This window comes from Urocitellus parryii, chromosome 16 (assembly GCF_045843805.1).
Source record: "Urocitellus parryii isolate mUroPar1 chromosome 16, mUroPar1.hap1, whole genome shotgun sequence".
Classification (NCBI taxonomy): domain Eukaryota; kingdom Metazoa; phylum Chordata; class Mammalia; order Rodentia; family Sciuridae; genus Urocitellus; species Urocitellus parryii.
In genome coordinates, this window is record NC_135546.1 from 26,061,241 (window position 1) to 26,133,329 (window position 72,089).

A 72,089-nucleotide genomic window follows, 5' to 3' on the forward strand; every position below is an offset into this window, starting at 1 on the left:
GGAGTGCTGAGGGGGGTGTCTCCAGAGTCTGGCTGGGTTCCTGGGCTCCAGGTGGTAGGTGTGGGGAGGGCTGGCCAACCTCTGAGAGCAGGCTGGGTGCTGGCCCCTGGAGTCCCAGGCTGTTGGTCAGTGCCTCTGGTGTGCTGGGGGGTGAGGAAACAGCGACAGAGCAAACAAGCAGAGCCTGTGAGGACAGGAAGCAATCACAGAGCACCTGGCCCAGGCTGCTGTGGGGGGCAGGCTGAGGCCAACCTAGGCCACCAGCTAGGGGTGGCCTGGAACAAGGCCAGCAGAGCACAGGGAGTAGGCTCTAAGCTGTTGAGATTCTGGGGAGGCCATAGCAATTGTCTTCTGCTGGGGGATGAATCCCTTCCACTTAGAAGCAACTCCAAGTAAGGAACTACCTTGGTGAACTTGGGATACTGGTTTCCTGTCAGGAGGCCTTGGTCCTAGGTCTAGCCATGGCATTCATGAGCTTTGGGGATTATCTGTTCTGCCCTCTGAGTCTTAGTGTGGCCAACTGTATAATGAGGTGATTGGAATAAACAATCCTGAACACTTCTTCCAGAGATCATAGTCCATAATACAATAATGTTGCTGAGAGCTAAGGACTTTTTTTGGCTATGGAAGATTTCTTGAGTGTCAGTTGGATGTATTCTCTGGCTTCATTAGCAGCATCAAGAGAAGGAATTATTTATCTATTTATTTACTTATGTATTTATTAGCTGTGGAGGCTTAATCCAGGGATGCTCCACCACTAAGCTACATCCTCATCCCTTTTTATTTTCTTATTTTGAGATAGGGTCTCACTGCAGGGCCTTGATAAATTGATGAGACTGGCCTCAACTTGTGATCCTCCTGTCTCAGCCTCCTGAGATGCTGGGATTATAGGCATGTGACTCTACCTGCCTATAGGTTTAAGACACAGGCTCTCTCCTTAAAGAATAATGTTATCTTAAAAAATACTATATATTAGGCAAGGCACAGTGGTGCATACCTGAAAACCCAGCTACTCAGAAGACTGAGGCAGAAGGATAACAATTTCAAGACTGGCCTGGGCAAGGCAGTGAGTCTGTGGTGGTACAGTGCTTGTCTAGCATGTATAAGTCCCTTGGTTCCATCCACAGAATGGAAAAAAAGTCAATAGCTACACAGTAACTATTTACATGGGCTAAAAGTTTCACTGAAGTGGTCTCATTGAGGAATTTTCTCCCAAATCCTGTAAAATGGGTATAATTGTTATTGCTATTCTAGAGACAAAAAAAAACTGTCACTAAGGGGTGTTGAGTGACTTGTGTAGGTGTGCTGGTTGAGGAAGAATAAACCACAATTGTACCCACCTCAACCAGACTCCAAAGGCAGCACTGTGAATCATGACTCCAAATGGCTTCTCTGGCCAATGAGGAGCCAGTAAACGTCCACATTTGCTATGGTGGACTTTCCCACTCAATAGCTTTGTTCAGCTTCACAATAGGCCTGTGCACCTGCCAAGATGATCCCCACTTTCCAGATACTGACAATGAGGAGCATCAAGTGAAAAGCACAGCTGCCCTCTCCCTGTGTCTCCTGTGCATCGGGGTACTGCTATATTCCCTCCACCCCACCTTGCCCACGTGGCTCACATAGAAAGCCAGCAGCACTCCTAAAGTACCTGGGAAGTGCTTTGTCTTGTCACCTACCCCCTAGGCTACAGGTAGCCCAGAGCATTTCATGCTTCACTCTGGACTGAGGGTCCACAGTCTTCCCTTTTCTTCCTACCCCAGGGGTTTATTGAGCACCTACTATATTCCAGGCATTGTGGTGGTGTTCTGTGAATTATTCCCTTAAGTTCACAGTCACTCTGTGATGTCATTCAGACCTTCATTTTGTGGATGAGAGACCTGAGGCTCAGGAGCTTCCATGGATCCCCTAAGTCTTCTGGCCTCCTTCTCTCCCAGGCCATAGGGCAGGAGCTAAAGGGCCCTTGGGGCCTGTTCTTATAACTCTGTCCCCTTCAGAGGACTCATTCCAGAAAGTGACCTGCCACAGTCAGATCTTCCTTTCAGCTCCTGGAAGTGAGTCCAGGGTGAGCGGTCTCACAGTGACCTCTGTCCCTGTCTCTATCACATGCAGCTCCCTTTCCCTACTTGCCTGGAGCTGGGCTCAGGTCTTGGGTGGAGGGCCGTTTTGGACACTGATCTTCAAGTGCTCATGGGCTACCAGGGCCTCATCTCATAGGTACTGTTCTGAGCTCTTTGACCCAAATTCCCTGATTTCCTATTCTGTATAATGCAGCGAAGCAGATGCTGTTATTATCATCATGCCCATTTTGCAGATGAGGAAGTTGAGAGGCAGCCAGGTTCTCTGGATTGCCAGAGGCCACACAGTCAGCAAATGGTAGAAGCAGAATTCACACATGTGAGGGAGCCTGCTGCGCACAGGCCCTGTTCCTAGTGCAGTCACATTTGTGCTAATAATAGGGAAAGATCCCTAAGTACCATTCTCAAGGAGTGTGCCCTTGACTGGAGGCAAGAGGAAATAATTGAGGGGCTTAGCCTAGGAGGGACATGATCTACTTTGCTTGTGACATCAATCCATCTGGCTACAGGGAGCAGGGGCCTTGGAGGGACCAATGAGAAGCAGGAACGCTGGTGGAAAGACTGGGGCCACTGCAGTCTCTGGGAGGAAGCCTGGTTCAAGGCAGTGACAGTGTCGGTGGACATACAGGGCAGAGATGGAGACATTGTGGCCATGAAGCAAGGTCCCCGGTGTAATTCACACTGCCCTAGAGAAAAGAAGCATCCACCCTCAAGAACAGGGACCCTCTGCTCAATTATGTGCCTAGAGGGACATGCTTTTCCAATTGGCAATAGGCACCTTGTGAGCCAGCTCGGGGCTTTGACTGGACAGCCGACTGAGACAGAGGACAGTCGCCTAGGAGGGCCTAGGGAAGGGAGGATCCCAAAGTGGACCTCCTCCCTCCTGCAAGGCACCCGGGCTGCCACAATGTCCCCATGTGACAATAGGGGACATGCAACAGACCTAAAGGTGTGGGGAAAGAGAAGTCTAGAAGGTTAGACAAGAAACTCTCCCCAGTGGCTATGGCTGGGTATTGGTAGAGGGGATGCAGAGAAGTGGATTTTGGCCTTATGCCCTGAGGCGTTCTGTGGATGTCCTTACAAAGAATGTGTCTCATTGAAAGAAAAATAGAAACGTTTTGAAAAGGAATGAACCCCTCTCTTTGGTGGGGAGTGTGGATCTCAGTTAAGATCTCAGACAGCACTTGGAAAATTGAGGGACTGGGATAATGGATGAGTGACATTTCCACCCCCTCTCGTGAAAAAGGCCAAGGCCATGTCCTCAGGCTGACTATCCCCCCAGCTCAGCTCCCTAACTGACCTGAACCCTGGGAGGTGACCAAACTCAGCTTCCCTGGGCTCCTCAATTCACCCTCATCCCTTCAGCCTCCTGGAGCCAAGCAGAGTGTGTACAAAAGTAATCTTGAGGTGTAGGCCTTTGCTGAGGCCCTGGGAATCAGTGACAAGTTGAATGGTATAATAAGATAATTAAAGCTATCCCATATGTATGTGACACTAGGGCAGAGGAAGAGTTTTGACCAGGAAATCACATTGGGCACTTTGACCCCTGAGCCCCAGACTCATTGAAGAAACATAGGTCAGTTGCTCCCTGTGCCTGCCTCAGTTTCCCAATCTATAAATAAGGAGGCCGGATGACATGGTCTCTTTAGGCCGTGCCAGCACTAACGCTCCAGGAGTCTCTGATTAAAATTGTCCCCTGTATATTAATCTTTTTGTCAAGTTTTAATTAATGGCTGATGGAGTCAGAGCAGGCACCAGCTGCCCCTCCCCTGCCTCCCAGCAGGGGACACCCACAGGATGCTTGACCTGATTATCACCGCTATGTGGCCTTTATCCCCATACACCCACCTCTCCACCTCAGACCTCTCCTCAAAGCTCAATGATTTTTTCTACTATGCTATACCACCTAGGGTTTGAGGGATTGTGAGTGTGTGTGTGTGTGTGTGTGTGTGTGTGCGCACTTGGTTTGTGGAAAAGGGTCTAACCATCATCTCCACTCAAGCTACTAACTAGTTCTATGATTTTTTTTATAACTTAACCTCCCTGAGCTTTGTTTTCCTCTCCCATCAAATGGAAAGAGCATTTGGCCTCAAGCAAATAAAATAAAATAAAAGGCTTACATAATAAGCTCATTAACTATCCCACAGAAGAAGTCCTCACTAAGGTTGTTTCAATAGTGGGTTTATTCAGAATCCAGGAGGCCAGTTCCCTCCATCCTTCTGTTCTTGACTTCTGTGCTCAAGCCTGTCTCCTCATAGTCATAAGGTGGCTAATCAGTTCCCAGGATGGCACTCTCATTCAATAAGACCCCAAGACAGGAAGAAGTCATGGCTTTGCTTTGGGTCACTTTTTCAGAACAAAGTTACCTTGCCCAGTACATTCCAGCAGCTTTCTGTTAATGCCTCCCACTGTACAGAATTGTCACATGCAAAACTGAAGCCAACCACATGGCAAAGAAGTTACAATTATTGAGGCTGACTGAGGTCAGTACTCTCAATCCTGGCTACCCATTAGAATTTCCTGGTGTGCTTTAAAAAAATACCAGTGCTCAGACTGCTCTCCTGGACCAATTTAATCTCTGGAAGTGAGGCCCAATTGCTACTATTTTAAAAAACCATTGCAAGTGAGTCAAATATGCTGAGACTAACCAAGATCAAGCCCCCATAGTGCAGCACCTCACATGCTGGCCGCTCAGAAGTGGATGAACAGACTGGGATCTGAAAGGGAAGAGGAAGTGGTGATGGATGGTTAGCTAGTCAATATCCACACAGCCCCTGCTCCCATGTTATCACCAGAAGTAGGGTTGAAATTCATGGAAATATGTATCCTCCAGAGGTATTTCTTCCCAGGACTTGCCCTGCCTTTGGACTGGAAGACTCTGGCTACCTTAAGCAGTTATTTCTAAATCTGGCCACATGTCAGATTCTCCTGATGTGCTTGTTAAAAGTAATGATCCCTGGGCTAGGGTGTGGTTTAGTGGTAGAGCACTTGCCTGGCATGCGTGAGGCTCAGGGTTCCATCCCCAGAACTCCCAATGAAACAACAAAAATATTAGTCTTTCTGGGCCTACCTATCATAGAGCCCAAACACACACACACACACACACACACACACACACACACACACACACGCTACACGCTAATTGTTCAAGTGGGTCTCAGTCAGCCTATCCATAGTGATGTTTTGAACTCACTGCTTCACAAATGTCCCTCATGGCCTTGAAATGGGCCTGGAACTCCGTCAGGTATGCTTTCCTAAGTCAGCATTTCTATTACCAACTCCCTGCCCCCAATTAACTCGCCACATTCTTGATTTTTAAGGAAAGATAGTTGGAAAGATGCTGTGCCTCTCTTGCCTTTAGTTCATTTTCTTAAAACAAGGGTAATAATGGTTGCTTCATTTGTAATTGCAAAGGGCCCATGAAACAGCGGAAAGTAGTTTGTCACCAGAACATGCAAAGGGCAGGTGAGAAAATACCTGTGTACTGGGAGACTGGAGATCCATACTCTAGTTTTGTCCCCAGGTCACCTGGGGTCAGACCTGTCTGTTCTCCCAACCCCTAATCACCTATGGAAATTTTACTGACTCATGAAGGCTTGGTATGTGGGTGGAGTCTTCTGTTTTGTGGCATTCTTAGTGACAAGAAGCCCCTCTTCTGCAGAAATCTCTTGGCACTTTAGCAAGTTGCCTTGCGCTGATGGATAGGACAGAAGTCATTTTGGTTTCACAAGCAAGGACAGAGGGAAAAGGCTGGACCGGGGAGTTCTTCTCAGGGGAGAAAGGCTGGGGTGGTGGTGGGGTCCAGAATGAGGGCTCTTTCCAAAGACCCACGTCCCAGGCTTCGGGATTTCTGCTAAGAGTCTGCAGGACACTTAGCTTCATTCACTGGCATTTCCAACGTTCCTGCTCCAGAGGAAGATTTTTTTCCTCCTTGTCTCCATGTGATCTATGGAACACCTACTATGTGTCAAGTTTTTGAGGGGTTCACCAGGTCTATGGATCCTAGCCATAGCCCCCAGGCTCTGCAGCCCCCCATCAAGTCCCTGGATCTCCCATTTTCCCACTTCTCTTTGCTACACATCTGGCTCTGGGTCAAATGTGGATCTCCTTTCAGCCTGAGAGCATCCATCTGTAGAGCCAGAGCTGATTCAACAAGGAGCTCATCCATCAGCTGAGTCCAGGCAGGGGCTGGGAAAGACCACATGGTGTCAGACCACCCAGGATGCCAAATGAAGAGAGGAGCTTCTGGATCTCTGGGCCACGAGGTTGGTTCTGGCCCAAACATCCAAGGAGTGGGAGGATCCAAGATGGAGCATGAGGACTCCTGAGTCTAGTTCTCAGAGGACCAATAACGCTTTGTGTGACCTCAAACATTCCCTGCATCTCTCTGGGCCTCAGTTTCCTCATCTGTAGCATGAATAAGTTGAATTCAAATGCCAGAGTCATGGAATCTCGGGGTCGAAAGTACCTTTCGAGGTCATCTAGCTGCAGCCTCCACCCAGGGGTCGGTTGAGCTCTGCTGGCACACCTCTACTGATGGGAGGCTCCTTCCTTCCACTGGCATTCTGGGATCAGTCATTCCAAGTGGTCTTCTTGTGGCTTCCATCAACAAGTTCAAACTAGCTCTGTCTCCTGTGGCTACACATGGCCTGTGCCCTGTGACAGCACTTCAGATGGCTCAATCCCAAGTTGACTCTATTCCAAGCCAAATGGTCCCTTCTGCCCAGACTGTTCTCACAGAGCCTGCTCCGTGGTCCCTCACTGCTTGAGGCCTGCCACTGGACAAATCTCCCAGGTATGGTCTTGGCAAGGACTCAGAGGGCCAGAACATCACCTTGCTCCTTCCAGACACAATAGGTCTTACAGCTTGTCACCTTTTAGTTTCTAGTTGTAGTTGGACACAATACCTTTATTTTTATTTATTTACTTTTATGTGGTGCTGAGTGTTGGACCCAGCATCTCGCACGTGCTAGGCGAGTGCTCTACCGCTGAGCCACAACCCCAACCCCAGCTTGTCACCTTTTGGGGGGGTCTCTTTAGGGTTCTCTTCTAGCTTAATTTTTCCACAGAGAATGGTTTTCTGACTTCTATCTGTTATCCCAGTGCCTGGTTTAGGTATTTGTTCAGACCTGTATTTGGAACGTAAGTATCTCCTGGTTCAAACCCTCGTACAACAACAACAAAAAGACACCTATGAGAGCTGGAGACCTGTGGGTGCATGTGTGAGCACTCGTGTACGTGTGCATATGCTTGTCCCCAGAGGCAACCTGAACTGCACGTGTGTACTGGACCATGGAAGGCCCCAGACTACCCAGATACATCCAGGAAGCTCCAATATCTTCATTCCTGCTATATTTGTCACACAGTGAGGACCTGGAATAGGGGCCTGTTAACACTGGTGCTCATTAGTTCCCAAGTCCTGAAGAGGCTGGTATCTATCTATGCAGCCTGGGGACCCAGAGTGTCCTTTGCAATTCTATCTGCAACTTGCCCATGTTATTTATGTCTTGAAGAGGTGGCTGTGTCCCACCTGTTGGCAGGGGTGACATGGAGATGTGTCTGAAGCTATAGGAAATGACTGTGCCCCATCAGTCAGCAGGTGTGTTCCTGGCTGGGAAAAGGAGGTAGGATGGAGGTGGAGCCCTGTCACTTGATAGGGGTATTCCCAGCTGTCTGTATTGTGGGTGCGGGAAGCTGCCCTGGCAGGCGACTGGGGGATCCTGTCCATGCCTGCTGTGATGTGGCTCATTGATGTGTGTCTGTGTATGTGTGTCCTTGTTCCACTCAGCTGTCATCAGCCCCAGTCACCAGAAGGGAAATCAGCCTTGCCAGAACTCAAGGTCATAAGAAGGACACTTCAATTATTCCAATGTCATCTGCCTGGGTCCCAGTGGAGAGGACAGACACAGGCTTCAGGGCTGGCTGCTGTAGAGAGTGTGTTCCAGAGAAGAATAGGGCAGATGGAGGGGAGAAGAGGGAGGGCCATCTTGAGCAGAGGGAGCCAGCAGATGCTGTCCAGGCACACAGTCACAGATGGGGCATTCTCAGAGCCAAGTGACACAGTTGCTGGAGTGGCAGATGCAAATGTGGGTCTAGGAGTCAGATAGTCCTGGTTCTGCTGCTTCCTGGCAACTTGGTGCTTTTCTCATCTGTGAAATGGGGTGACTGGGCAAAGGTGTGGCTGGGGTACATGCCAGGAAATCCAAAGCTCCCCTGCCTGTCCCTTCCTCTGTGGCTCTCTGAGAGAGGCAGAGGGTGGCTGGCCATTGCCTTTTGGGGACCTCTACCATGCTTGTCTGCATTCTAGTCCAGAGTTTTGATTCTCCTGGCTCGGTCCTCTTGACTGGGAAGCCTCATTGACATAGAATGAAGGAAGGGACCAGAGTCTCTGTGAGTGACCCCTTTTGTCATTTGGCTCACACTTGGGGATCACTGTCATTCCCCACATGTAAGATCTTTCTAGAAACCCAGCCATGAAAGGCTCTTTCTTCTTCCATCCCTTCCCCAGAGGGGAGAATTAGTGTTGGAACCAATGAGGAAAATGAGGCTGTGTTCAGTGACTTCTCTCAGGTCACACAGCTGTGGGACAGACACAGGATTCCAATCCACCAGGCCACACCCATTGTCCCTGGCCGCGACAGTGACTACTCAGGATTCCCAAAACACTCCCAGTGTTTTCCTGCTACTGTGTTTTTTCCTCACTCCAATTCTTTGGCCTGGAATATTCATTCACCCAGTGCTGCCCTGACCCCCGCCCCCCACTTCTACCTTTCTCACCTCCTGGGCCTGTGCAAATCCTCCTTATTCTTCAGAGCTGCAACACCTCTTCTGATTCCTGGAATCTGGGGGGCTTTCTGGGCTCCCAGAGAGCTTTGCTCCTCTCTTGTGGCACTAGATGCCATGCCCACAGAACAAGATGAATCTTGAAGATCACTGAATCAAACTGTCTCTGTGCCTGGAGAAGAAACCCAGGAGAGTCAGGGAAAAGATGGGGCTCATGTACACACTTGCTCTTCTCCCCAGCCCTCTGACCACTGTTTCAGTCTCTTACCTATTGAAGGTCCTCAGGCCTCTAGGACCCCTCCCTCCTCTGCCTCCCTTCCCCCACCTCCCCTTCTCTCACCTCCTCAGCTCTCCTTTCCTTTTCCTACCCCTTCCTTTCTTCTTTCTCTCCTGATTGGAAGTTCATCTATGATCAAGGCCTTAAGGAAAGTATTTCAAGTGTTGGGGGTACTAGGGATGAAACCCAGAGTTTCTGTACATCTGAGATTTATCTCCAGTTTATTTATTTATTTATTTATTTATTTATTTATTTATTTATTTATTTATTTATATTTGGGGATGGGGCCTCTCTAAATTGCTGAGGCTGGCCTCAAACTTGTGATCCTCCTGCCTAAGCCTCCTGAGTGGCTAATGAGATTTTGAAGCACACCAACATTTGGCCTCCAGCCAAGATAAATTAGAACCGAGCTTCTGGGACTAGGGCCCAGGCAATGGCATTTTTATAAGCTCTCAAGGTGATTTGAATGTGAAGCCAGGATTGAGAATCTCCTCTTTGGGGAAACTTTATAAGGATAGACCCTGAAGGTATGTTCAAGTCACCTACTTTTTGCCTTAAATGTCATGTAACCGGGAAACATTTTAATAAGAGGGAAAAGTACATGAGAAATCAAAGAAGTAACTCTGGCTAGTTTGCTAATGCAGCCACTTCATGGAAAATAGACCATATTGCTTTATTTACCTGAACCCAAGTGCTGAGGCAGAACCTATTTCAGCACTGCCTGACATTTAATAGAATAAAAGATATATTTTTGCATTTCTTCAAACTGCTGTATTTCCTACTTTGAGCCTGATTATTGGGTTAGATCTAGTTTTTAAAGCAAGAAGGGGCCATGGCTAGGAGTTCCAGCAGGTGCTTTAAGGAGATGGCAAACACGACAAGATCCGTGTGGTATTGGAAATAGCTCTGAGTAGGAAAGCTGCAGAGGTCTTGCAATCTTGCTATAATCAGAGGGTGCTGTGAGTGTTGATTTTATATTTTTATTGAGAGAATGAGACATGAGAAGGAAGAGCTTATATATGTGTATATACATATATATTCTTATTGATGTATTTTCTTTCTCTGTTTTGGTAAAAGTCTTTTAGAGGTAAAAATACTTATTGCAGAATGCTTTATCTTAAAACCATCATTGCATCTTTATAAATACATTATTTTGGAGAATTTCAAAATCAGGTGTGAATGAAAAATTGTTAGCAGATAGTGACTTGAATAAGGGGTCATAATGATAGACATTATGCATTGTTTTATTAGTTCTCTAAAAGGATATTTGTAGGTTAATGGGACTCAAATAAAAGTATAAGTACTATATTTATTAAATATAAGCATTTTAGACAAAAGTGTTAGAATTGAAACAGAAAAAATGACACAAATCAATTCATGGCTTCAATGTATTTAATGTCTGATGGGAAAATGAAAAACCTTATGATTTATATAGCATTTTTGTTTGACAACACAATTCAGACACAATTTAGAGACATAAAGGTCAGAACTTGCGTGTTCAGACTAAGCAACTTGACTTGTTTCATTTTTGCATGTTTCTAATATCACCTAAGTTTTCTTAGGCACATGTAAAATATTTGTTTAGCTGATATCATAATCATTTTATGCTATTCAAAGGTAGCCACATGATAATCATCATAAAGAAATGTGAAGAGCTGAGTGATCAGTAAAACAGCCATTGACATTGTCATATACCCTCTTTCTTTTTCAAAACTCAGCAGAGTAAGTAGAACTGAGTGGATTGACTGACTCTTAATCCTAATAGCTCATGCAAATATTTTAATCTGTTGGATCTTATTAAAAAGAATAAAAGAAAAAAAAAGCCCATAGGTAAATGCTCGAGGCAAAGGGGGAGCTAACTGTTGAAACAATATTGTCAGGGATTCTGTTCCTTTCTTAGATCTGCCTTCTTCTCTTCTTACTTTATTTCAGATCTTTTAATTTCAGGAGTTGAACATTAGAACCTCAGTCTTATGTCCTAAATTTCTATCTTATGGTAGGAAACCTAGCAAAAGAAGTGTCCATTTACATAGTTCCACCAACACTACCTGTACTGACAATGATTGTGAGACACTTGTCTTGTATCTTAAACAATTCCTCAATCAATTTCTTCAGCCAGAGAACATGGACCACACTGGGTGGCCAAGCCTGGGTCACATTTTAGAATAGGAAGGATCAACTCCCAAAGGAGAGTAAAACACTCCTAAGAGAAACTGGAGTCATTGTTGTTGGGCAAACAAAATGGCAGGTGTCTAAGAGAGTCTTAAACAGAGTAAGCACTTAATAGATATTAATTAAACTGAAGTGTTGCAATCTTTTAAGTATCTTTCCCAGCAAAACACTAAGACATTTCAACCTACAGATAGCTACTCTGGAAAATTCAGTCACAACTAAGTATTGTATTCATTTTGGGATAAGGTGTATTTTCTAATATGTAAGAAAAATTTCAACATAAAGTCAAGGACAGTGAAGTTTTATTCCTGTGTGAATCAGCACTTCTTTCAGAGTTTTCTTTATTAAAATGGAACTTTGTTAATGAAGTCTAATTACTCTGCAAAATAAACAAAACTCTCACCAACCCCTCCTGGTAGTGCCAGCACTTCTCTTCCCTTTCCTTTCTTTTTCAACATTCCAATTTGGCACTTTGCTGATGACCTTAAAAATGTAAATGTCATGTGGAACCTTCATTTCTCACTGTTTCTCTAGGTAATTACAATATATTAGATGATAATAAATATTTGGGGATGAATGAGTGAATGAATAAAAGAATGAGATGGTTTAAGAGTCCTCATCAGATTTTCAAAAGACCAAGGAAATTCATTTCTACAGAGGAATTGATATAGGATAATTATTTCATCAACTAAAGCTCCTTCTCAAATAAGAACTCATAGAACACAATTTAAATACATATTTTTTAATGTAGGAAAAAATAAAAAATAATATTCCAATTTCCTTAAATTTATCAAATGGTATTTATTACCATAAACCTAAATTGCAAATTTGGGTCTAGCTTGGAGTTTATGCTGATATTAAATAAACTCTAAATTATGCTTTTGCCTTGCTCTCAATTTGCTATCAAGCTTAACTAACATTCAGTAAGTGTATTTAGTAAATACTTGTATAATAGTTGTTTGGAAGTAGACATAAAAAATAATTTTTATCGTGTTCGAACATACATAGAAAACATCTTAGGTACAATTAAGATTAAAATAATAATTTCTTACTGAGTGAATGCGATTGTCTCTCTGAATTATCAACAATATATTGTAGGTTAACTGGGTTTTGCCAGCCAGCATGGGCACCTTAACACTGTCAAACAGTGTTAAGAGAGTGCAAATTGATTTCAGTCTAGTTAGGAAAATAAATAAACAACAAAAATGTATGCATTTAAGTCAAATTTAAATGACTTCAGTGGTTCACTATTTTTTTAAGCTGCATATCAGAGAACTAAAGACATAACATCTATACGGATCCAGCTCAAACCTTCTCCCACTTGATGCTTCTCCAGAATTCTCTATTCTTTGCCTTGTAATATGTTATCCATCAAGGTCTACTTCTCTTTAGGCAGTATGATATGTGGCATCTTTAGAATATCTCTTCAATTACTGTGCTTAACTCTCATTCATCCTGGTTTCCAGAAATAGAGACAAATATTTGATGTGATCATAAATGTAGATATAAGAAAATGTGATATGTATGAACAAGAAAATGCAAGGTGCATGCAACCAGAATGTTACATTTAAGGCACAGTCTGTATCCCAGATATTCTCTATAATTTCCTCTATAATATCAGAATACTAAGTGGGCTTTCCAAAGATATCATTCCCTGTACTCAAAACCCTTCAGTGAGCCTTCATTTCCTCCAGAATAAAGTATAAATACATACTTGAGTTACCTGTCATCACCCTTTATAAAATTCTCTATCTTTTCACTATATTCTCCTATTGTGTAAGACCTGCTTAGAATCAAAGAGTTTTAAAAAAATGATATATTTTTCTTGGCCATACAGGGTAATATATGAGTTAAATGTTGTTTTTTCTCATTCGTGGGTTCTATATGTGTCTTACCCATTCAACCTCCACCTCAACTTCTGTTTCCTCAGTGAAGCCTTATGATATCCCAAAAGTACCATGCTTCTTCAATTGTTTTGCAAGGCTTTTTAAAATCATTTAAAAATACCATTTTTGTCCCATTAACTTGCTAAAACCTGATCATTCTTTGTAACTTTCTGGATCCCTAGGACTTAGCTAATTATGAGCACTCATTAAATTTTGCTGATGAAGAATTATGACTTACAGCATATACTGCATGTTCTCAGGAAAGGGGCATGCATTCAGAGGAAATGAGATGGAGAAATAGTTCATGGTGGAAAAAATTAATATTAAAAAATAGAAATTAAGTATTCAAGAATTTTTATATATCTTATATTAGGATATTTTATTATGGTACTTATTTTAGCTAAACACTGTGGATATCAATATTAGGAATTAAATAAAATAATTCAGGTTAGATGTGCCATATATTTTATAGTTCGAAATAGCTTAAGAGAAACTTGCTATGATATTATATCCTTAATATTTCTTTAACATTTTTGTTCCAATGATAGTTATGCTTAAAATATCATGTAAGATATAATTGCATGTATGCCATGGATCCCTGTATTAAAGAATATAAAAAAAAATTACTACATTATCATTAGTTTTTTCTAAGTGTTCATAGTGCAGGATGGCCCAGTTCTTTTGTGCTAAATCTTTTAGAAATTATTCAACTCCACTGAGGTAGAATCTATTTCTCTTTCTCCTCTAATCTAACCCTCAGGGCCACTGTTATATGAACATCTTACCCTGCTAAATTAAGAAGCCCATCCTGTTGTTTTGTGTGTACCTTATTTAGGCCATCAGCAGACAAAATGGAAATTGTATTTTGTAACACACAGTGTGGTCCACAAGGGAAATGAGGAGTTGATAAGTATATATCCAGTACACTTACTCTAAGTGATAATTAAAACCAGAGCCCAGAAACACAGAAGAAGCCACAAAATGAAATTGTCAATCTAAAAATTGTCGAATTAAAAATATTGGCCATTTTTTTTTTAACCAACAGCAGTTGCTTTAGAATCTTATCAAAGTCCCACCTCTGCCCTCCTGGGTTCAATTTAGAACAGGAGAAAAAAGCGGAAAGAAATTTCGTTTGTAATGCATGAAGCCCTGCTGGTGCCACAATTATTAGGATGGTGTTGGCATTTCCATTACCTTCTGGGATGAAATATAGCATGAAAGATCAGAGATGTGGGTGGTTTATTCCTTATATTAATAAATCAATCAATTAACTTTTTAAATTCACATGGAAAATATTATTCTTTCACTTTAAAGAATAATACTTGAATTGTTTTTATTTTAAATATGTATTACTCAAATATAATCTAATACATTCCCCCGAAATTGGGGTTTATGTAAGGATGCATAGAAATTTTTTCTTTCCTGTTTCTATAAATTAGCATTCTGCTTGAAGAAATAAACTTCTGTTATTATTGAACTGAGAAAATCAAGGAAACATATGTTGACCAACTTAATGTTATATATATTTTATTTCCTTTCTTGGGATTCAGTTTTCTCTTAACTGCTTTCAAATACTATAGAAACTAAGTTTCATTTTGCTCTCTTAAAACATTCTTTAAACTACATGTGTACTATTGAAAACTGCTAAGGCAGTTAAAATCAAGAAGTAATTTTCACATCGCCCTGAGTTCAAATCTCAGCTTACTCCTGACAGAATGACAGCTTACTTAATTTCACTAAGACTTACTTTCTTCATCTGTGAAATGGGAATATAAAAGTAGTACCTAACTCTAGATGTTTTTGTAAAATGTAAATGTGTAAACAGAGCTCAGCATGGTACTTGTCACCAAGTATGGGTTTAAAAAATAGCAATTCTTCTATTGTCTAAATAGGAGAGGCTCAAAGAACTTGTAGCCTATTGGGTAGAGCTACCAAATGAAGACTTCCTCAAAGCCACAACTATAAAAGCAATCAAATTAAAATTCAATAAAATGACTTTCTTCCTATGAATGTATGTAAGAACTTTGCCATCTTACCAGGTAAAATAGTACCAGACTTCTTTAGAATTTGCTGTTTGAGATCTTTTTTTCCACTGTTGTACAGGGTAAAACATTAAATTTTACAAGTGGATATAACAGGACCAAAGTGAGTAAATAGTTCCTTTGAAAGGCTGTTCATTAATTGTGGTATACCAAACCCCAGAGCACTCTCTCAAAGTGGGGGGAGGGACAGCCCCAGAGATAAAGTTGGGAAGAATAGAAGTTAAAAGCTCTCAGCATTTGTAAATGCCTAGAAAACCCAGCCCAGCAGCAGCAACCTAATACATAGGAAACTTCAAAACTCCCAGCATAGTTGCCTGTGGTGTCAGCCACTGAGCCACATGCTGCTGCTTGAAAAATACCTTCCACAACAGTGAAAAGCAGGGGAGATGAAGCAGCAATTAAGACTAGCAGGATCGTTTTGTGCAAACTGCATGATGGAATATCTTCAATGTATAATCACCTTGTAAACTAAAAAAAAAAAAATTCTTATTATAATGACTCCAACAGATTATTGTATTAGATCCAATATTCACAAAGTTATTTACTTTTCAGGTCTCTAATAAGCATCCAGCATGTTTGAAATCATTCTTTCAATTAGAAGCATTCTACCAGATGCAAAGAGTCTCAACCTTGGTTTTCTAGAGACACTCACCCCTATTCAAGACACAGACTTATGAGTGGATGTAAGAAATTTGCAAATTGTGGAATGTAGTAAATATACTAGCACAGTTTTCTATGTGAAGTAATTCTATTGTGAATCTTTACGTGGCATGAATTTTTGTTCTCTAATTTTTATCGTGAGTCAGTCCCAGCTTTCATCCATATATTGAGAATGTAAGATTTTCAAGCAGTGAAAAGAAAAAGAGTAGGAGCTAGGAGATCCTGAGTATCCATACTGTGCCAAGCAAGCAGTATGTTTATACTTTAAATTGTATCATTTAATTCTCTCTAAAGCACCATTAGAAGTTAGCTCGATAAATTGGGAGTCATGTGATTTCCCTAAGGTGATAAATACTTGTTCCTATGTTCACATACCAGTGAGATTTGAAACCCAGGTGTGTCTGATTGTCTGTGTTCACTATTTTTAACCCATTATGTCCCAGTGTTTCAATTCTGCAGTCAGAGTAATTATTTCAAAGTTTCCACAAGTAGCATACTTCTTGCTCACTTTAAGTTTTTAGGTGTTTCATATTTGAGATGGTGGTACACACAACATTAAGCTTATTTTCAACGTGTGAATTGTAGATATTTCAAACAATATTTGATTTAGTACACATACAGGTCCCTTCCAACAAACATATTCTGAAAACTAAGATGTGTCTCCATGTAATATCATTTATTGCATAGAGTGTACTGATAAGTAAAATACAAAACATTTCTGAATTTAGTCAATATTTTTGTTTCGCTCAACACACAGTAAAAGTAGAACCACTGAAATATGGGGAACTCCATGTGACATTTTACATTTAAATTTAGTTTTTCCAAAGAGGAGAACTTATTAAACCACACGTAGATAGACGCACACTTTTAAATATTTAACTTCTCTAAATATTAAGTAAACAAAAATACTTCCTGTTTAAAAATAGTTACCCAAATATGGTCACATTTTGGCATGTGACAATCTTGCTGAACTTTCCATGTGCTCCAGTATTAGAATGAGTCTTGGAACCAGGCCCCCAAATAACATTTGCATCTGTCAATGCAATGGCAGACACTGTGCTCAGATGTCACTAATGGAGAGAATATCCTGTCAGTCTTTACAATGATATTAACATGCAGATACTGAGAAGTAACAGAGAGACTAATATGACCACTAAAACACAATATTTAACCTACATTGGCCTCTATTGTTTCTGGTACCTTCCAATCTGTACTCTTTTTACCATAACTAAAACTTGAAACACTGCAACATATCATATTTAGGAATTTGTCATTGGTAGCATCCAGCCTGAATATAGTGAGTATATGTTGTCTTCTGTGGACACAATGGGTCTGAAGCCAATGAGAATTCTCAAAATGTTTTCTTTGCAACCGTAAAGAGCATTTTAATGACTTGAAATAGTTAATTTTGGTAGAACTTCTGAGCACTACAATAATGACTTCAGGCACTGGGGAGAGACAGGAACAATAAGTTTATTTTTTCTTTTATTTCAATAATTGTTTTGATTTTCTTTTTGACCTCTATCTGGCAGCTAATGAAGTGAGTGATTTGGGGTCTAAGCAAGCATTTCTACTAGACACGCTATTTAGATGATTAAAATAACTTTCTATCATTTTTTTGTGGAATTGTTGGGAGCTAAACTCTTTTTTCTGGGCCATTTTGAAAATGTTTATGAACACCTTGCTACCATCAGTTTGGTCTGTATTTGGAATAAACCTGCTGCTAGATTTAAAATCGGTGGCCAGCTGCTTATTGACTTCAAACCATTTTCCCACCAATATATACTTAGGAGTTTTACTGGTAGTTGTTAAAATACTTACGTGGGCTCCCAGGTGTCCTGCTCTCCTTTAGACTCTTTGTCCTCTTAATTCTGACCACCTGTCAAATCAAGATTACATGAGAATTGAAAATCCCAGGTGGGAATTCTTCTGGTTCTTTGGTTAAAATGGACTATCCATAGACATTGCTGGGGAGTCTTAGGAAGAGTGAGATTTCTCTAGTGCATGTTACTCTCAAAGCTTTAGAAATACAACAGAGTTTACAGTAGCTTAAAATTGGCTTATCATACATTTTAAAACACACACACCACACTCAATATCAGATATCTGACATAAGCAGCTGAATCAGAGTGTTTCAGTCTTCGTGACCACCTTTTTATTTTTTTATTTATTTTTTTTATTGGTCGTTCATAACATTACATAGTTCTTAATACATCATATTACACGGTTGATTCACGTGGATTATGAACTCCCGCTTTTACCCCGTATACAAATTGCTGTATCACATCAGTTTCCCTTCCATTGATTGACATATTGCCTTTCTAGTGTCTGATGTATTCTGCTGTCTGTGACCACCTTTTTATTAAGATGTGCTTCTCAAGACCTGTATGCACAGATATGATGGGTCTTATTCCTCCTCAAAGACAAACCTGATATGACTGTAGACCTTCTTTGCTGTCATTCACTTTCTAATCTTCTCCCTGTTAAGTGAAATCAACTGCTACATTATCTAAATTTAATCCTACATTTAATATATTTTTAGGACTGCTTTTATCTGAAAGCATAATTTCCATTTTTTAGTACATCACTTAAAATACACACATGAAGGATTCTTTTTAAATGTGAATGATTGATAGATAATGAAAGTCTGTTCACTATTTATCATCTGTATAACACCCATTTCAAGTGAGAGCAGTTAAACTTGTGCAAGGAAATTAGAAAAACATTCTTGTTTTGGTCCATGCTTGTTGGGTTTTAATTCTCAAAAAGGAAAAACATTTCAGATACAATGTATGTAGACTCCAGAATACACATCAATTGCATTTGCAAACATGGTACAGTTCAGTGAATATTACCAAAGTTCATGTAGTTTAAAGTAATTAGCTAATTTCACTGTGCAAACTGCATCAAGCATTTATTTTCTATAGAAAGATGAAGACTGATTCAGTGTTTTAAGGGAAAGTATAAGTCAAGCATTTAAAGCCCCATTTTATTTAGATAATAATTTAATTTCTAGTTCTTATAATTTAGTTTGAAATATGTTTAATTTATTAGAAAAATTCCTCAAGCAAAAATAAGCCCTGCTAATCATTTGAAAAGATCCTGAATTTTGTCAAATGGCAGCTCCCTGAATATAGGGCAGAAAAACAACCAGTAAAAGAAGTAAATCTGTGTTGCAATAGGTGATAGCTACATTTACAGAATCTTAGTAGCATCTCGGAAAGGGGAGGGAAAAGCAGAATATTTATGAGATCTTAGAAGCTTTTGAAGAGAATCTTGATTAAGACTGGGCAAGTTCATGAACTAATGGTTTGAGGTTGACATACCTAGCAAGACAAGTCTTTAAAAGTGAGTCATGTAGATTTGATCAGCCTACTTGAGCTATCTAATATAACTAGTTCTGTACTTTCAGGAAATTCCTGAAACAAACAATAATGTTATTTGCAGTTCCATCTCTCTGGGTAAGAGTTTCCTAAAATAATAAAGACATGTTAATTCAGACACTAAGCTGTGGGGGTTTATATGGTTTTGGATACAAGTTGAAAATAGACACTTCAACACCAACCAATTAACATACCATCATGCATATAATTTTTCTTTTTATTGTAAGCTACTATATGCAAGACTATATTTCTGAATTTTAGAATTAAAAAACCTAAAAATATCTGAATATGTTAACCAAGAATTTTTATTTTATAGTCTTTATAAAATTATGATCTATATTGGGGCTGGGGTTATAGCTCAATGGCAGAGCATTTGCCTAGCATGTGTGAATCCCTGGGTTCGATTCTTACCACCACATATAAATAAATAAAATAAAGGTGTATTGACAACTAAAAAAAAATATGATCTATACAACTAAAATAATTTTGAAAATATATCTAGTATCTCTAATCTAGAAAAATTTTAGGAAGGCTGGAGATACTAACTTCATTACTAGAGGCTGAATTAGTTTGTTCAGGTTGCTATAACAAGTATGCCATATATTGGGACATCTAAACAAAAATATTTCTCTCAGTTATAAAGGCTGAGTAGCCCCAGATCAAGGTGCTAGCAGATGTGGTGTCCAATGAGGGCCTGCTTCCTGGTTTTTAGACAGGGATCTTCTTCTACCCTCAATGATAGAAGAGGAAAGGGAAATCTCTAATGTTTTTAATAAGGCACCAATCTCATTCATGAGATGACCTAATCACCTCCCCAAATCACCCCTCCCAGTGTCATTACATTGAGAGTTAGGATTCCAACCTATGGATATTGGGGGGATACAAATATTCAGCCCATAACAGAAAAGGAAAAATCAACATTGTTTTACATATGCACAATTTTTAAATTATTATAAAATGAAGATATTCTAGTGGATATCCTCTATATGCAGCAAACAGAATTATATTGTAATTTAGTGTTCTTCATTTTATCTTCCTGAACAAGGGATGTATGTTTTATTGTTTGGTCCATAACCCATAACCAATATTTGCATAAGTATTTTTTTCTTTTTTAGGGGGGTGGAATAAAGTCTTACCTTCCCACTTGATTTGAACAAAACCCTATGAAGTATCCTCATGAAGGAGATAAGAGAATAACTTTTCAAGGAGACTGTTGGTGGATCCAGGAATAGAGAACTAGAAAGAGACAAAAAGTCTTGAATTCAGACCTTCCAAATTAGAATTCTTCTAACTGCAAGGAATACTAACCATTGTTTTTCCAGATTTCATTTGGTGTTGTGTTTTTCAGTAATTCAGAAAGCTCTGCCTAAGATAGGAGTGGAATTTTCATTTTATAATCAATTTTTGCCAGGAGGTAATTTAAATAGAATCTGAACTAGATAAAATGTGAAATAGACAAGAAAAATTCTCCACCACTCTCCCTCATCTGCCCCAGCACTTTCAAACACTTTTCTCCTTCCAAATTCCCTCCCATTATCATCCCATGGAAAACGTCCCCTAGAGGAAACTATCTGAAATTCATTGATATGAATTTTTAAAAGAGCAACAATGACCACTAAAAGTATTAAGTTCTGACCCCTCTCCCTTCCATTGGGATTTTTGCATTCCAAGTAATTAGGTAGAGGGATGTTATTTTAATTGTCAATAAGAACTTATGGATTTTTTTTTGGTTTTTATTTTTTAATTTAAGCTGAGAAGTCAATCAATTTCTAGCACTTCTGAAAAGGAAGCATATAATATATAAATGCTGAATTTTTATGGTAGTAGTTATCCCATTCTATCCATGGAAAAAAAATTTCTACCTCAGCAAATGAATAAGGAAAAAAATACGGTATATTCTATCACACTCTCAGATTCTGTGAAGTAGCAGCACAGCACGTAACAGCTAAAGGGACATTTTCCTCTCCTCTGCTTTTCACTGCATACCTGGATTTCCCTACATGTTTCATTGATTCATTCAAAAATTATTGAGCCCATACTGTGACCTATTTCTATGTCCTTGGGATTCTGTTATGAACAAAATAGACAATATCTCTACCCTCACATGTCTTATATTTTCTGCTTTCTCTAGGAATCAAATGCCCAAGAATAAGTCTACAATGCCAATGCCACCTTTAATAAATTAGAAAGTAGATTCAGATGTATATGCACCTTAAAAATATGAGATAGATAGATCATACTATGCCATTCAATTAACCAATAGTTATGAAGCATTACCTAGCATTCAAGATAGTGGTTCTCTTATTCAATAGAGAACACACAGGGTAAAATTAAATAAGTATAATTATTAGAAAAAGCCTTCCCTAGCTGCCCTAGTTAAAATTGTACTTTATTTGGTACATTTCCTCCTCTGTTCCTTCTTTATCTTTCTCCTTAGCACACACCACCATCTGTGTTTTCTATATATTACTCATGTTGATTGTTGGAGTCCCTCTTAGAAGTAAGCCAAACAGAGTAGGGAATACCTTATGAACCTGTTGTGTCTTAGCCCATAGGACTGCATTTATTGTAAGAAGATGCTTAATATGTAATTTCTTCCAAAACATGTAGACATTATGGTGGAATTATCATCTTAATGAATCTAGACTTTGCCCAGTAAACACTGAAGTAGCTGAAGAGATTTTGAGCAAGATCTGCATAGTAGGAAGATACTCCAGAGGCAGGATTCAGGAAAAAAAAGTGTCCCTAGCCTTATGATCATTAAGAGTTAAAAATCATCAAGGCAGTTGGGCAATAGTTTTGAATCTATGCTGATTTTGACCCTGTAGGGGAAAGAAAAAAAAAACTGTCTGTATATTATCTCATAAAAATACTGTACTTTGCATGAAGATAAAGAAGCTTTGTTCATAACATGAGTCAAAAAAAGAGTTAACCTGATGAACACAGTGATCATGTATTTTCCAAAGTGCCTGATAACCCTGGAGAGCAGCTCAAACACTAGGAGATTCTGGCTCAGTATGCTACAGAATTGGGTTAAGAGAACTATATAAGGCTTGAAAAAAAACAGAATCATAGAAATTAGAAATAAAAGGGACTGTTAGATCATATTGTCCATCCCCTGCCAAGGAAAATTGTTGCTGACAGTATATTATAGCTTTATTCTTTGCAGTAGAATTTTACAGGCTTCCCAGGAGAGGTTTCTGATCTGTCCAGAATAATGAATGGGGTGATTTTTTTTTCTTTTGGCATCTTACCACTAGAAAGCACAGATTTTTACTGACAACACTAGTTTGGGGAGCACATTGAAGTCCAGCATCCATTTCTATTAGCTTTGTGTGTTAGTAGATTATATATATATATATATATATATATATATATATATATATATATATAGCTATGACTGTAGGGAAGAGAAGCTTTGGGGAATTTTATCTTATTTAGTATATTATTTTTAATAAGATGCAATATATTTAACCTGATGAGCTGGATATTTAAAAGGGTGTCAGTAAAGTTAAAGAAACATTAAAATCTAAAAATTTTAAAACTTCTATCACTTGTGGGCCTTTTGGTTGGGATCAAGCATACAAAAACACCTTACACAGTTACTTCAATTATTTTTACTTGATGATCTCTATAAAATACCAAAACAACCATTAGCCAATTTAATTCATTAAGACATCTTGCTAGTTTTCCTTTAATTCATTTGATTGATGTTCATGCTAATCCTGTGTGACATAACACAGAATTTCTTAGTTTTATAGATGGATTAATGGGATCCTTGAAGGTTGGAGAGCATGCTGAGTTATTGGGAGTGTAAGAACTTGAACCCAGGGCTTCTGACTCTTCCTCTAGTTCTTTGTTTAACCCATTAACTCTGGTGAGAAATAATCTATGAGATCAAAATGTGGGAAAATAAATGTGTTATCATTACTATAATCACTTGTAATTTTTTTATTTCAGCAGTTGAACTCCTATCAGAAAATCAATTTTACATCCTTTCTCCTATGTTATTTTTCAACTTTTTAAAAAATGACAAATATCTACATTGCACAATTAAATCTAAAAATAGCAAAATGGTAAGCAAAACTTTGCCTTGTCACTCATAAGCTACTTTTATTTTTGGAGAAATGTTAGTCTCATGTTCTTTAATCTGGTTGTCTTTGGCAGATAAGTTAGTTATAAAATCTTGTATCTGGCTCTCCAAATGATAATTTGGATATTTTAACAATTTGTAGGATGATGACTTTTTCTCATAATTTTTTTTTAATTTTTGAATTATTTATTCATTGTAGTCTGGGAGTCTATGTCTACCATTTTATTTGAGGAAAATGATAATAGTTCAAAGATTTTAAAAAAAATTCAAACATCTAAGAGAAACAGGCAAGTTACAAAATATTTTATAAAATGGGCCAGATGTGTTCAAGGGCAAAGTAGAATTCTCATAAGCCAACTAAAGCAAATAAGGAAAATTACTTATACTAATTATTACAGGCCAGACACTCTTTTGTGCACATGACAGACATAACACATTTAGTTTCTAACACAACCTGAAGGAAGAGGTAGAATCATTATTCGCACTTTAAGTCAAGGAAATTGAGGCATAGAGAAGTTTAACTTGCCTGAGGAACACAGCTAAGTAGAGGTAGAACCAGGAAGTAAACTCATTGTCCACATTCTTAACCACTATATAATTATAACCACAGCTCAGCTCCTCATTCACAGGGACATTGAACCAAGGTGATCACCACTGATGTCTCAGGTTTGACAAGATCTGAAAAACAACAAGATTTTTATGCAAAATTTCTTAAAATTGAAATGTGAACAGCTGATTAAAAATATTTTAAAATACAATGTGATTCCAACAGGAAACATCTGCAGGCTGGATCTGACCATAACCCTGTAATTTATGAGCTCTGCTTTATACCTAAATATCCTGTGATGAAGACTTGCAGATTTCTTGGAAATTTCCTGGACAAGCCAATTTTAGTTTGCCACCTCTCTCATGAATTAGAATCTGACTTCTGACAGTGAGCACAGGCTAGGAAGATGCTGGTTGGTCAAATAGATTTGTAACATGCAGGGAGAGCACATCTCAGGAAACTCCCAGATGGGGAAAGAAGAAAATTTTGCCAACCCTGTTTACTTCTATGTAGAACTACTCAGAGTTCCATTCTCAAGCAAGGCACATTTTGGTGCTATTGTGAAAGGCCTCTTTATTTCAGATAAGCCCAAAACATTAGGAGTTACTCCAGATTTGAAGCAGACACTTGAAATCCAGGCCAAGACCAAATGCATACCTTATTTCACCCTCTCAGCCAGTTAACCAGACCATGATTTGAACAAGATGCCTAAATTCTGGATGGGTAGTGTCTTTGTCTCAGTTCAGTACTAGTTTTTTCCCCCCAAGTAAAAATTTGAGACTTCCAAGTCATTATGTTTTGATTACAAGAATATTGTCCTGATTCCCAAATGGATTTCCTTATATGATATGATACTCCAATCATCCAAAGATTCTCAGATCCTTCAAATCTACATTAAAAAACAAACACCCATAATAATACTAAACATAAATTAATTCATCCCTGACTCAAATCTGGGATTATATTTCATTTACATAAACCAGTCATTTGATCTTCACAAAGGTACTAAGAAAACAGGATTAGCCCAAATGTAAAAAACTACAGAAAAAAAGAACCAAGACCTAAATCTAGGTTTTCTGATATCAGATTCCATTGACTTACCTACTCACTATAGCAAGCTACTTCAAATAAGCAGCATTCCCCTAAATGGAAAGCATAAACATCCATGGACTTGAATCTGGCAGAAACTGATAATGAGTAGTTATTGATTGTAACTGAGTCTGCTAAATATTTTTCTTTGAATGCAAAGAATAGTAAATGCAATTAGAACAATTATATTTTAAGTAATAACACTTGTTATTGTGTCATGGTGAACTAAATAAGTGAGTTTTTAAAGTAATTTTCAGAGTAAAAACCCACTGAAATGTTTTACTAACCTGAGGATATACTGTAATCAAGTAATAATCAGACCTTTATCTCTTCTTTGATGTAGTGAAAATGGCAAATCTAACAGTGGTGTAGGTATATTTTGTGACACTTTTTGAAAGGCACTGTAATTTTTAAATTTAAATTTCCCTTATATAAGATAAAATTTAACTCACAAATTAATGACTTCTGTAGTCTTTCTTTTCTTTGTCCACTGCTTTAGTTTTCATAATAATATACGGAAAATCAAAGAGAGCTTTTCAGTTAACGTTACAGAAAAGAAACCTGAACCAGGTGCAGTGTTTAAAACCTGCAATCATAAATACTTGGGAGGCAGAGGCAGGAAATCACAAGTTCTGGACCATCCTGAGCAACTTAAAGAGATCCTCACTTGGCTTAAAGTAAAATATAATATGTTTTGAAGGTGTAGTTCAGTGGTAGAGTATTCGCTTAGCATGAGCCCTGAATTCAATGCCCAGTACTGAATATAAATAAATAAATATGTAAATAATTAAATAAATAAAAACTGAGAGAAAAAGAAATTAAGAAAAATACCTCATAACTTGTAGGTAGTTAGAGACAGAACTAGAAATAGAATCCATTTTATTTAGTATTTATGGCAGTACTGATTTCTACAGAACATACTGGTTACCAATTTTAATTATCTGATACCAAATGATATAGGGAAAGTTGAATATGAAGAGAAAGTCACACAGAGGGATCAGTGAATATTCTATATTTTTAAAATGCTGTTACTAATATTGTAAAGGTGATGAGAAAGTGCTTTACTTACAAAAATCAGGCAATGTTAATCTCTGTTATTAAGAATCTATACAATTTGATTTGCTAATTTAACAAATTTTGTTTCATTCATGATATTAAAGAACTTAGTTAAACTTATTTAGTTTAAATATCTGACATAAATAAATTCTTTATATACCTATGTCACTTATAACTCAGTACATAATAAAACCTGAGATTTGGTGTCAAAAGACCTCTTTTTGTATTCTACCTCCCCATGTGGATGACCTTGAGCAAATGTCCTTATTGGCAAATGAGGGCTAAGAAAAATGTCTTCATAAGGTTGTTCGTGGAAATTACAGTAGATAATGTATTATATCCAAGACCACTGCATAGTAAGATATACAAACAGAAAATAGGATGGCTTTATGCCAATCTTTTAGAGCAGTTAGGGACAAAAAAGCTATAACTACCTTTCCTGCTGCACATTCACAGTATTTTAAATATGTGAATTTTGGTATGGAAGCTATATTCCTGTTGTAATCAGAAAATAAACAAAGTTTATTGAGAATGGGATTGTCAGCAATGGGACAAATCGACATGGTCCACCACCATTAGAATGCAATGAGAGTATCTGGCATTACTTCTGTATTGTTTCAGCCCAACATGCATAATTTGAATTCAATCATGAGAAAACATCAGGCAAATCCAAACTGATGAACATTCTACAAAATGTCTGGCCTGTAACTTTAAAAAAGTCAAAGTCCTGGAAGTCAAGAAAAGACTAAAGAACTGTTTCAGACTGGAGGAGATTTAAGCAGACATGATAAATGAGCACAATGTGTGGTCATAGATTTGGGTCTTTTGCTGCAAAGAGCACCAAAATAAGCCAAATTTGTATGTTATTTATCAGTGTTCTTGTACCATGTTCAAATTTCCTATAAATTTGAAATTGTTTTAAAAGAAATTATTTTTAAAAATGAAATTATGCTTGTAAAGTACTTGGCATAGTGACTGACTTGCAGTAGGTGTTAAATAAATGACATTTCTCTTTCATTTCCATAGTACAGCAGACGACACTTTTAGTTACACATAACTACTAAATGTAAAGTCTGCTATTTTAATGATTTTTTTAATACAAAATAAAATAGAGAATAGCACAAAGACATCAAGAGCCTTATTAGATCATAAATTCCTAGACTTTAGTTTTATCCTCTGGGACTAAATTGAGGCCTTGCAAAAAGCAGATATCCAATAACTACTTATTAAATAAACAGCGATTTCTTACTTGAAAAAGTTAAAGGTAAAAAAGAAATTATCCTCTGTTGTCATTTGACATGACATTTGATGATTTACAAATAAGCTTCAGATTTCATTGTCAGAGAAAACTGATTCCAAGAACTAAAATATCTATGGTTAAGTATAAAATTTAACTTGAAGCTTTTCTTCAGAAAAATGAAAAACAGCAATTGTAATTACTTTTTTTTGCTGGTCTGGTGGAGAGCTTATTGAATAGTACCCAAATGTGTTCTTCTATAGGCAAATCTATTTTCTATTAACTATCTTCAAATATTTTTGAGCTAATGTCTACATTTAAATGAAAATACATACCTCCCTACCCGAGCCATTTCAGAGAAGATTTGGGTTTTCTTTTTTGTGCAATCTGACATGATTCAGCTGCTCTAAGAGAAACAGAATGAAATCAATCTCATTTCTTATATATTTTATCACCTGATTTCAGAGGTTCTCTGCTTTGATTACTTAAAAGATGGCATAGTTCTGTGATGCCGTCACTGACTGACATACAGATTTAAAGCCTCAGATAAGAATATATGCCTATCAGATAAAAAGACCTGGGCTCTACTAAACGGTTCTAGTAATTTTCCAGCTGTAGGTGAGGCTTGCAGAGCCTGCAAAGAGCAATTTGCATCTAAACCCTGACCTTTAGGAGAACTGCTGTCTCTAATTTCCCTTCTACCTTTACCTGGAAAGCAGGACTCAGAGATTCCTCTCTGAAAACTTCTCTTAGTCTTTCTCACATTTATTTTGTGTGATTGCTGATTCGAGCTCAGTGATTCCATTCTTGATCAAGCACATGTTCTGGCTGAGAAAAGGAATATGGAATTGCTTTTTTTTTTTGTTTTCCTAATGCCTAAATCAGTCCCCTGTGATTAATGTGATAAATGTTATTCAAGCCCTTAACAAAAATAGAACATGTCTACCTAAGGATTTAAATCACTCCAAAACCAGAAAGTGACCTTGAGTTTTTATCCTTCTTCTGTAGAAGGCAATGATTCTCATACGTAAAAAGAAAAGTGAAAATCAGTTATTCAAAGAACCTATTTGAAGATCACAGAGGGGCTTGATCCACTTTCCCCCCACTAGAATTCGATCCTGGTGCCAAAGGTTGTAAATATCATGTTTCTCTGCTAATAAAGCAAAATCAAAACATCTAAGAGCAATTGGGAAAGCCATCTAATTCTTATCTTAAGCAGAACTCATAAAGAAAGAGGAAAAAAATGAATTTAATTTGTACATGAGTGGAGACTACAGCCAAGGACAGTTTTCCATCTACAGTGTGTTACAAAACAGTTTTGTGAAAATCCCAATGATCTAATTAAAACTCTTTTATGACCCCATGATAGTTTTTCTAAGGTCAATATGATCATTTTGGAAGCATACAGGAAACCTATACACAGTACAATTTCAAACACTAAACTGAAAGAATAAGGAAAAGATGAAATAGTTAAGGCAAAATTACTTTTTCTCAATGAATTATTTTCCTTCTCTTGCATATAGCAAAAGTGTACTTTTGAACCCAATTGTAAAGGACTCCAAAGGGTATACAGTATATCTCAGCAAGTAGGTGGTTATCGTGTGGGAAGGCGAAAAGCCAGAATGCAAATTTTAAATTAGTATTAGAATAAGCACCTACAATGGCTTTGATTATCCAGTCAGCTATGAATAGAATATTACTTGTTGGCTTTTATCAGTATGTTATTTTGTTGCTGCATTAAATTATTCATATTGTATAGTAATAAACCTACAGCCTTTGATATTCCAGCGCATCTTTTTTGTCTTCTGAAGACAGGGACTTGAAGCACAGCCTATTGATAAAAGAGAAAGGAACAAAATGATCAGTTCACACCTCAGCAAACCTCCTAACCAGAGCCTAATAGCAATTTATTATGTATCTTTAAAATGCAATTACAGTGCCTGAAATTTTTCAAAGAAATGCTTCACTAAAGTGAGACAAACCATGACTTGGCTGAGATTGTGTTTAACCTCATGAATAATAGCACATAAACATGCACAGTGCACACTCACGCTAACCACCTAGTTTTCTTGCTCCATAGTGGAAAAGCATGGAATAGAACACACTGAGAAAAGTAATTCAACACCTGTGTCACACTGGTAGCCTTTAATGGCTCTGCTCCCTCTTTTTGCATGAAGCAATCAGTAATAGGGTGGCTCTTCTTAAGGCTGACCACGAATCTAACAGGCAGTCACAAACAGCTAAATGGCACCTGGTTTTGCAAATGGTTCTGGCAAGCACAAAGCACCAGGTGATTTTTGTGTAGTTGTCTTATGGAAGCGATTACTGGTCATGAAATGCCCATTCCTATCATAATTGTGCATTGAAAGAGGTTGGTGTATTCAAATAAAAAGACCTATAGGCAGTTAAAAGGGCACTCCGGGCAGTGCTTGGAGATAGAATCGTGATAGCAAAGCATAAAGTGCCCGGCTGAGCAGCAGAGAAGAGGGAAAAGGCAGGTTGAGGCCAATTTATGGAAGGTTTTAGATTCTGTCCTCAAGATTTTGCAGTTTATTATACTGGCAGGAGAAAATATCAAATCTGCAGTGTAAAATATTGCAAGCACCTAGATCCTAATACATAGGAATGTTTTAAATGTCACGATCTCTTGTGTCTGTGGATTGCCTGCCCAACAGCTCACCTTGTGATCTAGCAATTCTCCTCACCTGCAACTCTTTCCTCTTCTGCACCCATTTTCCTCAACTTTCCCTGAAGAGTTCCAAATTAACCCCTCTGCAATGCTTTTCCTTACAATCACATTCAAAAGTCCTTAAGATACTTAATAACCATTTTAAATTGATTTTCAAAGGATGATTTTTCACCTTTAAATAGTTCTGAAATCCAGATGCACCTTAGGAAGGATCATTTCTTAAAATGGCTGCCCATCAGGCAGCAGTTGTAAGGTGATGGTGTCTTCTGGGCAGGTGATATGTAGTCACAACTGTCACTGATCTCATTTCTTTCAGTTGAGTCACGTGCCTAGTTAATGCTAACCAAGTTAAGGTTAATTGCCATTTTAAATGCTTTCAAAGGACTACACTGTGCTTCACTACTGAAGCAGGAGTGATTGTGTATGCAGAAGGCATAGAAACAGAGCAGAGGGTCATGAATTTTCTATTAGTGGAACAAACAAGTATTTCAAAGTAACAAGTACTTTATGGGACCCAAGAAAGAGAAGTACCCACAAGGAGATGAAGCTGAGTTGTTTATTATTGAGATGTTTGCAAAAGGATTGCTATCATGTGCCAAGCCATGCAACTGATGTCCAGAGCACAGCCAAATCCCTGAGAATAGATGAAAGAAATTGCAAAGCAAGAAGAAGCTCATAGGACGTTCTCCTGCTTGTGCAGGACTCACAAGAAGGTAGGCTGCTACTTTTAAGTTGGATTTTTTTTTCATTTCCCTCGTAGTGGCACAATCATATATTCTTAATACTAAAAAAAATCATACAATTAATTATAAATTTGATGAGGTGAGAGTTTCTTGCTGCCTGGGTAGCATTTTACCTTTAATTTTTTCTTTGTTTTCATATTCTTCCTAATGAATTTGTCACAACCACAACCAAATTAGAGGTGATCTGAAGCCAGCGTTTCTTGGTATTAGTAGTTAGCACTCTGCCATTTGCTTGGTGCCTTCACAGAGTGTAAAGTTTTCACAAGTTAGAATAGTAATAGAAACCGTTGATTTCTGGCTGTGCATTTTGAACAGAGAGGTTGAAAGACACTTGATAAGATACCCTGAACTCAGATCATTTGTATTTACCAGTGTGCTCCCAGAGAAAAAACAACTTTGAGATAAACCTAAGGTCACATATAAGCTCAACTACTAATTAAGTGTATAAATGTCATAACTTGGCCAAGTCACTTAACCTTTTTAAACCAGGCTTTCCAACTACAAAATGAATATAATGATTCAATTTGCAATCATGTTTCAATGATAAAAAGTGTTTAGTCACAATATATGCTCAACAAATGTGAATTTCTTTCCTCCTCCATCTCTCATTTAACCTAGAATCTCAGGTAGCTGCTTATTCCCTGGAAAACATGTGATCTGCAACAAAATTTTCAAATCTGGCCTCTGATAAGAATTCTCCACAAAGTTTTCATTTATCTGTTTGTTTAATAGAGATACAAGTTTCCGACTTTGGAAGCTACAATTTATAGTGTAGAGTGGTAGCCAGGAATCTGTATTTTTAAATAGCTCCCTGATCAGGTGATTAGGATATACTCTTGGACTTGGGCATGGCTGTGCTAGTTAATTCTAGTGATTACTATCATTCACTCTAATTTAAAGGTTATGTTGATGTGTGTAATCTATTTGAGGGAATAGAAGAGTTAAGAAGACAATGCAAAAAAAATCATTAAAAACTGTCACTTGTATGATACTTTCTAGACAAGTTTCTTGAGGCTAGAGAAATCATGATTTTAGTATCTTGTTTTCCCTTCAGAGTCTTATGGTACTTAGCAATCATTTTTTGAAGTTGCATGCTAAAATGCATTCTCTTGATTCACACTAAAATTAATGGTTACAGCTTAGTCTTTAAATATTTAAGATAAAATCTGCTCAAACAAATTCTGATCCTATCCTTCATATAAATTCTAGCTACTATATAGACTGTTATTATCTCTCCCAAACACCGTGGGAGTGCTATAATCATTAATGTGGACACAGACAGTTTATATTACTCAAATGGACACAGGGACGAGGGTTAATAAAGAAAATGGTGCAGTAATCATTTAAAACAGTTTTTTGACTTTGAATTTCCAGAATATCATCATCACTAAATGCATCTTGATGCTAAAACATCCTCATACAGACATAACAGCTTAAAGTATTAATAGACAATAGTTTTAAAGTCCCCTAACTCAATTAACCATAAGCATTCAGAAATACATAACCAAAAAAAGGGAGGGGGGCATCAAGTGCTTGATTGGTGCCAAACAACACCCAACAAGATTTATGCATGCAAATGTAGAAGGTAGGAACTATTTATATCTCACCAAAACAAAATGGAACCAACAAAGATGAAATCAAAATACAAAATTTACAAAACTTAGGCTTAAAATGCTAACTGCTTGCAGGAGATGTGGACAGTAAGTAGCATTGATGGGGGACAATCTACTAGATCTGCCTCTAGCCCAGGGAATTATCCATCATTGATGGGACTATCTCCCCACCAAAGGAAATGTTGCATGCTGCACAGAATGTCAGGCTTTAAATATAAAAAGTGGAAGACTGTGTCAGACATACAGGCAAGGCCCTGATGCTCCCCAAATCCTCCCATACCTACTCATAGTATAAAAGGAGCTCTCCTGATATTAGGCTCTTCGTGGCACCTTCAATTTCATTGAATTTGTTTAATTTTTCAAATAGTTTCCTACTTGGTTTTCAAATATTGTCTCACCTTTTCAAACCATCTTTAATGTTGTTACCAATATGCCCTTTGAAAAAATTGCACTATGTTCAATAGAAGTGGTAGAAGAGGGCATTCTTGTCTTGTTCCAGTTTTTAGACTGAGTACTTTCAATTTTTCTCCATTTAGAATGATACTGGCCTTGGGTTTAGCATTTATAACTATTACAATGTTAAGGTTTCTGCATACTATCCCTAGTTTATCTAGCGTGAAAATTAAGAAAATTAAAGGGTGTTTTATTTTGTCAAATGTTTTTTCTGCTTCTACTGAGATAATCATATGATTCTTTAAGTCTGTTGATGTGATGAATTATATTTATTGATTCCTAAGTGTTGAATCAATCTTGCATTCCCGGGATGAACCCCAATAGATCATGGTGTACTGTCTTTTTATTATGTTTTTGTATGTGGTTTGCTAAAACTTTATTAGGAACTTTTGAATCTGTGTTCATGAGGGGTATTGATCTCAAGTTTGTCTATTTTTTTTTCCTTGATGATTATTTGTCTGATTTTAGTGTAAGGGTGATATAAGCTTCATAGAATGAGTTTGGAAGGGATTCCTCCTTTTCTATTTTATGGGATAATTTGAGAAGTATCCGTGTTAGTTCTTTGAAGGTCTGGTACAACTTGGCTGAGAATCCATCTGGTCCTGGGCTTTTCATTATTGGTAAGCTCTTCGTGGCACCTTCAATTTCATTGAATTTGTTTAATTTTTCTATGTCCTCCTGATTCAATTTGGATATGTCATCTGTCTCTAGCAATTTGTCAATGTCTTCAAAATTTTTTGTTTTATTAGAGTATAATGTTTCAAAACATTTTCTGACTATCATCTTTATTCCAGTAGTGTCTATTGTGATATTTCCTATTTCCTTACAAATTTTAGTAACTTGTATTTTCTCTCTCTTTTTCTTCCTTAGCTTGGCCAAATGTTTATCAATTTATTTTATTTTTTTTCAGGGAATTAACTTTTGGTTTTGTCAACTTGATTTGGATTTCTTTTTGTTTCAACTTCATTGATTTCAGCTCTGATTTTAAATATTTCCTTTTTCTACTGCTTTTGGTGATGGTTTGTTCTTTTTTCTAGGGCTTTGAGACATATGGTTATTTATGTGATGACTTTCTATTCCTTTTAATGAATGAGCTCAATGAAATGAACTTTCCCCTTAGAATTGCCTTCATAGTGTCTCAGAGATTTGGATACAATATATCACTCATTTAACTCTAAGCATCTGTTCTCCATTGTCAACTTTATTTTCAAAATTATATATTTTGACTTCACTTGCCTGAAACTTTAGTCTTCCAAGTGACCTAACCTATCGGTGGCGCTTCCCATTGATTTTTTAATTTGGTTTATTGATTCTTTCATTTCAAGGATTTCTGCTTGATTTGTTTTCAAAACCTCTTTTTATTGTCATGAAATTCACTTCCTGTATTTTCTGATTTCACTCCTATATCATTCTTTACTTTACAGATCAGTTTAGCTATGTACATTCTAAACTTCTTCTCTGACATTTGTTTCATTGTGGTGTCAAGGAATTCTGTTATTTAATTATGTTGGTTTACTTGGGGATAATTGTTTCCTTGCTTTTTCATGTTGTGTGTCTATTCATCTAACAGTAAGGATTTGAGGCAGTAGAGTTTCTATTTTCTAAACTTATAGTATCCCTGAAGATTTCTAGTACCTCACCATTTATGGGGGAGACAAATAAAAACAGCAACCAATGCAAATAATATACAGCATTAAACCAAATATTTCCTGCTATGCCATCTACAACATTGTCACAATAACAGAAATGATATGATCAGTTATTGCATACAATAAAAACAAGAAGTTTGCAAAAGGGGTTTATAATTTTGAATGGTGTACAGGAGAGAACAGAAGTGATTTAGTATGTGATGATTATGAGGAAGGAGGAGAGAAGATAGAAATAAAAAAAAATTAAAGTAAGAGTGAAAGAGAGAACAATAAAGATTGGCTGCTTGCAGAAGACAAGACAGGAAGAAAATCAAGGGAAAACAGATAAGTTAGAGAAAAAAGATAAAGTTTAATTTTAGAAATTAAAAATAAAAGGACAAAGCAAAACTGAAATATACCAATCAAATATCCTAGTCCTCAAAAAACTGATCCATGAAAAAAAAAACAGTTTTTAAAATGCTATAAATGAGGGGAAAAACATGAATACGTATAAATCTCTTTGAACTATTAAGATCACAATGGAGCAGAGAAAAAAGATCTTGATGGAAAGTTAAAGAATTGTTTCCCTTGGAGTTCAAAAGATTCTCAGTTTCCCTTCTAAGCAGTGTTAGGTGAGGTTGTTTAGGGTATGATGCTTTCTCCACCCTCATGATGGGGTTGCTGGTATAAGAGAAGTAATCATGTAGGTGAAATTCCTGGGGGTAGGGTTTAGGCTTAGGTAGGCTCCAGATTCTTTGCTGAATGCCAGTTGGCCTGGAGATTTTAAATCATCACATCGCCAGAGCCCAGCAATTGTCACTTCATACTGAAAGACTGCACCCAGGGATCTCCCCTGGGTTCCACTTCGGTGGTGGAAGACACAATATTTAGTCCACTACATCACCTGTGGACCGAATGTTTCCTGGTCTCGGGTTTTGTCTCCAAACTCAGTCTGTCATGTCCACAAATTTTTGAATTTCTGGCCAGGCTCATCTCTCCCATCCAGTCCTACAAGCAGCAGGATTGGAGGGGAGGGAAGAGCCAGGTGAGTTTCCACAACCAGTTGGCCCCTGTGTAAACTGTAAACCTCTCTCCATGTTTAATTGTCCCCTGGTCACTTAGGCACACTGTATGTTGCAGTGTGGGTTTGCCAGAAATAAGCTCCCTCAGCTGCCAGCCCCTGAGACATGGCTGCAAAATGGTTCCTTTCTTTGTCCTCTGCACACTGTTGGCAAAGATGCAGTTTCTTTTTGTTCAAGGATATTGTACAGTGCACCTTTCAATTTAGTTGGGCAGTGTCCTTGATCTCTGAACTCTCTGTACCCAGACACGCCTCAGTCCTCCTAAAAATGTGAGTTCCTTTAATTCCCTTATCCCTAGACCATGCTTGCAGAGGGTTCACACTAGTTAAAGCAGCTGCGGTGCTGGGGATTTCTTCCTTATTTTATTATATCCAACCTCGTCATTCTTCAATTTGCTTTGAGTGTCTAGTATTAAATTCCAGCAGTCTCCCCCCCTTTTTTGTAGTCTTTCACCCACTTTGCTGATAAACTGCTTAGTTTCTTGGTTTCATGCCACAGAACAGAGAGGAAAGTGACCTTCTCTATTCTGCCATCTTAAAACACCTTTCTTTCTTTCTTTCTTTCTTTCTTTCTTTCTTTCTTTCTTTCTTTCTTTCTTTCTTTCTTTCTTTCTTTCTTTCTTTCCTTTTCTTTCTTTCTTTCTTTCTTTCTTTCTTTCTTTCTTTCTTTCTTTCTTTCTTTCCTTTTCTTTCTTCTTTCTTTCTCTCTCTCTCTCTCTCTCTCTCTCTCTCTCTTCTTTCTTTCTTTCTTTTTTTCTTTCTTCCTTTCTTTCAAGGAAGGAATATACGCACCAAACCAAGGGAGAAGAAAGGAACCTCATATAAACTTAACCATATGAAGCTTTAGAGAGAGTCTCTACAAAGGGCTGCTAGACAAACAAATTATGCCTTCCAAATCTTTGGGATTTCCATTTCCAATTGTGTTCTATTAAGCAGCCCAAACCAGGGAAGAAATGGATGCATTACAGTAAAATCATATTTTAAAGATAATGGAAAGTTGTAGAAGGAACAAGGACTAGAGGGAATAAAATTTGAAGAGAAAAGATTCATTACTAGGTGAGCTGAGAAATGATAGTTTGTTTCTTTTTTAAAAATTTGTTTTAATTAGTTACACATGACATTACAATGACCTTGACATATCATACATTTGAATCAGATGGAATATAATATCTCATTTTTCTGAGATTTCAGGTTACAGAATCATGTTGGTCATGCATTCACATATATACACACAGTAATAATAATAATGTCTTTCTTAAGTGCATTATAGACTCAAGGTGTGTGTCAAGGATAGAGGCTGGCTTAGGCAAACAGATCAAGGAAAAGTCCCATGGATTGGTACAATGCAAAGGAATTCAAAGCACCTGCAAATAGTCAGATTTCCCAATGAAACATTTACTATGACCTGGGGTAGAAGAAATCTGCAGTTTTGAAGTGATTAGAAAACAAGATCCCTCTAGAGGTGGCCTGACACGAACATACCACACACACTCCATTTCAAGACTAAAATAATTTGGTGCTGTGTGTAACAGACTAAAGATAACTTCAAACATCTGAAGGCATATCTTAATCTCCTGTAGTCTTTCAGGAACCAGTGATGAGGGATCTGCCAGACTAGGAAGCCACAACTGGGGAATGAAAACAAAGCAGATATAGACTAAGCTTAACAAAATCATCAACTCAGCCCCAACCAGATCCTCTTCTTGGGATTGCAGTTTCTAAGTTCTATTTGCCTAAAAAAGAAAAGCATAAGTCTTGTGTGCAGGTAAGTCCAGCATTGTCTGGATCAATCATAAAGATGAAAAATAAATAGATAAATGCAGACCCACAGATTATCTAGATACTTGAGTTAGCAGGCAACATACAATGTGAAATGAAACTGTTCAAAAGATGGACAAGCTGGATGAAATGATCAGAATGTCAAAAGATAATTGGAAAAGATATTTATCCTTGATGAGAAACCTATTACGTACAATGAGATCTCTGATACTTAATAACTAAATGGTGAGATACTGAAGAGATTACAAATGGGAAGGGAACCAAAGTCTACTGAACACCCAAAATGTGCTAGATATCTGATAAGTACTACATATATTTTATCTCTTAATTCTTTGATGAAGTAGCAATGGTTATTCTTACTTTATAGACCAGAATTTCATATGCAGTGTTATGTATAACAAAGTAAGGCAACAAACAAATCCTGTTTGCTCATTTCTGTGCACACACAGCCTCCTACCAAGGACCAAAGTTGTAAATGAATATATACCACTGAAGACTCATTACATCCTGAGTTTGCAATATCCATATCCCTAAGAGCTTCTGGGTTCACATAACTGAACAGAATATTTCTTACCCAGAGACTTTGGCATGCCCTCTAAGGGAACAAGAGTGTTAATCAGGAGTGAGACATAACTAATTTTATTTCATGTTTTTTTTATTTTTTATGCCTTCAAAATGAGTTGTATCATGAAGTATAAAATTAGACTCATGATTAGAAACACTTCAGGAGCTGAAAACTTGTAAATCTTATTTTTAAAGACTTCCCGTGCAGTACCAGCTCTGTTATTGATGGTGGGTTTTGTACACATGCTTGATCTTTGAGTTACTAAAAAATACCACTAGAAACTGCATTCCTAGGAACAATGGAATCCCTGGTGAAGTGTTTCCTCCCAGAAGAATAGTCAAATGTCAAACAGACAAAAGTAGGAAAAATTATATCTCCAGACAGCTGCATTGGCAGTGAGACTTCAGAATGCACTATTTCACACTGTACACAAAGTCTGCTATCCATCAAATATTCTACAAAAATACCACCTTGGTAAAGGAAAAAGATCTTTGTTATTCACTGATCTTTCCGATCTAACAAACTAATAATTTAAAAAACTGCCCATTTTGAACACCTGGAACAGGCATTTTACATACGTATCTCCTACTTAATGCTGTCACTAGTTCTATTTTAGAGTTGACAAACAAGTTTATAAACAAAATAAAAAATTTCCTCCAACACTCATCCATTAAGCAGAAAAATCTGGGTTTAAGTCCAATTCTATCAGAGGCCCAAATTCTTTTTTCCTAACAATGGTTGGCTGTCTTGACCATTATAGCTCATTGTGATAATGCCTTGTTTGTCTACCTCTTTCTGTAAGTGCTGGAATGCTTTACAAAAGCATGCAACTGATTTCTCTCTATGCCCAAGACTTTAGTATATTACTACTAAAAGGCAGCTAGATGCATACATTGCATTGAAATGAACCTGTGTCTTAAGACTCTCAATGCAAAAGCAAATAGATTTACCTCCTAACCTTGTCTTTGATTCTGTGGGTTTGTGTCTGCATATATAATTCTTTTTCAATCTAGAAATTATTTCTTTGGAATATCTTCTCCACATCCCCTATTACATCTATGGTTCCATACTCCTATATGTAAAATGACATACATCCCAAACAATCTACTTGTCTACAGAAGAGATACATTTGTTTCATGCAAAATGCACAGAATATTGAGAAGGAAATATAAACTGTCACCTTTTCTGTAACCCCAAAAGGATCACTGCTAACAATTACTGCATGTGCTTTATAGTTATATCTAGCTATCTACATCTTTGTTTTCTTCATATAGTGGAATTTGTTTTGTTTCAGACATATTCAATCACTTTGTATGCATTATTTTATGGGTTGCTGAATTTTACCCTGGTACTGGTCTTCATCCTGGTCAAAGGGATGGAGAAAGGACTGATGAAAGCAAAAACAGGTAGTTTATTCGAAGATAAAAAACAGGTGATATTTCTCAAACAGTTTTAGACACCAAGGTGTCAATTCTATTGTGTCAAGCCTCTTCTCAAAGGATCCAGGGGAAAAAATACTCCACAAAAATCTTATTTCTAAAAGATAAAAAAAAAAGTCTAAAGGTACCTGAAACCTGGAAGAATCAGCAGTAAATTGTCAACAGGAAGTAGAATATGCCAAGGCAAGCGTGTGAACCACTTGCTTTGGCAGCTTTCACTGTTAGAGGGATGTGAACTGCCCCGAAGACCGAGCTGGTTTAGTGGGGAAAGCAAAGTAGCCCTAGGAGCTATTGGTGAGGCTCAGAACCTCTGGTTTCAGTGGGATGGCCTCTATTCTTCAGTCTGTACAACACTGCTGTTCTTGGAATTGATCGACCTTTCTAGAAGTAAAGTGGGATTAAGACACTGCAGACATGCAGGGCAACAATATGCCCTTTACTTGGCCTATCTCCACATTTCCAGACCAGTTCATTCTGGTCAGAGTGACCATTGCTAGAGTTTAAGAAGGTAGAAGAAGCTCGTGTAAAACTCCAGTCCTGAAGAGTTGCCCTGGGCATGGTTAATTTTATATGGGACACTATATTTATTCTTCTTTAATGAACATTTATTTCTACCTTTTGTCATTTAAAAATATAGCAATGAGATTTTTACATGTCTCCTGGAACACATACATCAGGGTTTCTCTAGGAGAGTATTTTTCGAACTCTGATCTGTAACCCAGTAGTAGGTTGTGAAATCGGTTCACTGAGCTAAAACCAATATTCTTAAAAACTACTTTGAATACAATAGAAAATATTGGAGTTTATAATACATAGTAAGAACAAATATTATGTTCTAAAGCTTTCTGTGCTTATATATGTGTACTACACATTGTTATCACTAATAGCTATCAATGGAATACAGGGATACAGGTACATTCTTAATGTGGGTTTGCTGAGAATACACAGTTTCTAAGAAAATACAAAATTGCTTTCCAAATTTGTTTTCAGAAAACTAAAATTTCTACAAGCAGTTTTTAAGTTTACATTTAGCTGCAATCTTTATGGAAGGTCTTCAAATTTTTCCCAACATAGTGATATGCCAATTTGCATCCACTGTGATTTTGATATACATAACTTGATTACCAATCCTGTTCATCTAATATTTAAGATCATTAGGGTTTCCTCTTTTGAGAAGTGCCTCTCTCTGTCTTTTCCCTATTTATTTTTGTTATTTTTTTATACTTTTTCTTGTAAATTTCATGTATGTATTTTATGGAGAGAGAGAGAGAGAGAGAGAGAGAGAGAGAGAGAGAGAGAGAGAATTTTAATATTTATTTTTTAGTTTTTGGCGGACACAACATCTTTGTTTGTATGTGGTGCTGAGGATCGAACCCGGGCCTCACGCATGCCAGGTGAGCGCGCTACTGCTTGAGCCACATCCCCAGCCCCTTTTATGGGTTTTTTTGTTTCCAAACTAAAATGTATTTTCTCAAATTATGGATAAATTTTCACTTCATCTCTGTCACCTTTTGATAAACAGAGTTATTAATTTTCAGGTACTTAAACTGATCTGTTTTCCTTTGTTGGTTTGTGAATTTTGTATACATTGAAGAATTCTTGCCCTACCTTAAGTCATAAAGCTATTGTTGTTTGTTTTCTTCCTTTTTCTTAAATTTTACCATTCAGATTTAAGTCTTCATTTAATCTGAAATTGATTTTGGTGTTTGGTATGAGGTAGAAATCCAATTTTAATTTTTATAATGGTGGACTTTTGTTCAAGAATCATTTGTGGAATAATTCATTCTATCCCCACTGATCAGCAGCCTAATTCCACATGTGTCAAAATGTTTTTGGACTTTTTTTTTTTTTTAAAGAGAGAGAGAGAGAGGAGAGAGAGAGAGAGAGAGAATTTTTAATATTTATTTTTTAGTTCTCGGCGGACACAACATATTTGTTGGTATGTGGTGCTGAGGATCGAACCCTGGCCGCACGCATGCCAGGCGATTGCGCTACCGCTTGAGCCACATCCCCAGCCCCATGTTTTTGGACTTTTGATTATAGTTCATTCGTTTTGTGTTAATTACTACAACTTCCCCAGCTTTTGTCTTAACAATGTCTCAGCAATATTTAGATCTTTTCTCTTCCATATAAATTTTAGGGGGTTATTTCTTTTACTTTTTTAAATGGACATGTAAAAATTATATATTTTATGGGGCACCATATGATGTTTTGATACACATAACATTGTACGATGTTTAATCCAGAGTAAACAAATGATTTCCACATTTATCATTCATTTGTCATTAATCATTTCTTTTTGGTAAAATAATTGAAAATCCTTTCTTCTATCTCATTTGAAATGTATAGTAAGTACATAATAGCTATCTATAGTAATACTGCTGTGCAATGGAACACTGGAACTTATTTCTTTTAACTATAACTTAGTACCCATTGATCAACTTTTCCCCAACCAATTCTCCCCCCTACACCTATATAAAAATTTTTTGGCCAGAGAATGGGTTGGTTAGGTACCAGAACTCAGGGCACTTGCCCACTGAGCCACATCTCTAGTCCTATTTTTTTTATAGGTTGTTCAAAACATTACATAGCTCTTGACATATCATATTTCATACTTTAGATTCAAGTGGGTTATGAACTCGGTATCACTGAGTTGCTTAGCACCTCACTTTTGCTGAGGCTGGCTTTGAACTTGCAATCCTCCTGCCTCACCCTCCAGAGCTGCTGGGATTATAGGCATGTGCCACCACATCCAGCAATTTTAAAAGCAGTTTATAGATTTCAAAAAAAGTCTTTTGGAACATTTAATTAAATTTATCTGTAAATACTTTATGTTATTGCTATTTTAAATATTATTTTATAAATTGTACAATCTGTTCATTGTGTATACATAGAATTATACTTATTTTTAATAGTTGTATTTTTTTTCATGCTTAGTCATTTTGATTTACTGTCTCATCCGTATTTATACTTTGCCCAGAAGCATCTGAGGGTTAATGGTTACTTTACCTGTTGACAATTTTCTTTCTCTCTGTCTAATCCTTATACTTATTTTTGTTACACCACTTATTGATCTGGGTAGGATATTCAGAGCAAGTCACTTTGTCTTAGTCCTGACTTTAATTGGAATGCAATTAAACATTTTGCAATTAAATACAATGTTTGCTATAGGGTTTTTGTAGATATCTTCATCAGCTTAAGTGAGTATTTTTCCACTTAAATTTTTTAAAGCAAATTTAATCATGAACAGGTATGGATACTATTGAATAATTTTATGCATTTATTGACATAAGCATATGTTTTTCTATAATGTATTTATATTGAATATAATTAACATATTTCCTGTATGTTGATATGTTAATATCTTCCTGGCAGAACACCACCCTGGGCATGATATATATTTAAATTATTGTAATAGTTTTGCCTGTTGTTGGAAATGTTTACATTTTCATTCAAGAGTGAGATTAGGCTGTAAATTTAAATGAAGCACTTATAAAGGGTGATAACCTGAATTGAGTTCTGAAGTCTTTTTATATCAATGAGTAGTTAGGAGGGGAAGTTTATTCAGGATGAAGCAAATGTTAACTATGATTAGAAAACAAGTACCTATTTTTGAAGTGATATTTTTAAGTATCTTTATACTGAATATTCATTAACTTCAGAAATTTACAAGCACTTATATAATAATATAGTTGTTAAAAGTTAAGAATTAGGCAAACTGATTTTGAATCCTGGGACTCTTGTTTACTAATTCTATGTAATTCAAATTTTTAATTCCTTCTTTTAGCCTCAGTAACTTTATCTGAAATATGGGCCTAATAATTGGCCCTACTTTATTGGAATCATATAATAAATTTGAAGATGGCTGGGGATGTGGCTCAAGCGGTAGCGCGCTCGCCTGGCATGCGTGCGGCCCGGGTTCGATCCTCAGCAGCACCACATTACCAACAAAGATGTTGTGTCCGCCGAGAACTAAAAAATAAATATTAAAAATTCTCTCTATCTCTCTCTCTCCTCTCTCACTCTCTCTTTAAAAAAATTAAATAAATAAATTTGAAGAGCTAAAACAGTATTTGGTATAAAGTTAATATTCAACAAATGTCATTTCTATTATTTTAATTTTATTGAGGTAATAATATTAATAAGTGATTCAATATATATTTCTATTTTTAATTTTAAATTTGTTAAATTAAAATTTTTACTACTTTTATTCCAAATTTAGAGTATTACTACTCTATTCCAAATTTCTATTCATAGAAATTTTCATCTCCTTTATTGCAGTATAGAAAACAATTGAGATTTTATATGTTAATTCGTCCATCATACCTCTAAGTTATATCAGTTGCTGGAATTGAGAGAGGGTTGATGGCTGTCTACCAGTAGAAACTGTGAGGATGGTGTGATTGGACTGTAAAGGTTTTCTAAAGTATCACCAACTTTAAACAATAATATACATGACACCATCGTATATATATCTAGCATATTTTCTCCAAGAAGGAAAGATTTTGTGATGAACCTCAGCAATTCCTACAATTATTGTAATAATCAGCAATATTATAATGTCTTCACCCTTCATAAAATTCCTACAAATAGTACACCTTAGTTATATAGTTTAAAGATTAAAGAATAATTTGATAGCTAGACAGCATGGATTCAAATCTCAGTCTACCACCAAGATAAGTGCTGGAATCTGTGCCTTGGTTTCCTTATCTGGACATAACATAATAATTATTTGGAGATGGGGGAAATTGAGTTAATGTACTAAGAACCTCATTAATCCATAGACAGACTTTTTTCTATTATCTACCATTATCTTTACTATACAAGTGAAAGGAGGCTAACTTTTGTTTAACTTTTGGGTATTATATAACAATGTCCTAAAATGTCCTATTTAATTGATAATTTTTCTTTAGCCAACTCAAATCTTTGTAATGTTATTTTAATCCCATCTTTTTGTTTAGGCTTACTATGTATTATGCCTAAATATCAAATCATAAGGCCATCACTTAGGGATCTTATCTCGAAGCTAAACAATTAAACTTCTTTACTTTTCCTTATAGTAATCAACATTTTTCAGAGAAATGATTTTTAATGTAATGATTATATTAAGATATTTTTTCATGGAATTCATAAATTATATCTTTAATATTTCAACCTGATAAATACTTTCCAACTTTGAAATTCATATTAGCAGTATCTAAATGAGTTATACAGCATCTTGCCAGGAGCAATTTATCTGTATCCATGTTAAAATACTATGGACAACATCATCATTATTCCAAGTCAAATTTTTATCCTTAAACCCAAATACATATTTTTTTCAAATATATTCACTGCACCAGTCCCCAGTAAATATATTTTTAGAGGAAATGAAAGTCAGTTCAATAATACCCATGGGCACCTAATACCCTTGCATAATCATTCTGACTTGGTTGAGAAGCGTTGTTGTATGGACATTACCTACCTCATGGGAATGCTGTGAGGATTAGAGAAATATCTGAAAAATGATTTGAGCTTCTTCAGGAAAGATGTTATTAATATGAGATGGTATTTTTATTTGAATGAGTAAGAGATTGAAAGAGGATTATTTCCCAAAGTGGAATGGAGGCCTGGTGCTGAAGGAATCAAATGCTCCACCTTAAATAAGATGGATTACAGTGATATCAAAGGGACACTCTGCTGGTTCAGATCTGAGTGGCAAGAGTAAGGAAGCAGCTCTAATCCTCAATCCAGCCAGCTTTGTTTTTTTCTGAATAGATTCATTCTCAAGGAAAATAAATAGGTAGCAATGGAGAATGTTTGGGGTCAAGACATGAATAGCTGCAGAGTTAACATAGTTTACTCTCCCCAATGTCACTCAAGATAGGATACACTGTACTGTGAAACAGTCCTGGAAGTGGGAAGGAGGAGTGCAGAAAAATTACAATTGAGCTGGATAAGTTTAAAGCAAATGTCAACATAGGAACTACGAGTCTGCACTACCATGTTTCTGGAAGTAGACACATAGACATTTAATGTGGACCCAGGGATCCAACAGAAAATAGTTGATTTTACAGCAAATCTAGTCCTCTTCTCATACCATCACCACCAAATTAAACAAATCAGCTGCAGATTTGAATCTCATTAATCATTTTGGGTTGATTTGGTTATTAGAGTTCTCCAACAAAAATGAAAAAATAGATTTATATCCCATTATATACACATATATGTATATACATACACACACGCATACATATATACATACATATCCATACACACATGCACATATGGTAGGAGAGATTGAGACTTTTCATGGAAATTCATTCATGTAGTCATAGAAGCTGATCAAGATCCACAGAATGAGGCTGGGGTTGTACCTCCATGGGAGAGCACTTGCCTCACACATGGAAAGCACTGGGTTTGATCCTCAGCACCACATAGAAATAAATGAATAAAATAATGATATGTGTCCATCTACAACTAAAGACAATTGAAAAAAAAGACCCACAAGATGCCATCTACAAGCTGGAGAATAAGAATAAACCAGCGGTATAATTCAGTTTGTTGTAAGGAGAAATCTAAAGGTCCAGGAACCTAGAACTCTGATGATTCAGGGCAGCAGAAATGTGTGTCCCTGTTCAAGAAGAGAGATAAACAATTTGCTGTTCCTCAGCATTCTCCTTCCTTTCAGACCCTCAGTGGATGGGATGAAGCCCTTCCACTTTTGTGAGGGCAAACCTTTCAAATGCTCATTTCTTCCAGAAACAATATTTAACAGCACTCTAGATGTATCACTTAACTCAGTCAAGTTATCACCTAAAACTAATCATCACAGTTGTTTTCTCCCATTATCACTTTGATAGCTATTTTGCTGTATTATTATATTTAATCGTGGTTTTTCTGCATAATGTGTTCTAATTTTTAACATATTTGTTGCAAAAACAACACATAATATAGCCATGTGGATAATGTTTATTCAAAGCCCAATCTATAATGGAAAATAAAGGAAAATGTATCCAGTTTGCAATAGATACAACTATGATATGACTCTTAGAAAGCTATTCAAAATTAATCTTGCAGTTAATACAGTTGTACTCTCAAAGCTTTTGAGCAGTCGAAGATGAAAACTGTGAAAACTTCAGAGAAATCTCACCTTCCCAAGACTGAGTGAGGGGAATGGTAAAGGTGAGACATAAGGTAGAAAGCTTGGGCTCTGGTGCAGCAGGTTCTGAGCTTGGCTATATGATATTGGGCAATTCATTCAAACTCTCTGAACCTCTGTTTCTTCATCTGCTTATTTGGAATAATTTAGTGTCAGTCTTATATTTTCTTGTGAAGTCTAAAGAGTTAATACATGTAAATATTTAGCATAGGATCTATTATATTTTTAGTCGTCAAGATTAACTTTTCATTCAACTGTCACTAGATGATCTTTAATGCTAATGAAAATTAAGAGAAACCAGGCCCACAAACTTATAATTTTAGGTCTAATAAGTACAGTGAGGACCTAAGGAGGGAAAAACAATACAAACACAAGTGTAATATCTGGAAGACACATTGTGAGAAAAACAGGTAATGTTCTTTCCAGCATCTAGAGGCTGAGTGAAACAGGTCTCAAAGCCCAGTGTCTTTAATCCTTCTCACTACACCACAGTGTCTGAAGGATAGTCACAGGACATGCCATGTAACACCTTATAAGGAAATGGTATAGGTGTTAGAAGAGCTGAAGGAACCAGCAGGGACAATAATGCAAGCCAGAGATAAGCAATGGCAGAAAGATGCCTCCATACCTAAGACACAGGGACAATGGGAGGATGGGGTATCACCTAAGCCCAGCAGTTGGGACCAATACAGGGAGGTGATGTAATCACTGCTTTAGACAAACCCCACGCAGAGCAGGAAGGGGCCTCCTCCTATCTCCTGCTAATGCTTCTCATCTATTGAAACTATAACCATAAGCCAGCTGATGAGGAGCCTAGAAAATTCAGTCTTTAGGAGGCCATCCACTGAATCATGGAGTATGAGGTCATGCTGATTATCATAAGAAAACTGTGAAATAGTTTACCATCTTAAAGGGTCTACTATGTGTTTTAAAAACTAGTGCAAATCTAAAAAAGTGCAGATTTATAGAAAGTGAAATTCTATCCAGTGATTTCTCAGACTGAATTTTAGTATGGCTTATTTTTTTTCTAGGGGGAAAGGAATAATACTACATATAGCTAACATCATTATTTGATTTGATAAATGTGATTCTTATGTGCAGTATCACAATTGAATAAAAGATTTTCAATAAGTCTTATTTAGAGTCTGAATTCCCAGATTCCTACTTCCAACTCTTGAAAATTCTCTTGACCCCAAACTTTAATTTTTAGGGATGAAAACAAAAAGAATAAGTGAAGCATCTCTAAAATGTTCTTAACATCTCACCTGCAATTGCCAGAGTAAATCAACAATAAGACCACAAACAAAAAGTAGAACTAGAGAAGAAGGAGAGTGTTTAAATACCCTTTGTGAAACATCAAGAGCAGCCAACTCTAGTGATTGTTCAGGCTTTTAAAACTTTAATAGGGTGTCAACAGATGCACTAGCTGATTGCCAGGAGTTCAGACTGGCTCCTCCAGGTCTAGGATCTTCACAGGAGCTGGGTGTCCAGCTAAGACCTCCCAATCCATTGTCACTGTGAACTTGGCCCCCTTTCTTGATAAATGCTTTTACTTGTACTTTAATTTGCTCTATAATCACTATTTCAGCAGATCCATGTCAATGTACTCTTGTAATTTTTAGTTAATGTCTTTTTCTGTATATACACATACACAACATACACACACACCATCTATATATATTTAGATGTGTGTGTAATATATTACACATACATATATATGCATATGTATAGTTTATATGCAGAGAAAGAATTTGTTATTTGTTATATAGAGAATGAAAATAATGCAAATATATGTTTGCTTGTAAGTTTCATTTAAAATAATACTCACATAGTAATGTTTCCATGAAACTTCTGAACTAAAAATTAAAATAAAACTCACTGGTATTAAATAGATGAAGAAAACTATGGCTGGTTAAAAACTCTTGCTCCAGATAATTTCATCTAAAAATACAAACAGTAGAAAAACACACACATATGTCAATATGTATATATATTCTTGAGTACCACCTTAAGGGAGAAGTGTTTTAGATATTATGGAATAAGTGGATTAAATTAACCTGATCTTGTTTCTCCAACAACTTAAATTTATAGTTATGCTTTTAAAAAGTACTGATGTCTGGCTATAAACTCAGAGTTTCTGATTTAATTATCCTGGTGTGAGTTCTGGACATCAATACTTTAAAACTGTCCTCAGTTAATTCTAATATGCAGACAATGACAATAACCAAGATTGGTTAAAAGTCAGTCCTTCTCAGATTTCAGTGTGAATATGAAGAACTAGGGAACCTATTTGGGATTGAGCCAGAGATTTTCTGTGTTTAACAAGATACCAGGTGATGCTGCTGCTGCTGGTCTCTGAGGGCCAAATTTTGAGTGGGACATAGAAAAAGGCTTAGGGAGTGGTCAGTGCTTATAGGAAAACCTGTTCAGTCAAGCTATGCTCCATTTGCAGTGAAGAACTGTTCACCTGGACATCACTCTTTCTTTTCTAGAAAGAATAGCATATTCCTGATGGAGCTTGCTGTGCTATTTTGGGTTTTCCACCAGAAAGGCCCAGTAATAATAAGCAACTTACACATCTTTTGTTGGTGTCTGTTGTGATGAGCTCTTCTGGGGAAAAATGTCATGAGAAGTTGCCATAAATCTATTACATTTCTGTTCCCAGAATATCACCCTATAATTTTTTTTTTAAGCAACACATTCTCACATTTTCTTGCTCAGGTACTTATCACTTAATATCAAATCAAAATGTACTGTGATGCTTTAAATTTTCCTTTCCTGAGGTTTAAAGCATCCTTGTGACACAAAATCATTAAGAAAAAGATGGGTTCTAACATATTTCCACTGGAATATTAAAGTCACTCACTTGTTTGATTTCTCAATGCTTGTATAATCACTTATATGCATACATATATAAAGTATGTAAGATGTTAGAAAAATGAAATTATATGGTAAATCTTTGATTAGAGGTCCATATTATTGTTGTAGAATGTCAAAGCAAATAAATGTAGCCCAATTTTCCCCATTTCTATTCTTTTTATTTTTTCTTTATAACTTAGCAAGAAAGTTTAAAAGTACATGTCAGAAATGCCCCCAAAATGTGCTGTAATTCCATTTCAATGTGACAGTACATTTCAGGAGAAACTGTTTCTGAGGTGATCCGGGATAGGTTACAATTGCTAATCTCACAGCTGTCTCTGTAGCTATCCGTACTCATAAATCATGTGGTCTGTAATAAGAGAAGTAAGTTTGAGAGGTTAGAAATCTTAAGAAAATTGTGACAGAGGTAATAGATGATATGAAATGACTACATTCTAAAGATGTTATATAAAAGGGAATGTATTGCATTTGAGATAAGTGCCTCCTGGATTTTTTTCTCTAATCAGAAGAATATTAGCAATGTAATAACAGGGCATACTTCAGCAGCATTATTTGATAAATATTAATCATTTATGTATTAAAGAGTTTTATATATAATCAGATTTCATCTGCGTTTTCAGGAAATCTTATGAACCTTTCTGATTATTTTGGAGTTTTTTGAAGATATATCATGTTCTTTAGTGTGCCTTGTGCAGTTTTTAAATATATTCCATTTCTTTACTAAGTCTGAATTCATTAAAAAATCTGAATAATATTTCAACAATAGTCCTGAAAAAATAACTCTCGAACAAAAACCTTTTGATTCTGTGCTGGACTCAAAGCAATGAAGTTGGTCACCCTGAGCAAATAAATGTTGAATATCCTTACTTGAAAGCAAAGAAATCATTATCTTTATAAATTCTTGTAGCAAGAACTCTGTTGCATTATTTCACGTTTTGCATTATTTCAACTTTGGAAATAGTTAATTTGAATTTAAGAAGAAAATATTACAATTCTTTAATTAATAGATAAGAATTTGAACTCCTTTTGTTGTCCAATACTTTGGAATTTTAGCATGAAATAAACTTCTTTTAAGTCCTAGTATTGTGTTCAGAGCTCATGTGAACAACCTGTGGACTCATCAGTAGAGTGGATGTAGAACCAGGGACAACTCACTGAAGAATTCCTGCCATGCACATGTTTTTATTTATTCTCAGTATTTTATGACATGATAAAGCACTTGTATGTTTTCAGTGGCTCAATGGCTTACTAAATCTTTATGCTTTTTTGTTAATGTCTGGACATATTATCCATCTTGTCAGTGATTTTTTAAAAAAGTTTTATATCACTATGTATAGCAAAAGCTAAATGCTATAACAAAATAATATATGTGTGTTGCTAAAATATGTCATATTCAAAATGGCCTTTCCTCATTTTGTCTGAGTCCTTAAAATAATTGTTTTCTATTACTATTAAAAATGTGTAAGCACACTGTCTTTCCACAATAGGAAACCTATTCAAAAAATTGTATGGTATTTTTTATGACTGGTAAATTTCAAGCTTTTCCCTGAGCTAATATGCTCTGATGATTGGCTGTTTTTAACTTTTTTTAGAATTTTTAAAAATTTTTGAATAGACAATATTTATAGAAAAGTAACAAAGATTGTGAGAGAATTCCTATATATCTCATACACAGTTTTCCCTGTTATTAGTATTTTTATTAATATGATACATTAGTCATAACTAATGCTTAAAATGGATGTTTAATTATCATGATGATATAGTACCAGGGATTAAACTTAGGGTTACTTAACTACTGAGCCACATCCCCAGCCCTTTTTATTTTATTTATTTTTTCAGACAGAGTCTCAATAAGTTTCTTAGAACTTCACTAAATTGCTGAGGCTAGCCTCAAGCTTGTGATCATTCTATCTCAGTGAGGATTACAGGTGTGTCCCATTGAGCCTAGCTATGGATACATATTACTATTAACTATACTCCATACTTCATACAGATTTCTCTGGATTCCTGCAACATGCTCTGTTTCTGTTTCAGGATCCCAACCGGGACACCACATTAAACTAGTTGTCATGTTCCCTTTGACTCCTCTTGGCTCTGACAGTGTCTCAGACTTACCTTGTTTTTGATGACCTTCACAGTTTTTTTTTATTGATTGTTCCATACATTACAGAGCTCTTGATAAATCATCTTTCATACATTTGACTCCATTGGGTTTTGAACTCCCATTTCTACCCCAAATACAGATAGCAGAATCACATCTGTTACATACTCACATTTTTACCTAATGGCATATTAGTGACTTTTTAAATCTGCTAACCTTCCTATCCCCTACTATCCCCTCTCCCCACCCCTCCCACCTTCCCTCTCTGCCTCCTCTGCTGTTGTTCAATTCTCTCCCTTTTTTCCCCCTCCCCCTTGCCCATCATAACCTCTTATACTTTTGTGTATCATTGAAGGTCTCCTACCATTTGCACATCCTTTCCCTTCTCTCTCCCTTTCTCTCCCCCCATTCGTCTTTGTTTACTGTTAGTCTTTTCCTCATGCTCTTCCTTCCTGTTCTGTTCTTAGTTGCTCTCTTTATATCAGAGAAGACATTTTCCATTTGTTTTTTCGGGCTTGGCTAGCTTCACTTAGCATAATCTGCTCTAATGCCATCCATTTCCCTGCAAATTCTATGATTTTGTCATTTCTTAGTGCTACATAATACTCCATTGTGTATAGATGCCACATTTTTTTTATCCATTCATCTATTGAAGGGCATCTAGGTTGGTTCCACAGTCTAGCTATTGTGAATTGTGCCGCTATAATCATTGATGTGGCCGTATCCCTATAGTGCGCTCTTTTAAGGTCCTCAGGGAAGAGTCCGAGAAGGGCGATAGCTGGGTCAAATTGTGGATCCATTCCCAGCTTTCCCAGGAATCTCCATACTGCTTTCCAAATTGGCCTCACCATTTTGCAGTCCCACCAGCAGTGTAGAAGTGTACCCTTTAGTCAGGTATTTTGTAGAATGTCCTTCAGTTGGGATTTGTCTGATGTCTTTCTCATGATTAGACTGGGGTTATGAGATCTTGTGAGAAAGATCAGAGATAAAATGCCATTCTCATCACATCATATCAAGGGTATATACTATCAGCATGACTTATCACCATTGAGGTTAACCTTGATCGTGGGACTTGAGGTAGCATTTGTCAGGTGTTTTACTGTAAAGTTATTTCCCCCATTCTATTCTGTTCTCATTGAAAGAAAATCACCGTGCACTGTCCTCCCTTAAGAAATTTATAGTTAAATTCCTCCTTGAGAGCAGAATAACTGCTTAAATTATTTTAAATTCTACATAGGAGACTTATGTATTTTTCCCCATCTATTTAGTTATTCAGTCACTATGTTTACATAGACTTATGGGTATTTATTGTATGCATCAGGATATAATACAATGCTATTTTTTATTTTATTGCTCAAATTGTTCTAATTTAGGCTTCAGGAGGTCTTTCAGCTGACTGTCTTTGATACACCTGATGGGGCTACTTTTAAGCAAGAATATAAGTAATGCAAGCCAATGAATTCAGAGACATTTGGAACTTCAAATGTTCTCAAAGTTTGAGTTTTGGATTTTAATTTTCCTTGGGAAATTAATGGTAATGTCAACAAAGCATGTTTGATATATAATTGTTCAACATACTAACTATTTGGCCTTGACTGAATTATTTAACCCCCATGATCCTCAATTTCTTTATCATTCAGGTGAGAATACTTTTAGTTTGAACCACACAAAATTGCCAGTATCCTATGACTTTTGACTGTACCAAAACTAAACTGCTATTAATTGTTTCAGATCAGGAGAGAGACTAGATCTTCAATGCTAAAACCCATTTTCCCTGTTAAATCTTTAAATCAGGTGAAAGAATGATTTTGTTAATATGCTTATCAGTATTAGAACTTATTTTTAGTTCTTCAAAGTCCAAATTTTTAAAACAAAAATCTCACGATCTGGTATTGTGTCAGAGATTAAAACCCAATTGATAGTAGGTTCCCTAATACATTGAAATTTCTCATTCTAAAATTGAAAACAAGCCACTGAAATGACTATATACCCTCAGAATAATGAGATACATTAGACAAAGTGACCCCAACCCATTACACTGAATGGAGGTTCATTAAATGCAGCAAAGTACCCGTTGTCCAACTCAAGTGGAACAAGTAAGATTACCTCCCTGCTTCAAATTAGATGGGCTTTGCCAGCCTTTCTAAGTTTATTTTGTGGCAGTGACCAAAAATGTATAATATTCTTTAAGAAATCATACTAGAGAAGATTTTATATTTTGCATATAATTATGGAATGGATATCTAGGGCTCAAAATATTTCTTTCCCTTGTAGTACAAGGTTTGTGAAGAAATCAAAATAATACAGAAGTCATATAATTTATCAGGATATAAATCAGAATAATTCGCCACCATAAGAAAAAGATCTGTGCATGCATTGTGCATCCATGTGCATCCATGGCACATATTTTTTCTTTACCTTAGACTAGAATAGATTCAATAATGGGAAAAATTTTGATTTGCTTAGATATCAAAAACTGTCTTGATCTCATCAATAACAATGTGTTTGCTGAGCCATTGATACATTTCATTCCTATTTTCCTCCCCTACTTTTTGTTGACCTTCTGAAAAGGTGTTTTTTTTTTCTTTTAAGGAGATGCAAAATAAATGAAAATATTACTTTTGACAGAAAAAAATAATTTGTTTATGAATATTAAAATATCTTTTGTTAGAGAACATAGTATTGAACAACAACAAAAATAATTTGGGGAAAATGAGTTTTAAAAATTTTTCTTGCACTCTTATGTCCTCTACCTTTTACCCTATCTACCTTGCAGGATAGGGAAATAACTCTGTTATTTTTGTTGTTTTTTTGATTAATGAGAGACCAATAAGCATACAAAATATTCCTCTCTTCCTTAATCTCCACTATTAAGATTTCCCTATTAGATAAACACCCTTTAGTGTAAGTGTATTGTTTCTTTGGATCTCTTTAAATTGCAATTACACCTAGAGTGTTAACATGTTGTGCCACAGTCATTTTTACTAACATCAGCCAAGGTGTTAATCTTAGCAGGTTTATTTCCCTTCAAATCTCATAGCAAAAAACAGATCCCCTTCACCCTATTCTCCCTTTGGCCATGACTCTGCATAGCTTTTCCTCTATTCACATGCTAAATTTCTATGGAGAGTAATTAGCACACAATGTCTCTACATTTCTCACTTTCTTTTGACTTCTCAGCTTCTACTTTTTAGCTTCAGTCAAATGACAGTTATTTTACCAGAATAACTTCCTATTGTTTCACTCAGTATATTATGTTTTCAATTCACATTTTTACTTTAAACCTTCTGAACCCCACCCCACCCCTGTTTTTCCCCCCTTCTTAATATTCTTTCATTGTTTCATGAAAATTTCTTCTTTCTTTGTTACATGCTTGCTCCCTGTCTTGATCTCTCACTCTTTCTCTTCTCATCATTGAATCCCATTCAGTTTCTGTTTTTCAGATGAGATTAAAATTTTAACCAGTAGGCTTTGGTTGAAGCAGAATTATATTCACAATGTGAGTAGACCTCATCCAATCAGTTTAAATCCCTAATAGAAAAAGGGCTGATGTCTCCCAAGGGGACTCTTCTTTATGTCTGCAGCCTTTACACCTACCCTGATGATTTTGGAATTACTAGCTTCTAAAATCATGTGAGCAAATACCCTGAAATAAATCACACACCATATTGGTCCTGTTTATCAGGAGAATCTTGAATAAAATACTTTGATTCACCAGTTTCCACTTCTTGGTTCATTTATTAAATAATTGAATCTCCTAGGCCTCTGTCTCTTGCTCTCTGATTATCTTGCTCTACATAAGTGCATTGGCAAATTTTATCTTTTCCAAACACAAGTTTCCAGTCTATAATTCTATTTTGAATTCTAAATTCATGTCTCCTAACCTCCCAACTAATTGCAGCATATAGATATCCCAAAAGAAATTCTAAGTCTACATTTACAGGTGTGCAGGCTTATTTTCTCTCTCCTCAACTGTCCTTTATCAGAGAAACTTCATCTCTATTAATATAGTCATTATCAACCTTAGCCCTACATCAGTAACCTTCAGTTCCTAACACCTCACCTTTCCCACAGCTGTATGTCCACACCCATGCCATCATCCCTCCCATTACCAGTTACCAGTCCTAGTGTAAGTCTGCCTAAAATCTATTCTGAGTTTCTATTCTACGGTCTCCTTTCAGACTCTTACCACATACGAATTAAATAAAATCCAGAGTGCATTTTGTCTTTTTCTCACAACTTATCTTCTGAAGCCTACACACCAATGCACTTAACAATTAAAAATTATTCAAATTCCCTGAAGTTAATTTATTATTTTATACTACTGTGAGTTTATATATAATCTTTCCTGCTCCTAAAACCACCTTTCACCATCTGTTTAGAAACTTTCTTCCTATTCTTTCTGATGCTGTTTAAACACTCTTGCTATATTGATCACTCTGCATTACTTGTGATCACAGTACCCTTCTACCTACATCTAAGGCTGCTTGCTTTCTACTTACTTAAAAGTCATTTGTCTGACTGCATCTCTGTTGCCTTATAAGACTTTTAAGAAGAAAATTTAAATTTTATTCATTTTTGTATCCCCATGTTTCACAGACAAGACATCCCCCTTCAGGAGGGATGAAAGGGTTTGAGTGTATAAATGATCAAAAAAGAAAAAAAAAAAACTAAAGATGTGAAACATTTAACTATAAAATATGTAAATGAAATTGAAACTATTTTCATAAGTTTTAGAGACTATACTCCCTGATCAGAAACCAATAATTGTAGGAACAATTTAAAAGCAAAACAGCTTTTAAATAGATGGAGACTTAAAAATAACATTCAGAATTTTTATATTTGAAAAGTCAGATTTACAATGAATCTACTTACAAAATAGATTGACTAAAGCAAGACTAGTAGTAAACCTGTTAGGAGCCAATAGCCTGTGAAGCATGCATGCAAGCATGTGTACATGTGCCTAAGTAGTGGGCACCAATTTATTTCAATTGTACAAAAAAAACAAATACAACATTTTTCTATATAGCTACTTTTTGCATTTCTATTCTGTTACCTTGCAGTTTAGGGCAATTGAGGCCAATTCAAAATGTTTTTAATAAATTCAGGATCTCTCTCTGAAAGCCAATCTACTTTCACCTTGGAATTGCATTTAAGTATTGGAAGGACGACTGCAATATTATCACCCTCAACAATATTATTACTATCCTATTAGCCAACAGGATGCTGTCCTTTTATAAATGCCTTGCATATATAAACTCATTTAATCCTCACAAATACCTGAAACATAAAGCACTATTGTTATTGGCATTTTAGAGAGGAGAAAACAATGTCCAGAGAATTTAAGCAGTTTCTTAAAATTTAAACAGCTAATAGATGGTGAAGCCTATAGGTGTACTCTGGAGTCAAAGCCCTTAATCTCTGTGACATACAAGTAGTTCCAAGACAGGTGACAGGTTTGTGAGTTCATCCCCTGTGTCCTCATAGGGCCCTGTTTCCTTTTTTTTTTCAATCTTGGCTGTATATTTATTTCTCATACAAACAGAGGAGTCTCGTTTCATTTTTACTTCTAAATACACAGTTAACTTGTCTGAACTCAAAGTTCAAACCGTGATTGTTTTCTCAGTCTGGTCCTCTATGCATCTCCCCTGTGCTTATGGAGTCGGGTGATCATTCAAGCATTTAGGCAAAGTTTACATTTAAATTTTGTGCTTCACCCTCTCTACGGATTCCTTGCCTCTGCAAAATCTCCGAAATTTCCATCTTCTCCTCCAACTTCCACTTCTGTCTTGTGACACCTCAATTCAAAAAAGCATCGATTTTCTGACACTTGAGTTGTGCATAGATAGGGAACTGCCTTCCATTTAAAAAGCAGCAAATGCACACAATTTCTCTCGGTGAAACAAAGTGCTTGCAAGATAAATTTCTCTTTGGCATCTTCTGCCCACCCTCTTCTGAGCCCTCTGAGTCTTCCCTGCAGATCCAGTTAGTGGTTTGCCTGGGGGTTTGATCAGAGTTTTATATTCAGTGATAGGTGTCTATTCTTTCTCTTCTCTCTTCCAGAAATTTCCTCTTACATTTCCAGCATCTCTTCCAGTGCTGTGTTCTCTTCATCCTCTTAAGCAATGTAGGAAGCTGACATTTTTTCTGCTGCCATGGACTTAGGTTTTGGAAAGCACACTTGGCAAGAAAACTAGAAACATATAACACTTGCCCTTTCCACAGCCACTTTTCAAAGAAAGGTACGCTCTTCACTAACTTCTGTCTGGTTTTTAGATACTTTTCAGCCATTTTTTCAGGCTCAAACTCTTCACCACCTCAAGCCAAGACAGTAAGACTCTATGGGCTTTTATATTTAATAATCCTGAAGACTGGAAAGCCTGCATGAATGAAAACAATATAAAGTTGTAATTCTTACCATTTCCAGTTGCTGATTTTCAAGAATCCTTCCTCGCTTGCATGCTTCATGGGGTCTTTAGTAAATTTTCATCCAAATTTCATGTTATCTGGAAAAAAATGTCTGCATAACCACATCACTCTGCCGCTATTACTGGAAGCCCCCCAAATGTGTTATTATATGTGTAAAAGATACAGTCCACATACAGTTTAATAGTTATGAATCACTATATTTTTAAAGCAAGAAAGTCTAGGAAGCTGTTTCACTTGGTCTTCAGGTAGCTTCTCTTTTATAAGGCAAAATGGCAAAAAAAGAATACTGGTTGTATCTTTACATTCAATGATATAAGAGCCTTTTATTTAGGTAGGGTGACTGTAGTTCCCAGTGTTTCAGGACAGACTCCACTCATGCCTGTTGTCCCAGTAGAATTACTAATAGTTTCCCCTTCACTCTCAAGAATATCCTTCTAAATCTTATAGTTTATTAAGTTTTTAAACTTTATAATAGGAGTTATATTGGATTACCATTGACCCTAATTGACCTCATCTTAATTACCTCTTTAAAGACCCTATACCCAAATCTTCCTACATTCTGAGGTGTTGGGGTTTAAGGGTTATGGATTCAGAGGTGGATAATTCAGTCCATAACGTCATGAATAGCAATGCTGTATCCAACACTGTCAGAGCGGCAACATTGGTACAATACAGCAGCTCCAACAAGGAACAGCATTTTATTTAATTCCCAATTATCAAGCACTTATATAAGCCAGATGCTTCTGCTGGGCCCCCTCAACACTAAAGTTTCCCTGCATTTGTCGAGGTGACACTACCAACAATGTGCCCATGGCATTCCTGATCTTGTCATTCTTCCACACTCTCCATTGCTAGCTCAGCCTTTACTTTCTGGATTCCAGCATCCATCAGAGTGGTCTGAGAATGAAGACCACCACAGCTACATGGAAGGCTTGTTCACAGCGCAGTCCATGCCAGACCGCAGGTCTAAAAGTGATGAAGGGCCCAAGAGTCTTCATTTTTAGAACTCACCAAAAGACCCTTATGGCTCAAAATCATCTACCACAGTGAGGAAGAGAACATTTAATGATTTCAGGCAAAGGGAATGAGTCACTAAAGGTCTCTCTTCAGATGGGTAAATGGCAGGCTTTGCAGATGCTTGTTACAACACCAATGTGTAGCTAAAGTTACTTAAGAAATTCAACATTGAGTGTTGAGTTAGCTCCCAAGTGGAGAAAAGCAGTCTTTTTCTAACAAGTTGCATGCCATTTGAGGAAGTTTTCATCTTACAAGGGAAAAAAAAATGACATGCTAAAAATATTTGGATTAACATTTTTAAGGCAGATTTTCTTAAACTTACTTTCTTTAGAACCTAGAGAATGATACCGATTTTTTAACTTACACATCTTGACTCGGAATAAATATATTTAAGCCTACCTAAATAACTGTGGCAATAGTGAAATCAGATTACTATCCTGTAACAAGATAACGGAAATGCAATAATAACCCCAACTGGATGGCTGACTTTTAAAATGTTAGCATTTTCCCTAAGTGAAATTGACCTTGTCGCAAAGTATCTCACAATACTCTCTTCCTGCTAGGATGAAATATTGCTGCAAGATTATTAACATTTATGTGGAAAGGTAAATGTTTTAAGGCCAGTGACTCTGTGACGCATGCATGAAATTGTGGTTTGATGTGTATAACGGAGATTCAATAGTTATTACTGGATTAGGTCAATAAATTTGGAAAGATGGAAAAGGATTATAGAATGAGAGTACTTTATGTTTTTAAAAATTGATCTAATACCCTCTTTGACTAATTCATCCATGACAACCAAATTTGGCCCAGAGTTCCACACGCACAGCTTCCATTGACATCCATAGACTCCTTCCATAGACTTTGCACATATCTGAACCCACAGTTTCAGTGTTTTTTTGATGAAAATTTACTGAGAAATTAATAACCAAAGGACTAGTGGAATGTGCAAGGATGCAATGTTGTTGAAATGTCAGACGGTAGAGTTTTTTGGGTTGTTGCCTAGTTTTTCTTTTCACAGATTTGTTTTCATCGTGAAATGTTGTTATTACCAGCATGCCTTGACTTTGACCTTAAGAACTTAAATTTGTTTTGCATGCCTCCATAAAATTGATATACTATCTATGTCCTGAGAATAGTAAGGGTTAATTAAAATACATAAAGTACTTCAAGCCATTTTTCTTAAAGATGTGAACTGAGTACATTATTATTACCATAAATACAATTGAAAAATACAGTCACATTCTCCCCTTACACATCTCTGTTGGAGACTGTTGCTTCCAATTCTACAAGGCTGATGATAAGGTGATAACATAAGCAATCTAGCATCAAAATTTATTTTTATCTTCATTCTGGAGAAAAGATTTAACCTCTTGAGGAACAACCCAAAGTTAAAATGAATATAAATATTTTTGCTACACTTCTATGTAGTTCAATTCAGGAGAGCAGATTTTTTTTCATCCCTTCAATTTCCCACAGGCAGAGATAAATCAAGATAGAGACAAAGTCTCTTTTGGATCAAATATATTTTATTATCTAATCTTAAAGGCTGGAAGATGATTTGTACCAATGCCCAACAAGTTATTCCAACTTCAGAAGGCTCCATGTATGTGGATATGAATTTAACATGCAATGCCACAGGAGCAAATAACTTAAAAAAGTGAAATCCAAAACTGATCAAAGCTAAGTACCCTTTTAGGTACTGAGACTGTTTTCATCATTTGGTTAAAAATAAGGTAATATTGTCAGAGTGACTTATGGCAAATTGCATTATCTCTGTAATTCTCATTTTCTTCAACCTATCTTTCATGTGATAGTGGATATTATGCTGGGCTCTAGAGTCAGACTGCCCAGATGCAAATGTAGGCTATGGCATTTACAAATTATGTGGCCCTAGGGAGGGTTACTTAGTATTCTTTGAAAAGAACATTTCAAAAATTATTTTTCTATTCTGTTCTCTAAAGAGGAGATGTCGTGATATCACCTAACTTACAGGATGAGGAATTTAAATGAGGTGGTAGGTATATTGACAGTAACACAGAAAGAATTTGCACAGTGTCAGAGGTCATTGGTGTCCTTGCCATCAGAGCATGATGAATGTGTGCTTTGCTCAGGACAAATAGGCTGAAACTATGGCATTCTATACAATGAAATAGTGCTCATCAAAAATAAAAAAATAAATCTATTACACAACAATGTGGAAACCAAAACTGCAGAGATAGAAAACTGATGAGTGGGTTGCCAGGGGATAGGGGTTGAAAGAGAGGCTGGCCACAGTGGGGCAGCACATGTTCTGGTGGGGTGACAGCATTATTTGGTATTTTGATTGCTATGGTGTTCACAAGATTGAGTTTGTGAGTCAAAATTCACCAAAATGAGCAAGTTTCACTTTTATTTTTTGTAAATACACTTTAAAAATTCAACTGAAGTGAGTGAGCTATGCATTTTCCATTGCTCGTGTACTTCAGTTCAAAGAGAAGAGTCTTTATAAGACAAGGCTTTAGATTTAAGTTAAAAATAGCATTTAAGAACACACACATCTGTTGCTCCAGAGGAAAATGCATATTAAAATAGCTGCAGCACTCTCCCAATCATTTGAATTGTCTTGTCAGCTGCTTGGCCTCTGAACACCAGACAGCAGCTCCTAACTTCAGCCTTCCTTATTCCCCCAGGCTTACCATGAGAATGAAGCATTAATATTTAGAAATAAGGAGTATAATTTTCACCTGGATAGTGATGATGGTGTGTCAGCATATACCCAAATTTACCCAATTTTATACATTATGGGGATTTTTATTTGTATGTCAATTATATATCAACAAAACGGGGGTTGGGGAGTCTTACAGAAGAGGAGGACTCAAAACTTGGAGCTTCTCATGCACTTAGTGAATTAGCCATTTTTAATATTGAAGTTCCTAAATTATTAATGTTTCCCAAAAGTGATATTCGATGACAAAAGTAATATCTTCGTGAAGTGTTAAGTGATTTTTATGAAAAAGTCGAATAAGCTGACAGAGCTTAATAATTACACTGTCAGAATACCAGATTCCATTTTCTCAAAGCCATCTATGTTGCCTGGCTTTGGTTGCATGGGCTGTCATCAAGATGGTAAGATTGGCTTCTCCTCTAATTGCACCATGGCAGCCAGTTCTATGCGGAAGGTCGCTGTGATGCCCACCTTTCAGAAGGGTGCCTAACCCATGACACAGCTTCTGCAGGTGATCATGAACACATCTAAGAGAATGGCTTGCATGCCAATGCGTCTAGAGGATGGAGCCTTTGTGGAGCCCTGGGGTGCTGTTCAGAGGCTTTAAAATATAAAACAACTGGTGATTTATTTATTCGCAGGAAGATGAAAAGCATTTTCTTTCCACAATAGTTTGTTGTAGACTCAAAGCTCAAAGGAACTGCCCACCAGAGATGTGTGTTTCACCTCTTTTGTGCAATTTATGTGGTTTGCTTCCTCATACATTAAGTATGGGGTATACATTATTAACTCATTATGGAGGTATCAAGGTCTGTGTGTGGCCTAGTCTTATAACCTTGGAGATTTTGCACGTAAGTCATTGGAGAAGTACTGTAAAGGAGAGTTTAGAAATAGGGAACACAGACCATGATCAAATAGTTTTTTTGATCTGCTGTTTGTTTCACTGGAGGACAACCTGGATGGTCTGCCAGGCTTTAGTACCCTCAATGCCTATTTCTGCTCAACATCATTTATTGAATGGATTTTACACTGGGTACCCCCATTTGGGCTAAAAACTTGGGGCAACACATAGAAGCATATGACATGTCTCAATCCTGATGATACTTTAGAATAGCATGAGAGAATTACCATTTATTGTTATGAAAAATAGAGGACAAAACAAAACTTCAAACTGTTGTGAAATGCGGAATTCAATATAATTAGATGTGTCAGTGGGTGGCACAGTAGAGCTTGGTTGTTGAGAGTGCAACTCCCAGCACCTGCTTTCCTGGGTCTGAATCTTGATCTGTAAAATTAAGACTATATGACCTATCTCATCAGCTGTTGTGTACATTAAATGTGATCCTCCATGTGCAACAATTGACAGGGTCCAGCCCTGCTCTAAGGAAGGCTATGGATGATGTCCAAAGGGGAACTCCTGCCACTTATGGGGCTTCCTCATGCAACCCCTCCTTCACATCCTATAATGCTAAAAGTGGTCCTTTCTTCTTTAATCAAATTCAGTGAGTTCTCCTTCCCATCATTCTGACCATGATTTTAAAATGTGTTTCTAATTTCTTCTTCCATTGTAAATGCTTTTTATTTTTTTTAAGAGCCCATTCTGGATTCTCTTCTGGTTAAACCTATTGCAGGTTTTCATTTATAATGACTCACCTTGTGGTATTTGCTCCTGTGCAATTCAGAGACCCTGGTCTTCGGCCCAGAACTGTCTCCCTGGAATCCAGCATACCTGCCTGCCTGCTGGGCACCTCCACTGAGGAGCCTTCTAGTTCCCTTCACCATGACAAGGTTGGAGTATCCCGTTCAGATCATACACCAAACTATGCTGACTTTCTGGATGATCTCGTTTGGCAGGTGCCATTTCTGTCAATGCAGTGGTGCCAGCCATTGATAAGGAACTTGGACTTCAAGTCCATGCACGTTACCTCCACACCCAGGCAGACCTACAGCAGCCCTGACACTGTGTCCTGATAGACACCCGCCTTCCTCTTGCATCTCTCCTCATAGCTGCCTGCATGTCATGGCTACCCCTCCAGCCATGCTCTCTCATTCTCCACAGTAATTTAGTAGAATTATTAATTGTTTCTTTCTAGGTTATTGCATAAACTTATAGCTGAGTGTCTGTTTCCTAACATCACCTCTCTGTTTCCTTTTGCAGAGAAGGGAGCTGTTTTGAAAGGTCCTTCTAACATGTCTACAAATCTTCCTGTAGTCTTTAAATGGAAGAAAAAAAAGATATTCCTTTATATTATGGGCTCTACATGCTCATAAACTCCCTTTCTGGGTGAGCAATTCTGTCTCCTTATATTTGTGGTAACAGTGTAAAGCACAAATGAATCTAAAATTAACATATTTTTTTTATTTTTAGTGATTGTCAACCCCTTCAATTCCTTCCTTATTCCTCAAAATTCCACAATAGGCAGCCTTTAACCCCACTATAGAAAATTACTTGCAAATCTTATATTTTGGGGTTGGGGTTGTAGCTCAGTGGTAGAATGCTTGCCTGGCATGTGTGAGGCACTGGGTTTGATTTTCAGCACTACATATAAATAAATAAAAAATAAAGTTCCATCAAAATCTTAAAGACCTATTTTAAGGAAATCTCTTACATTTTTGCTATTTTTTCCATCCATGTCTTTACATATGCTACTTTAAAATTTTATAGTCATACTATATGCTGGTGACTAAGGAGGGAGCAAGATAACTCACAGCTCTTGTCCTTAGAAAGATTATAGTTCAATAGGAGAAAATTAAACAGGCACTTTAAATATGAGTGGAAACATTATTATCAGTTTTCTGTAGAAAATGATACTACTGTAAATGTCCATAATTGAAGAATTTGTTGGCTTATTGTACATTTATTCTAGGAACTATGAGCCCAACAAAAATAAAGTAGATCTTTAGTGGCTGTCATAGAAAGATGTCTATGAGATATTATTTGGTGAAAAGACTAGGCTACCAAACATGGTTCCCTACCATTAATCCACCTTACTTACCTACTCATTTTTTAAGCTTTAAGCTTAACTGTCATTGTTTCCTGAAAATATGTCCAAACTTCTTCAGTCATCCTCTGAACTTCATGTTATACTACTATAGAAAATGTGTCAGACATTTAAAAACAAACTTAATTTTTGAATAGTTTTATATTATAGAAGAATTTAAAGCATGGTACAAGGAATATCCCGTGTATTCCTTCACCAGTGATCATCCTAAATTATTATTACACATTCATCCCGCTGAGTAATAGACATTGTAGTAAATAAAAAGTGGAGCCTGGTCAATTTTCTGTGTAGTACAGTCATATCACCCCCAGCCCCATTGCAAAGCCTGGGCCAGGTTGAGAGTTCCAAATGGTTCCCACCATTTGGATCAGGTTAATAAGGAATACATATATTTTCTTGGCCTGAGTTAAACATGTTTTCATGACAGGTGTTTCTGTGAGTAAGCACAGCTGTTAGCTGCCAGGTCTCTGCTTCTCTCTACCACAACTTACAACAGAGAAGACCAGATTCTGTGCAGCAACTGGGCCTCATCAGAAGAGGATAGCAGAGAGCAGCTCCATCCATCCTGCCTCCACCAAGGACTGGACATTGTCTCCTTTCGTCCAGCTCTCTAAGTACAGTATTGATCGCCAGCCATACCCTTTCAGACATCCCTTCAAAGTAACAAAAACAAGTAAATTAATGTCATTTGAGGACATTTGAAAGGTCGGTGGCTACTCAAGACCTTGCGACAGTAAGCAACACTCTCAAGCAGTTTATACCATCAGTTCTTTTATGTACAATTTTATTTGTACATGAATGCTTGAAGCAACTTGCTAACTCCTATTTTTGACATTGACGTGGGTTGCTAGTTGTGGCTTGGACACAGTGGACCTTTGAATCAGGGCATACAAAGTGCCTGGCCTGAGGTAGGCACTTGGAAAGCACTTAGAAGTAGGTATCACCATTTCGTGGAATTAAGCTAATATGTGGTCATGCAGTAATTTGAATCAGTACCTGGCTGTTCTGAATCAGGTTCTTCCTCTTAATTTCCAAGGCCTTTTGTGAAAGGGTTCAGAGGCAATTCTCACTAGTGTAACCGTCCAATCTATGTTCCTCAAGGAAGTTAAGAGATGCTAGACATAGCAAAGCTTAATAGACATAAGGTGATCTGTTTTTTTATGAAAAAGAATGAGATTCAACTAAATGAAGACTCATCAACGCTCCATGGGAGATTTCACAGGGTCTGCAGTGACACCATCGCTATCACAGCCTTCGGATCTTAAGTGCTTGCCACCTTCAAGGGAGTTCCTTGAGGGCAGGGCCAGTGTCTCCTTTTATGTCCTTGTTTTCACAGGGTTTGGCACTGGGCTGGAGGTATATCAGTCACCACCAGCAGTCTATTTAATTCTGTGAATTAAACTGGATGTAGAATTTGTTCCTGAAAGAAATGCAGACTTTCGGGTTAAAGAGCAGAAGGCTAATCCTGCCCTTGCCCTTTGTGACATGCCCCTTGACAGGAAGGTAATGGAGCAGCTTTATTCTTCTCATTTGACAAATCAGGATTATTCTGCAGAGAGAATGGTTGTAAAAGCAGAATAGTACCCACAATGTAGCCGTGTCTGTGTGGCTCTCCAGTTCTGAGTAGGTGTGAATAATCAACCTTGTTTTTCCCCAGGAACCCCAGTCAAACCAGGTATCTTCTCTCCACAGAGTTTTGAACCCCATCTATCAACTCACTGAAGTTGGCAGGTAGCTTAGATCTTTGTACTGTGCATTGTTCAAGAGAAGAAACCAGAAAACATATAACATCAACACTGAGAAGAAAGCAAAGGAAGGACAGAAGAGAGAACTTAATCCATAGCAAGACAAGGAGAAAGAAGTCAGGAATAGCTTTCTGAGAAGTTAACAAAGATCCTGGCAGATTTAGTGGAAATGGCAATGATCCTACATGAACACAGGAGGAAAGTCCCCACAGAGAAATACAGATGACAGCTGTACAGTCAACCCCAGGTCAGATAACAAACCTTCTTAGTTAACTATGAATGAATGAAATTCTATCAGATGAATGAGTTGTTGATCAATTAGCTGCTTGTAAACAAAAATTGGAATCTTTTCAATGTAAACACTGGGTTCACACTTTGCTCTAATATCCAAGAATATCCCTAGATCCAAATTTGGCTTGACTCAGTACCATAAAAAGTTTTGAAATTATATGCTACTGAAAAATGATAATTCTGCCATCAATATGTTCCAGAACTTGCCGGAGTTCCCCCAGTAACCAGCAGTGACTCTGCAGAAAGCTGCTGTACCGCTCATGGTCTGGAACTTGCTGTTACTATTCTGAGGTCTATATTTGGAAAGAGAATCCAATTATATTGAAGTGATTTTGAAATAATAAATTAGAGGATTCTCTTCCAATCTAGCCTTTCTTCCTCAAAAACCTTTCAATGGCCATCTTCTCCTAAATGGTCCCAGTCCTAGAGAACACCCCACATATAGATCTTTTTCAAATCATGATACTGTGACCAATGACTTCTATTTATAGCTGGGATTTTCTCCTTGGCTGTACCTCATTTGCTCCCCTGCTGCTGTGGTGTGAGGGTTTGAAGGTATGCATGAAGCCTTGGCTGATAGAAACAGGATTTGGATGGCAAGAGCAACCTTGGCAGCTACTTGGGTGCCACAGATGGCTATTGTTTGGTCTATGCAACGTCTGCCAGCATAATATTTAATATTCTTTCCCAATTAGTTATGAACATTTCAATTCAAGATACCAAAATCTGGATTCTGTTTCCACCACCACAGAGCTCCCACACCTTCCCTGAAACTATCACCCAAAGTGAGTCAGGCTTTAGTTTCAACACACACCCTGCAGTTGGTCAGTTTCTCGATTTCTCCCCCTTCCTTCTTAATCCTGAGTTCCATTGAGAACTCAGTCTTTTTGTCTCATTGGAATTGTGCTTATGTTTTCCACTAAAAATAAAGGAAAAGTGAAATGTTCTTTGGATGCACATGTTTAGTAGAAGTGGGTAAATGAAGGAAGTACAGAAGAGCAGAGCACTTCAGGAAGAAGAGCAAAAGAGGAAGAACCCACAAAATTGTGGAAACAGGTTGCATGTTCACAATACAACAAAGCATAAACGTGTATGAGAAACTAAGCTGCATAAGAAAAACAACTGTTCGAAGTAAATAAAAAGTACAGATGTGTCAGAGAAACCAAGATGTATAAAAAATAGTAAGTCTGACTAATGTATATATCTGTACTAGAGAGGAGTAGGTGAGGAGAGGGGACCTACAGCAATCAGTTGAGCAGAGTGCATTTAGCACAACACCATAAACTGGATGTGGAACAAGCAAAAAAGATACACAGAGGGATACTAAGATAAAAGGAGATAGCAACATCAAGAAGCAGCCGCCACCTTTGGGCTGGGAGACAAACAGGGAAAGTGTTGTATTGGTTAAAATCTGAAGTCCTAGAAAGGGCTGAAATCAACCTCTGACAGAGGACCCCGAGGCTGCAACCTAGACCTTTGCACAAAAAAGCACAGGGCCGTGTGGAGGTACTCCATGGGGCCGGGTGAGCCTGGACCAACTGCAAAATTGGTTGCTAGTTCTGGAATGTTACGGGGAAAGAGAAATGTTGCTACACCAACACTGATGGGGACAGATGGGAAACTGGGACCAAAGTAAAACTGGAGCAGGAAACAAAAAGAAGCAAACTCCCTCCTCCGGGAGCTTCTAGCCTCCCTGGAGTTCCCTAGTGGGCAGAGCTACGGACCTTGGCTGAGGAAATGTGATTGGCAGAGTTCAGGTGTCTGCATCATGAAGTAGTGACAATGAAAGCCTAAGAGCGGGTGCTACCCGCTGGTCCTCCACAGACTGAAGCTTGTGATGTCTTCCTTAAGGACAAAATCAAAGTGATATTTAAGAAACTCTTAGGTTCATGTCCTACGTTGTGGTCTAGAACATCCTTTCATAAATACTTTCAGTCAATTTAGTGCATTTTAAGCTCCACACTTATGAAAGGTGGTAATGGTGGATAGGGTCACCTCAGTTTCCCATGAGAGAAGATTTGGTGTAGCTGGAAGGCCACGGATAGGCCAACATCACCAGTGTCACAAAGTCAGAATGACAGCTGTAACGCTGTCCACCAGCCAGTGTCTAGGCACTGTAGCGGCTCCTTCTGTGAGTTCATAGGTAACTGGACGCCTGACATGAGTGAAGTCCACGAATCTCACTACCTTAGGGAAAGGCCTCTGGGGCCCAGCGTGGCTCTTGGCCCCGGGTCAGGGATGACACCTATGTGTCTGTCTGCTCACTGGTTTTATTAAGTTCTGAAGAAAGAAAAATAATGTGTCTCCAGTTGAAGGTATTGGGCTATCCAAGGGCCATTGAATTTAATGTTTTCTGGAACACCAATTTTATGTCTTTAAAAAAAACTGAAGTAATACAGCTCAGCTTGTTAGCTTAAAAGAACGAGGTCTTAGTTTGAAGAATTGCTCCAAGTGCCAGTGAAGGGCATGGCTTCTGCAATGCATGGTGATGTTCTCCTACTATCTCTTAAGGGTGAACCTGGCTGAATTAGAAAAAGAAAATCCCTTCTTTAAGAAACTAACCGTCTCTCTCTCTCTCTCTCTCTCTCTCTCTCTCTCTCTCTCTCTCTCTCTCTCCTGCTAGTCCTGAGTAAGCCTTGCTGCCCCACTGGGTGATTCGAGGTGAGAGCCAGAGGGGAGAGCTGTCTCAGACCTGGTCATAGAAAAAGATTTTTCGGATAGAGTGCCAGGGATCCCAGCAGCCTGCAGCAGGGCCCCGGAGACCCAGGCCAACTGATTCGCGTGGCCTGCCCTGCGGCTACAGAAGGTGTGGCGCCTCAGTGAAGCCATTAATTGGCAAGCAGGGAGGTTAGGGAAGGCCATTAGGTGGAATCCCACCAGCCAAGCCCACACGGACCCTTGGGCCGAGCACGGGTTCTCAGAAGGGGAAGGAAGCGGTACAGTCCCATCCCCCACAGCGGACACTCCGCCGAGGCAGTCAGCGGCCACCATCCGGGAAAGCTGAAGGATACACCGCCACTCTCCTTCAGAGTGCGACATCAAAACAGGTCGGTGTCATTCAGCTCACCCCCCAGACAGCGGGAATTCGCATAAAATCTCTCCTAGGCTTGCCGGGAGAGGGAGTATCAAGCTGAGCCTCCATACAGGCTAGGGGGAAACCAGAGACACCTGACCTCCAACCCCTCCTCCCAGTAGCAGCCAAAAGGAAACCTGGCTAGCCAGCGCTGGGGGAGGGGCAAGCAGAAAAAATCAAAGTGATAGAGTGCCAGGGATCCCAGCAGCCTGCAGCAGGATACACCACCACTCTCCTTCAGAGTGCAACATCAAAACAGCGGACACTCCATCCAGGCAGTCAGCGGCCACCATCCGGGAAAGCTGAAGAATACACCACCACTCTCCAACAGCTTGCAACATCAAAACAGCCAGCAGCAGGACCCCGGAGATCCAGGCCAACTGATTCGCGCGGCCTGCCCCGCAGCTACAGAAGGCGTGGCGCCTCAGAGAAGCCATTAATTAGCAAGCAGGGAGGTTAGGGACTGCCATTAGGTGGAATCCCGCCAGCCAAGCCCACCGCCCACGCCCGGAACAGGCCCAGCGTCCTGCCAGCATTGTAGTCACGACACCCCAATTGGAATAGGGACAGAGCAGAGTCGCCTTCCACTCCCGGAACAGGCCCAGAGAGCCGCCAGCGTGGTAGACACGTCACCCCAATAGGAGTAGGGGCACAGCCGCCGCCCGCACCTGCAAGGGAGACTTTTCAAGTATACAAGAGCAACATAAATAAATAGGGGGTAAATTTCAAAACACAACAGTTGCACCAAGCAGAAAGAAACGCGAGCAGTATGAAAAGACAAGGAAAGAAAGGACCACAAGCAATGCAGGTCAACTCAACTTTAGAAGAGGTAATAGCTGCAACAGATGGAATATCAGATAAAGAGTTCAGGATATATATGTTTCAGATGATCTGGAGTCTCAAGGAAGACATGAGACAGCAAAATCAGACAATGAAAGATCACATTGACAAACAAATCCAGGAAGTAAAAGATCAATTTCACAGGGAGATAGAGGTAATAAAAAACAAACAAATTGAAATTCTAGAAATGCAGGAAACAATAAACCAACTTAAAAACTCAATTGAGAATACTACCAGCAGAGTAGATCACTTAGAAGAGAGAACATCAGACAATGAAGACAAAGTATTTCAACTGGAAAAGAACATAGACAGCTCAGCAAGTCTGCTAAGAAACCATGAGCAGAACATCCAAGAATTATGGGACAATATCAAAAGACCAAATTTAAGAGTCATTGGGATACAGGAAGGCACAGAGCTCCATTCCAAAGGAATAAACAGTCTATTCAGTGAAATAATACGAGAAAACTTCCCAGAATTGAAGATTGAGACAGAATCCCAAATCCTAGAAGCCTACAGGACGCCGAATGTGCAAAATCATAAGAGATCCACACCTAGACACATTATAATGAAGATGTCCAACATACAGAATAAGGAGAGAATTTTAAAAGCTGCAAGAGAAAGAAAGCAGATTACATTTAGGGGTAAACCAATCAGGATAACAGCTGATCTCTCAACACAGACTCTGAAAGCTAGAAGATCCTGGAATAACATATTTCAAACACTGAAAGACAATGGGCTCCAACCAAGAATCGTGTATCCGGCGAAATTAAGCTTCAGGTTAGAAGATGAAATTAAAACCTTCCACAATAAACAAAAGTTAAAAGAATTCGCAGCTAGAAAACCATCTCTTCAAAAAATCCTTGGCAAAACATTACAGGAAGAGGAAATGGAAAACAACATTGAAAACCAACAATGGGAGGTAGGACAGTAAAGGGGGGAAAGTAGTCAAAGAGGATAACAAATCAGGTTTAGTAACATCAATAAACAAATATGGGAGGAGATCTAACATGGCGGCGAAGGGACTGCATCACCCCAGGGCGCCGCGTCACTAAGTGGGAGAAAGACGATGCAAAACGGCTGAAGGATATCTTTGGGAAGTTCAAGTGAAATTGAGGTGCTCCAGAATCTAGTGGACAGATTTCCATCGTGCGAAGTTCGGCTCTGAGAGCTCCATTTCCCCGCACGGAGGGTCGCATAGCCTGACAGGCGATCGCCCCGCGGCTGGAGTCTGTGGCGCGCGCCGGGGAGCGGCAGGGTGCCGGAGCGGGGGAACAGCGATACGGATCCGGGGGGGCTCCCGCCTGTGGTACATCGGAGCCCTTAGCGCTGAGTTCCGGCTTTGAAACAGAGGAGAGAAGAGGGCCAGTTTGGCTCCAGACACCGGTCGGACCACAGTGGAGAACAGCAGCCGCCATTTCGGAGAGATGATGTAATCATCCCCGTGTTCTACTGATCTCAGCCCATTCAACTACGAACAGGTGATAACAGGCTGGTATTTGCCTGCTTCTAGCAGACAGATTTTCTGCTCAGGCTCGGGGCGGGGGTTCTTGTGGAGAATACTCCTAGAGGC

The 72,089-nt window shown here is 37.6% G+C and overlaps 1 long non-coding RNA gene across 1 annotated transcript; it reads right to left on the bottom strand.

The window, feature by feature from the left end:
• Positions 1 to 16,834: 16,834 nt before the first annotated feature.
• LOC144250558 (uncharacterized) lies at positions 16,835 to 20,500 on the bottom strand. The gene is made up of 4 exons (XR_013342509.1): positions 20,418 to 20,500; positions 18,328 to 18,378; positions 17,720 to 17,777; positions 16,835 to 16,968 (listed from the first exon to the last, which is right to left on the bottom strand). It is a non-coding gene; the product is annotated as an uncharacterized LOC144250558 (long non-coding RNA).
• Positions 20,501 to 72,089: the final 51,589 nt, after the last annotated feature.